General features: G+C 52.3%; 1 protein-coding gene across 2 annotated transcripts; it reads right to left on the bottom strand.

Annotated features, from left to right (window-relative positions):
- Positions 1 to 27,373: 27,373 nt before the first annotated feature.
- On the bottom strand, positions 27,374 to 71,078 carry TENT4A (terminal nucleotidyltransferase 4A; the record flags this gene model as incomplete). 2 transcript variants are annotated; one of them, XM_082651343.1, is made up of 13 exons in its annotated part: positions 27,374 to 29,638; positions 31,165 to 31,329; positions 33,183 to 33,341; positions 33,784 to 33,956; positions 34,547 to 34,647; positions 35,598 to 35,724; positions 37,627 to 37,840; positions 40,439 to 40,567; positions 41,591 to 41,698; positions 44,132 to 44,252; positions 45,128 to 45,174; positions 45,987 to 46,110; positions 70,366 to 71,078. In XM_082651343.1, 13 exons carry the CDS (start codon positions 71,076 to 71,078, stop codon positions 29,444 to 29,446), a joined length of 2,376 nt encoding a protein of 791 aa, XP_082507469.1. In that variant the 3' UTR covers positions 27,374 to 29,443. The 2 variants fall into 2 exon arrangements, with proteins under 2 accessions (XP_082507469.1, XP_082507470.1); XM_082651344.1 differs by having other exon boundaries at positions 27,374 to 29,635.
- Between the last annotated feature and the right edge of the window lie 599 nt (positions 71,079 to 71,677).

The raw sequence follows: 71,677 nt of genomic DNA, 5'->3' as shown, positions 1-71,677 counted from the left end.
TCAATCTCAACTCAAGAAAGAAGAAAAATTTCAAATAAACAATCTAACCCTACACTTAAAACAACTAGAGAAAGAAGAAGAAAAGCCAAAGTCAGTAGAAGGAAAGAAATCATAAAGATCAGAGCAGAAATAAAAGAAATAGAAATGAAGAAAACAATGGCAAAGATCAATAAAACTAAAAGCTGGTTCTTTGAGAAGATAAACAAAATTGATAAACCCTTAGCCAGGTTCATCAAGAAAATAATGAAGAGGACACAAATCAATAAAATTAGAAATGAAAAAGGAGAAATCACAACTGACACTGTAGAAATACAAAGGATTATAAGAGACTACTACAAATAATTATATGCCAATAAAATGGACAACCATGAAGAAATGGACAATTTCTTGGAAAGGTGCAATTTTCCAAGACTGAACCAGGAAGAATTAGAAAATATAAACAGACCTATCACAAGTAATGAAATTGAAACTGTGATTAAAAATCTTCCAAAAAAAAAAATCTTCCAACAAACAAAAGTCCAGGACCAGATGGCTTCACAGGTGAATTCTAACAAACATTTAGAGAAGAACTAACACCCATCCTTCTCAAACTCTTCCCAAAAACTGCAGAGGGAGAAAAACTCCCAAATTCATTCTATGAAGCCAGCATCACCCTGATACCAAAACCAGAAAAAAGATAACACAAAAACAGAAAATTATAGACCAATATCACTGGTGAACATAGATGCAAAATTCCTCAACAAAATGCTAGCAAACAGAATCCAACAGCACATTAAAGGGATCATACATCATGATCAAGTGGGATTTATCCCAGGGATGAGAGGATTCTTCAATATACACAAATCAATCAATGTGATACACCATATTAACAAATTGTAGAATAAAAGCATATGATCATCTCAATAGATGCAGAAAAAGCTTTTGACAAAATTCAACACCCATTTATGTTAAAAACTCTCCAGAAAATGGTCATAGAGGGAACCTACCTCAACATAAGAAAGGCCATATATGACAAACCCACAGCAAACATCATGGTGAAAAACTGAAAGCATTTCCACTCAAGACAAGGATGTCCACTCTCGCCACTCTTATTCAACATAGTTTTGGAAGTCCTAGCCACAGCAATCAGAGAAGAAAAATAAATTAAAGGAATACAAATTGGAAAAGAAGAAGAAAAACTGTCACTGTTTGCCAATGACATGACATTATACATAGAAAATCCTAAACATACCACCAGAAAACTACTAGAAGTAATCAATGAATTTGGTAAGGTTGCAGGATACAAAATTAATGCACAGAAGTCTCTGGCATTCCTATACACCAACAACAAAAAATCAGAAAGAGAAATTAAGGAAACACTCCCATTTACCATTATAACAAAAAGAATAAAATACTTAGGAATAAACCTGCCTAAGGAGGCAAATATTGTACTCAGAAAACTATAAAACACTGAAGAAAGAAATCAAAGATGACACAAACAGATGGAGAAATATACCATGTTCTTGGATTGGAAGAATCAATGTTGTGAGACTGACTATACTACCCAAAGCAATCTACAGATTCAATGCAATCCCTATCAAACTACCAATGGCATTCTTCACAGAATTAGAACAAAAAATCTTACAATTCATATGGGAACACAAAGACCCCAAATAGCCAAAGCAATCTTGAGAAAGAAAAACAGAGTTGGAGGAATCAGGCTCCCTGACTTCAAACTATACCACAAAGCTACAGTAATCAACACAGTATGGTACTGGCACAAAACTAGAAATATAGATCAATGGTACAGGATAGAATGCCCAGAGATAAATCCATGCACATATGGGCACCTAATTTACAACAAAGGAGGCAAGAACATACAGTGGAGAAAAGACAGCCTCTTCAATAAGTGGTGCTGGGAAAACTGGACAGCTACATGTAAAAGAATGAAATTAGAACAGTACCTAAAACCATACACAAAAATAAACTCCAAATGGATTAAAGACTTAAATGTAAGACCAGACACTATAAAAATTTTAGAGGAAAAACACTCTTTAACATAAACCACAGCAAGATCTTTTTTGACCCACCTCCTAGAGTAACAGAAATAAAAACAAAAATAAACAAATGGGACTTAATTAAACGTAAAAGCTTTTGCACAGCAAAGGAAACCATAAACACGACAAAAAGACAACTCTCAGAATGGGAGAAAATATTTTCAGTGAAACAACAGACTTAATCTCCAAAATATATAAACAGCTCATGGAGCTCAAAATCAAAAAAACAAAACAAAACAAATAATCCACTTAAAAAATGGGCAGAAGACCTAAATAGACATTTCACTAAGGAAAACATACAGATGGCCAAGAGGCACATGAAAAGATGTTCAACATCACTAATTATTAGAGAAATGCAAATCAAAACTACAATGAGGAATCACCTCACACTGGCCAGAATGGCCATTATCAAAAAAGCTAGAAACAAAAAATGCTCAAGAGGGTATGGTGAAAAGGGAACCCTCCTACACTGTTGGTGGGAATGTAAATTGATACAGCCACTATGGAGAATAGTACAGAGGTTCCTTAAAAAACTAAAAATAGAACTACCATATGACCCAGCAATCCCACTACTGGGCATATACCCTGAGAGAACCATAATTCAAAAAGACATGCACCATAATGTTCATTGCAGCACTATTTACAATAGCCAGGACATGGAAACAACCTAAATGTCCATCAACAGATGAATGGATAAAGAAGATGTGGCACATATATACAATGGAATATTACTCAGCCATAAACAGAAACGAAACTGAGTTATTTGTAGTGAGGTGCAAGGACTTAGAGTCTGTCATACAGAGTGAAGTAAGTCAGAAAGAGAAAAACAAATACCATATGCTAACGCATATATATGGAATCTAAAAAAATTGTACTGATGAACCTAGTTGCAGGACAGGAATAAAGGGGTAGACATAGAGAATGGACTTGATGACATGGGGTAGGAGGGCAAAGCTGGGGCGAAGTGAGAGTAGCATCGACATACATACACTACTGAATGTAAAATGGTTGGCTGGTGGGAAGCACAGGGAGATCAGCTTGGTGCTTTGCAATAACCTAGATGGGTGGGAGAGGAAGGATGGGAGGGAGGCTCAAGAAGGAGGGGGGTATGTGGACATGTGTATGCATATGGCTGATTCGCTTGGTTGTGCAACAGAAACATGGTATTGTGAGGCAATTATACTCCAATAAAGATCTATTTTTTTAAAAAAGAGTACAATAGAAGGGTAATTGTGTAAAAATAGTCAGGACCTTTAAAATAGCTAGGACCTTTAAAAAGAGGAATAGAGAGGGGAGTTTTGCTCTACCATATATGCTCTGCCTAAAAAATTTCAAATTTATATAGTGATGGGTGGACTCAGGAGGAGCTGAGTATCTCAGCGGAACAGATAAAGCCCAGAAACTCATCTATTTGTTCACTCAAGAATAAATAACAATAAAAATTGACAGCCACTGTGTTTTTTGCATTGGGAATACAGCAGTGAAGAAGACACAATCCCTTCCTTCCTGAGGCTTATATTCTAATGCACTGTCTGTGTGAAAGGTGTTACCTCAAATTGGGGGAAGGAAGGGAAGAAAGAAATTGTGGACAGGTAATGAATGGTTTGTGCAAAATTAGCAAGCTATTGGGGGAAAAATGTTAAATTCCTACATTACAACATTCACAGCTGAAACTAACACAACATTGTATATCAAGTATATTTCAATAAAATAAGCAAATTTAAAAAAAAAGTTTCACATCGATTAAAGTCCTAAATATAAAATACAAAACTATGAAAATAAGAAAAAATATTGTATAGGAGAATGATGTTTAAGGTATTGGAGTAGAAAAGCCTTTCTAATATATATATATATATATATATATATATATATAAAAGGAAAAAACATTCTAATTTGTCTCCTTTAAAATTTAATTTACACATACATGGTCAGTTGATTCATGACAAAGAAGCCAAGAAATTAGAATGGGGACAGGATAGTCTCTTCCATAAATGGTGCTGGGAAGACTGGCCAGCTACATGCAAAAGAATGAAACTGGACTCCTGTCTTATACCACACACACAGATCAACTCAGTATATAAGTTGCAATGTGTGAGTGTATCACATCAACACATTGTACACCTTAACCTTACAGAGTTTCTGAACAATGAGAAAAAGAATCTACAAACAGACAACAAATCTAAATAGGCAACTCAGATATAGAAATTCAATTGACCAGTAAATATAAGAAGATGTTTAAATAGTAATCAATGAAATGAAGATTAAAAGAAAAAGAGAGAGATGTTTCAACCATCAACCATCAATATGGCCAAGAGCAGGGATGGGAATGAGGTGGGAAAGAGCCCCAAACCAGAAAGAGCCCTGCCTCTCCGGCCTTTCTGGGCAGCCTCGGACCTGGCTAGCAAAGTCTGGAAGAGGGCTATAAAGTCCTAGGGCTCCTGTAACAAAATACCACAAACTGCATGGCTTAAAACAACAAGAATTTATTTTTTCACTATTCTAGAGGCTACAGGTCCAAAATCAAGGTGCAGCTGGGCTGGGTCCTTCTGGAAGCTCTAGAGGAGACTCCTCTCCACGCCCCTCCATAGCCTCTGATGGTCGCCGGCAACCCTTAGCTGGTTGACGCATCACTCCAGGTCTCTCCAATTGCTGCCTCTGTCTTAACATGGCATTCTCCTCTCTCTGTGCCTCTGTCTACGTTTCTCTCTTCTTATAAGGAGACCAGCCATTGGATTAAGACCCACTGTAATCCAGTATGACCTCATCTTGACTTGATGACATCTGCAAAGACCTATTTCCAAATAAAAGCACGTCCACGGATTCCGGGAGTTAGGACTTCAACTTATCTCTTGTGGAGCACAATTCAGCCCAAAACAGAGACCGTGGTCTCTACACCAGCCAGACTGAACTAGAACCTGCCTAATGGGATGCATCCTCAGCAACAGGCCCCCGCTCAGACATGAGGAGAACTTCCCCCTCCACACCCAGGAGGCTAGTGTCTACACAGCCAGGGTCACTCCAGTGGGGACAGATGGAGATAAGCCTTCATGGCAGAATCATCCCTTAGCTCCACTTAGGACCCTGAAGGATCTGGAACACACTGAAAGAGGCACAAGCTGAGTTCTACCCCCAGTTTGGAGACCGCAGCCAACAGAACCCCAGTTGCCAACACACAGAGTAAAAGTTCTTCCTCCAAAAAGAGTCCAGGGACCCCCGCAGACACGAGGAGCAGCAGGTGGTTCTAGGCCCCCAGGTTCCCATACATCTGCAGTCCCTCCCTGGACACCAAGGATCAGCCTTGGCTACCGTTCTGTTCTCAGAGGTGAGTAGCCACACAGAGGAACGGGGCGGTCTTCTTGAGTTCTTAGTTAGCCCCGACCCCTGACCTCTGTCTGTCAGTGTCCAGGCAGGGGAGCCAAGCTGAGGAGAGAGGAACACCTTGCAGGGGGTCAGGACCCCCCACAGAAGGATGGGAAGCTGATCGTCTTGGGTGAAGAGAAGGTCTTGACAACTCCCAAGGGAAAGAGTCCTTCATGGGGATTCTTAGGTTGCCGTGGACATAAGATTGGTCCCCACGTTGAGAATCAGACATAATTGTGTGGATTGAGTAGTCACCTAAGAAAGTGGACAGTCACAAACACAGGTGAGCTCCCGGATCCTTCTGAATGGAGTCCCTTGGCCCGCTGTTGGTACACTCCCGCCCCCTCGCCAAACACACACCCAGGGCAAGGCTTCAAACAGCAGGTACTGTGACGTCCTTCAGGGTTTGGAGCAGGGATCTGGGGCACATCCCCTGTGTTGGGGCTGCCAACACCAGGCTGAGGTTAATTTCCTGCAAGTGACAGCAATATCTGTTGTAAAATAGCATAAAGTTGCCGACCTGCTTCCGAATGGCAGCGTGGAGAAAAGAAGTGAATAAAAGTCAACTGCAGGTTCCTTCCCTCAGGCTGTTTGAACTCTGTCGTGGTTTGAAAGTCCAGAGCCCAGTCGATGTGTGTAGCTGACACATCTCCCATGCGTGAGGGTTGCTGTGAGTGGGCACACCAGGCTCCATCCTCACCAGAGGAGACAGGGGACCAGGGACTCAGGACAGACTCCATGCTCCATTCCCCAAACCTGACTAAACCATGAGTCTGTGTCATGTTTCAGAGAAATTATCCCAGCTTACCTGTGCAAGAATCACTTTGGAAAGTGGCATAGATGTTTGTCTCCTAGTTTTAAAAACTACCTAAGGGAAAGTTTGATGTATTCTTTCACAAACACCCCTGCACACTACGTGGAACAATTCTCTCAGCTGAACCGCTGTCCTCTGCTGCATGCATTTCATTTCCTGTTTCCTGCAGAAGATGAGCATCTTGTCACCGAAGCAGCAGCGAGCTCTGCTAAGTCACAGCGTCTCAGGAAGTTGAGCATAAAAAGCACTCTGGTTGTGATGGTGATGGCTGAGTGAAACCTGTCTTTCATCCCAGCATAGTTGTCGTGTGACTGATTCATGCAGCCGGGTGGACCTCACAATTAGTGGAAGCAGACAGCTCGGCCAGCTTCCTGGGCGCCTTCCTGCCACCTCTGTTCTCCAGGGGGAGTGTCTCCTCACTCATCCGTGGGCACCTCCAGCCACCTGGGAAACACACAAGAGCATCAACTCTCCCTGTGGTGCCAATGGCACTGCCAGGGGGCTCAGCACAGCTGTCAGACACCTGGATATGGTACCCAACAGAGGCTGCCCTCGAGGATGCAAAGCAATGTACTCGGGGCCTCCAGCCTCCATGGTCTGCTTTCAAACACAAGAAGCTGACGGAGACGACAAAGGATGGAGAGAGTTGTGAATCAGTCCCATTCTCTGGACCCTGTCAGTGAAGCCAGCAACTCTGCCTCCTTCCAGGCAGGGGAGCTGAGTAAAAGAGAGAGGAGCTCACAGAGGGCCAGGGGTCCCCCTACGTAAGGATGGGAAGCTACTTGTCTTGGGTGAAGAGAAGGTCTTGACAGCTCCGAAGGGAAAGAGTCCTCATGGGGATTCGTAGGTTGCCATGGACATAAGATTGATCTCCAAGTTGGGAATCACACATAATTGTGTGGATTGAGTAGACACCTAAGAAAGTGGACAGTCACAGACACAGGTGAGCTCCTGGATCCTTCTGAAGGGAGCCCCCTCCACTAGCTGTTGATACTTGTTGCCCTCTCTCTGGTGCTTCCCCTCATCCACCTTCTCAAACCAATATTTGACCTCGTAAGACATCAGTTCTTATGAGAATTTGAGCTAATTAATAAATTTAATAAATAAATTTAAATAAATGTTTTCCTCCAGGGACTACCCTTATGAAAAAGAATATCTGTCATTGTCTTTTATAAGCATTAGAAAAATGATAAATATTGCAAAAAAATGCATGCTAAATTTAGAAAACTTGAGAAATGAAGTTGATTTTAAAAGATGAAATCACCTTTAATCCCACCACGCAGATAAACACTCATGTATGGAATGCTTAAGACACCATAGCACATGGGTGTTCTGTGGTATTTGACATGAGTTCATCATGGATTTGCCTATTAGACGAATGCAAATCAAAACCACAATGAGATATCACTTCACACCCACTAGGATGGCTAGAATCAAGAACTCAGATATTCATACAACTCAGTAACAACAACAACAAAGAAAGCAAACAACCCAATCAAAAACTAGGCAGAAGACCTAAATAGACATTTCTCCAAAGAAGACACAGGCAACATGAAAAGATGTTCAACATCGCTAATTATTAGAGAAATGCAGATCAAAACCACAATGAGGTACCACCTCACACCATTCAGAATGGCCATCATTAAAAAGTCTACAAATAACAAATGCTGGAGAGGGTGTGGAATAAAGGGAACCCTCCTACACTGTTGGTGGGAATGTAAATTGGTTCAGCCACTATGGAGAACAGCATGGAGGTTCCTCAGAAAACTAAAAATACAGTTGCCATGTGATCCAGCAATCCCACCCCTGGGCAGATATCTGGAGAAAACTCTAATTCGAAAAGATACACGCACGCCAGTGTTCATAGCAACATTATTTACAGTTGCCAAGGTATGGAAAAAACCTAAATGTCCATCAACAGATGAATGGATAAAGAAGATGTGGTACCTATATACAATGGAATATTACTCAGCCATAAAAAAGAATGAAATAATGCCATTTGCAGCTACATGGATGGACCTAGAGATTATCATACTGAGTGAAGTAAGTCAGAAAGAGAAAGACAAGTAAAACATGATATCACACATATGTGGAATCTAAAATATGACACAAATGAACTCATCTACAGAATAGAGTCACAGACATAGAGAACAGACTCGTGGTTGCAGGGGAAGGGGGTGGAGGAGGGATGGATTGGGAGTTTGGGGTTAGCAGATGCAAACTATTATATATACAATGGATAAACAACAAGGTGCTACTGTATAGCACAGGGAACTGTATTCATTATCCTGTAATAAACCATAATGGAAAAGAATATGAAAAAGTATATATATATATATGTACATATATATGTGTAACTAAATCACTTTGCTGTACACCAGAAACTAACACAACATTGTAAATCAACTATACTTCAATTTTAAAAAATTCAGATAATCGCGAGCGTTGGTGAGTATGTGGAGAAATCAGAATGCTCACACATGGCGGGTGGGCCTGTGAAATGCGGAGGCCACTTTGGAAAACTGCTTGGCCGTTCCTCCATAAGTCGTACATCGAATTGCCACATAACCCAGAAACGCCACGCCTAGGTATATACCCGAGAGAAATGAACAGTATGTCAACATAAAAACTTGTATATGAACGTCCATAGCAGCATTATTCAAAGTGACTAAAAAGTAGAAACAAACACCAAATCCATCCACCGTTGACAGGGTAAATGAAATGTGGTACCCACACAAGCCAATGTTATTTGGCCATAAAAAGGAACGAAGCACTGATACATTATGCTCAGTGAACTAAGCCAGACACAGAAGGTGACATATTGCATGATTCCCTTTATAGGAACAGGACGTTAGCAGATGGAGAGTGTGTGAAAATAGTGGAGAAAGTAATAACAACAGAAACAGCTGCATTGAGTTCTCTCTCTGAACGGGAATTGACTCTTCGTCCTCACAACACTGGGAGGTGGATATTATTTTACCCCCATTTCACAGATGCAAAAGGTAAGACCCCAGGCCAGGACCCCACCTCTAGGAGATGACGGGGTGGTGAGGATGAACAGGCAGTTCCTGTCCTGACTGCACGTGCCCCGAGGGAGGATGGAAAGGGTCCCACTCACACTGGCCCCAAACGTCTGCACTCACACCCCGATTTCCACAAAGGCCAGTCGAGAGGCTAGATCCTGCACCACCATGATCTCTCTCTCAGAGGATGGGAACGCTGGAAACCCACGGGAGCAGGGGAGCGGTCCCCAAGCTGATTCACATGCCAAAGACTCGGACCCGTGGTCCAACGCCCGATGAGGTTGACCACACATCACCGCCTTGGCATCACAGACATGACATGCGGAGAGCGGAACAGGTGACCTGCCTCAGCCCCTCGAGACACCCCAGTCCTTCGTGTCCTCCTCTCCATCAGCCCCATCGCTGGACAGTCCCTTCTGTACCATCAAGGAGGCAAGGTCTACAGAAGCTGGCATCTGGGCCATGCCCACTAGGAGACCCCTGCTTACCTCCTCCGAGGGACAGTAAGCGAGCACTCTGGGCTGCAGGTTTGGGACCCCACAATCCCCGTGTGGAACCCTAACCCCCAGTGTGATGTCATTTGGAGGCGGGGCTTTGGGGCATGGCTAGGGTTAGATGAGGGTGGAGCCCTCATGATGGGATTGTTACCAACTCTAAGCTCGTGCGGCTCACGTGAGCAGTTGGGGTGCAGATGACGTGTTGGAGCAAGGAATAGCGACTTTATTCAGAAGGCCAGCAAACCGAGAAGACGGTGGGCTCGTGCCCCAAAGAACCGTCTTTCCTGACTTAGGATTCAGCCTCTTTTTATACTACAAAGGGAGGGAGTAAAGTCAAACATTTCCTGGTTCCCATCAGCTTCCGGAGGGGATGTGTTCATTTCTTCCTTCCTGCAGCCATTCACCGGTGGGCCTGGTCAGGATGTTTCCTGTGAGCTAAACGAAGGTATTTCAGCTTCATGCTCATTACATGGGAGGCAGGGCTCCCAGAGGTGGGCCATGATGTGTAATTTAAGCTTGTAGGCGACATTCCTTTAGTGATGAACTTGTAAGAGAATGCAAAATGTTCTTCCTATTACAGGATTAGTGCCCTCCCAGGAAGAAGAAGACAGAGATCTCCCTCCATGGGCACACACCAAGGAAAGGCCACATGAGGACACAGTGAGAGGATGGCCGTGTACAAACCAGGAACAGAGGCCTCCCGGGAGCCAAATCTGCTGGCACCCTCATCTTGGACATCTGGCCTCCAGGACCGTGAGAAATAAACGTCTGCTGTTTAAGGCGCAGAGTAAGCTGTGGTACTCTGTTGTGGCAGCCAGGCTGACCAGGACGGGGGTGAGCGAGTAGTTGGTTGGTGTACTGGGTTGAAACAGTGTCCTCCAAAAATCCAGGTCCACCAGGAACATCAGAATAGGACAATAATTGGAAATAGGGTCTTGACAGATGTAATTAGATAAATTAAACTCATCCAAAGCTGGTGTACTTATAAGAGGAGGGAAATTTGGACACAGACACAGAGGAAAGACGGTCATGTGAAGACGAAGTGATGCTTCCACAAGGCAAGGAACGTGAGAATTGCCAGCCGCCGTGAGAAGCTGGAAGAGGCAGGAGGGCTCCTGCCCCGGAACCTTCAGGGACAGCGTGGGCCTGCTGACACCTTGATCTCAGGCTTCCGGCTCCAGAATATGAAAAGATCACTGTCTGCTGTCTCAGCCCTCCCAGCCTGTGGTGCTGTCAGGGCAGCCCTAGGACACCAGCATGGCCTCTAGTGAATTACTGTGCACATGCCCTCATTCGTCTGGACCACTGGCTCACCGAGCCTTCAACCCTGATGGAGCACCAACTTCGGCTGGCGGCATCCCTCGCCCGCCCCGTGGGTGCTGCTGTGCTGGGGGAGGGGGAGGGGTGTTCCAGGGGGCCACGGGAGCAGCCACGGAGCCGGAGTCCAGCCTGGCTTGCTGCCAGACAGGAGGGGAGCGGTTCACGCACACTTCCCTCCTCTCTCCCTCCACACACTGCTGACAACTCCAGTGCCCATGTCCTAGGATCTGTGAGCATTAGATAAACCGTCCCTTCCCTGGTGCTCGGAGCTGCGCCTGGCGCCTAGCAGCCTCCATGGAGACTGCCCGCGTGTCCTATGGGGCCACGAGCAGGGCTGTGCTTTTGGCTGGGTTGCCTCTTCTCAGGGGTCTGAGACCCCAAACACCGAGCACCTTCTTTCCACGGCCCAGGGGAGCTAAATGTCCTGTTTGTTCTCCCAAGCAGCGCCTCTGCAATCTCCTTAAATCGATAAGTCAAGAGCCCTAATTTCTTCATTTATGTCAAGAAGGGAAAGGTTAAGTCAGGAAGAAAAGGTTAAGTTGGAAAGATTAAACGTGTTCCTGTCATTTTCTGGGTTAGATGGGTTTCACTTGGTACCTTGTCAAACAGAAATTTAACTGGAAATTGTTTCGGGGAAAAAAAATGTAATTATAAGAGAATAAAATCAACTGGCCCCATCGCAGGCCCCTGGTTCATTGCCTAGAAGCATCTGCATTAAGTCTAAGGGTGTGTTTTCCTGCATGTGTGCAGGTAAACACACATATACACGCACACAGGCGCACACGTGTGTACACACACATACACGGTTCCCTCAATTCCATCATCCACGCCTTTCCCAGGTTGAGTCGTTACTGCGCGATGCTGTCCCAGGAAGGTGGGGATGAGGGTGCATTTCTTCTCGAAGTCACTAATTCTGTCTGTGAGAGTCCGGCTGGGGCAAGTCCCTTCACAGCGGAGGTGACATCGGGTGGCTCTTGGAGACTCAGTAGAGCTTTGCAGACAGACAAGGAGAAGAGCTCCCAGCACAGGGAAAGAACCTGGGCCTCGTGGTGAAGCCAACATGAGCTCCCACCCAGTCCCCTGGACCCACAGGTACACTGGTCAGCCTCACAACCAGTCCTCATGGCCGTGGTCACCAGCCCAGGCTTGACCTTCCCGTCTCTTTGCGGGTGCCTCCAGTCACCGCCCTCAGCAACGTCGGGACTGAAGGCATGCCTCCCCGGGGCTGGCAAGTGCTGAGGGAGAGTTCTGAGAGCCCCCGGCAGCGCCAAGGCCCCTACCTCTTGCACCCTTAGTGCTGTGGCTGCACCAGAGCCGGCAGGAACAGCCCAGGATCCGGGCCACAGAGCACCATCCAAACGCCACCCGGCTGTGCTTGGGTCCCCCGCCCTGCTAGGCCACACACGCCTCTGTGACAACTAGGAGGAGATGCCCCTTCCTCTGGGAGGACACAGCCCCGCCGCAGGTTGCCCTCAGCCAGGCCCCTCATGCAGAGAAGATTCTGTGTAGCCCGAAGCATCCCGAGGAGCCCATCAAAATCCCAGGCTCCCGGGCAGACACACATGCTGGGAGGGCCAGAGTCGGTCCCAAGGGGCAGGGGGGGTCTGGCCCAGCGGGGGGTCACCCTTGCAGGACGGGACAGTCTAAAGCAGCCAGAGGAGCCCCGTGGCACCAACGCCCATGGAACGGGACCACGGAGAAGCTGGAGGGCAGATGACGAGGCAGAGGGAGGCCCGGGCCTGCGAGCTCACGCAAGGGACGGCAGCACCCGCTCCAGAGAGGACAGAGCCCAGCGCTGGCCGGCCGTGGCTTCAGCCTCTGGCTGAGGAACAGGGAAGATGGGATTGCAGGTCTCCTGCTGGCAGAGATGACGACTGGCCGGCCCTCCTGCAGCTGCCGACCTCCCCCACCCCCGACTCCCGTCCCCAGGGCTGCTGGCTCCCGCCTCCCGGAACAAAGAGGCGAAAGCTCAAGGCAGAAATCAGCCCAGGCACACTGACCACAGAGGACGGCCAGATGTTACACCCACAGAGCACAATTCTCCCCGGGACAGCCCCACCCCACAGGACCTCTGGTTCGTGAAGGCATGCTCCCTTCTCCCCCAGGCTCCAGGGAAGCTGGGGTCCGAGCTGAGCCAATGGGGACACACCTGCCTCTAGTCACAGAGGACTGGCGCTCTGAGCATCTGTGTGCTGGGCAGCGTTCAGGACTCAGCCGTGGAGAAAGCAACGTAAAAGGCTTCTAAAGCCCTGCTTCAGGGCTCCCACATCAGGCAGAGGGGGCCGGTGAGTTGAGTGTGGTCTGAAACTCCCCATCCAGCTGGGGCCGGGCCAGAGCCGGGCTTCGTGGGGCTGAGGGATTCTGCCAAGGTGCACGGGTGGAGGAACAGCCCCACGGAGTGTTCTGGAAGCCAGCCCTCTCCCTCCTTCATTCCCTCCCTTCCTGACGAATATCTGCTGAGCACCCACCATGCCGGGGGTTTGGGGGGTAGGTCAGGGATTAAGATTCAGGATTAAGTGCCGGTGATGCCTGCTGAGCTCGGAAGGACCAGAAGGAGCCCAACGGCACGTGCCCTGCCCGCTCGGCCCCTGCAGGTACGTTCCCACACAAACAACTCTCCTGAGGGACGAGGCACCGCGCCTGCTTCTCCCTGCGTCCCGGGCTGCAGGGTCCCACCACCCTTCACGGACCAGAGGGGCTCACTGTGTCCAGACCATGCCGGCAAGAGCTGCTTCCTTCTGGGGTCTGGAATTTCCAGCCCTGCTGGGCAGTGGGTGCCCACGTGACCAGCCCCCAGGAAAAGCCCTGGGCACCGGGGACAGCTGAGCTTCCCTGGAGGACAGCACTTCTCGCGCGCTATCTCAGCTCCTCCCTGAAGGAATTAAGGCCTCCCCCGCCCACCGTGGGGCTCCCCCGGGAGGGGCTCCTGGCAGCTCATGCCTGCTCCCTTCTGGACTGCACCCCGTGCACCTCTTCCCTTTGCTGGTTTCGCTTCGTATCCTTTTGCTGGAATAAATCTGAACCACAAGTACGATCGCATGCTGAGTCCTGTGAGCCCTCCAAGCAAATCCCTGAGATGGGGTGGCCCTGTGGAGATCCCACACAAGCCCCCCAAAACCCCAGGCAGACAGTGTTAGGGGCTCACAGCGGCTGAGCATCTGGCTCTCAGAGCGTCCCCGTCGGGGTGAAGCCCCACACACTACCCAGCTTAGCTCACCTCCAGCTCGGCCACCGCAGCAGTGCTGGGTGACAAGTGGTCAGAGACGAAGCACATGTGAGCCAGCTCTGCCAAAGCCCCCGGCCCCGCCCTTAGCATCCACCCAGAGGCTCGGGGAAAGCAAGCCGGTCTCTGCCCCGGCAGTGAAGGCGGGCGGTTAGAGGGCAGGGGGTGCGGGTCTGTTCACAGCTGTGCGCGTGCAGAGAAGTGCCGATGTCACAACATAAACCAGCAGCAGACTCGCTGCCTTGTATCTAAAAGCACTTCTAAGACCCTGGGAAGAGCCAGTCTGGACACAAGGGTGATTCCCTTGTTCTGGGTACCGTCTCCTAGACGCTGAGGGGCGGCCGGAGGGCAGCTCCTCTCTGCTCCCCTGGGACTTGCCTCCGTGCCCAGGACACGCCGTGATCGCTCCATCCACGTGGTGGCGCCATGTCTGAGCGAGTGAGGAGAAAACCCCGCGAGGCTGGGAAGCGAGGCAGAGGCAGGTCCCGTGTCCTTGCAGAGTCAGATCAGAGCAGCCCGAGGCCGGCCCTCCGGAGGACACAGGACACACACGGCTGTGACCCCCTCGTGACTGCTGGTGAAGACCAGGCAAGCCGCGTGCTAACTTGTGGATGTTGACAAGTTGTAGGGATTTCTGTGAGGCGGTGGAAGCATCCCCAAGGCTAGAGCTTTACTACCCCTCAGGACATGGCACACTTTTCACCTAAGTGAACCAAGCTCATTCTAGAACCTTCTTTCACTGACTCTATCAGTCTCTCATGTCCTCCTCTGAACCAACCGGATGGAAAAACCAATTTAAAGGAGCAGGTACGCAGCTCCAGGGCCCTTCCTTCTGCCTCAGGAAGAGGAAGTGGTGCCGTATCAGTTCCTACAGCTGCTGTAACAAATGACCACAAACTTGGTGCCTGGAAACAACACAAATTTATTCTCTTACAGTTTTGAAGCCCAAAATCAGTGTCGGGGGCTAACGCTGAGGGTCGGTAGGGCTGGCCCCTTCTGGAGGTTCTGGGGAGAGAGATTCCTTGCCTCTTCCAGCTTCAGGTACCACTAGCGTCCCTCCGCTTGTGGCCACATCACTCCAACCCTTGCTCCTATCACTGCATTGCCTTCTCATCTTCTGTAGTCAAATCTCCCTCTGCCTTCCTCTTAGGAGAACACTTGCAATTATATGCAGGACCTACCCAAACAATCCAGAATAATCTCCCCATTGTAAGATACTTAATTTAATCACATCTGCAAAGCGCCCTTCACCGTGCATGGTAACATGCTCAGGTTCTGGGAATTAGGACATGGGCAGCTGTTACGGGCTGAATAATATTCCCTCCCCAAAATCATATGTTGAACCCTGACCTCCAGAACCTCGGAATGTGAACTTATTTGGAAATAAAGTCGCTGCAGATGAAACTAGTAAAATGAGGTCAGACCGGAGGAGGGCAGGCCCCTAATCTGACAAGTGTTCTTATCAAAAAAAGAAGTTTGGACACAGGGACGGACATGAAGAGAGACACCACTTGAACATGAAGGCAGACATCCAGGTGATGCTTCTGAGCCAAGGGTTGCCAGCAGACCACCAGAAGCTGGAGAGAGGCCTGGACCAGAGAGAAATGCACCCTGCCCACACCGGGATCCCGGACTTCCGGCCTCCAGGACTGAGAGACAATAAAGCTCTGTTGTCTAGCTGCCCCGTCTGTGGTGTTTTGTCACAGCTGCCTCAGGAAACGGACACAGCATCTTGGGGCCATTCCTCAGACCACCACTGTGTGCCCAGCACTGGGCAGCCAGCCCAGCATGATCTGGGGCACAGGACCACCTTGCCCCGCCCCCAGATTTTATCCTCCACAAGCTGAGAAGCAGGGGCTGTGCTTCTCCAGCATCTCGACCCACAGACTGCACTCCAACTGCCGTCTCACCTGGGCCAGTGTCGGCACCAGATACAGAGCTCAAACTGCATCAGCACGCAGAGATTCCCCACTCAGGAAGCTCCGTACAAGCACTGAGCGTGGTGGGCTTGCACCTGTGCCTGTCACTGAAGAGGAGGCCCACGGATAGCCCCTGATGACAGTGAGACCCCTGCACTTCACCTCCAGAGCCCCCGTCCCTGGAGCTGGGCCTCCCTCACCAAGACAATTAGTGGTTGTGTCTCTGGAGGAGATGGCTGGACCCCCAGGAAATCCCTGCATCCCAGCAACATGGATGTCAGTGTGTTTGTGCTGAATCTCCTCCCTCACCCGCCTCTTCCTATCTGAAAATGACAACAAGCAGAAGGGTCCCCACGTGTCACAGCGGTCCTCAAAACCACCTTGAGGTTCAGTGATTTGCTGGAAGGACACATGGAACCTGGAAAAGCTGAATTTACGAGAGCAAAAGGATACAGACCAAAATCGGCAAAGGCAAAGGCTCCTGAGAGAGTCCAGGGCAGACAACGCATAAGCCTCCAGCTGTAGTGTCCACGGAGCTGTATAGACAGTGCTGAACCCTCCCAGCAGTGACAGGGGACCACAGTGTGAAGTATCGCCAACCAGGGAAGCTTACCTGGGCCTTGTGTCCCAGGTTTCCCTGGGGGTTGACCTTGGATCCTCAGTCTCTGGACCCTCTAGAGGTCAAACTGATTACAGCGTGAACCAAGGACCCCAGGAATCACACTGCCAGCCCGACAATCTACCAGGGCCCAAAGCCCCAGAGAACCGAAGACCCCCTCATCAGGCAGGACATAGGGGCTTAGAGGTGACCCCCCTAGGATGGTCAAGGACCACAACTTTTGGAAGGATGTGCTCACCCTGCTGAGTGAGCCTTTCCCCGTATACTGAGCCTGTGCGTCTAAAAGCCCTGTCACGGCTGATCCTGCTGGGAGATGCTCTCCGCAGAGCCCAGCTCCAGAGCTTTTATTGCCAAAGCCATGGCCACCAGGATCCAGCCCCCCAGATGAACCACATGTCCGGACCTGCCCAATTTAACCCCCTGTGTTTCTGTGGATGTGAGGCACCGACTGGGCTTCTAACATGATGGAACCTCAGAAGGTTTCTTCTTTGGATGGAAAAGAAGCTCTCACCCACCCGGGTCCTGTGATTAGAGCCTTGAATAGCAATCTCACAGGTAGTGAAAAGTAAACATGCTTCATAGCTTCATTAGTTTTCATCCCACATCAGTTGTAGATTTTTATAATAAAAGCAGTATAAATATAAGGCTAACGTAAAAACTCTTATGAAGCTGTGACCACAAAACTCACTGCCCTCTAGGACAGGGATTCCCAATACTGGTGATAATCAGAGCAAATTCTGAGTCCACAGAAACTATTACTTCACTGTATTTTTATAGTACGTTTGGGTAAACTGGAAAAAATTGGGGGCATCGACATGAAGTGTGGCAAAAAAGTTTTTCCCTTTTGTATATCATTATAATTTTACAATGAAATACAGTATATGGAGATAATAAATGTTGCATTTGTGTGAAATTTCCAAATAAAAGCTTTTACTATGTTTGTAATAGAAAGTTGGGATGGATTTCTCTGAGCCTGACTTTTTTATATCAAGCTATGTGTTTGAAATGGTTGTGTGATCCCTGTTCAGGACTTTTTAGTGACGATGTCTTCAAATTCTTTTTGACCCCATGGGTGAGACACTTTGTTAACGTGATTGGGGAACAGAGTTCAGGAGGGCATTCCCCATCACCCTTCAAACGGTGACCACCCTTGGAATGAGGGTGAAGCACCTGACACTCCTTCTGTCCCTTCGCTGATAAACGTATCGTGAATTTCTCATGTGACGATGACTATGATCACTGAGTCCAGCGGACTTTTCGCAAGTAGGGATTTGAGTGACAACAATGCTTTGGTCCACCTAGGCTCTGCCTGGTTAGGATAGTCTCCCTGAAGCTGTTTTTGAGCCACCGTGAAGACACATCTCCTTCCAGCCAGTGACAGAAGCGGGGTGGGAGCCCCTCCCGGCCCCTCCCAACCAGAGGCCCTCAGGCTGGGCACCAGCATCTCGGATGTCTGGAACTCACCCTGTGGATTCCAGCGTCACCTGAGCTCACTGCCTGTGGGGTGCGTGGCCACACAGACCCCACCCTGCCCTTTGTCATCCAAGGAGCCCCCAGGCCAAGGGAACCGGTGTCCCCAGCGTGCTGGTCCTCGAGGGCAGCACTTTAGCCACAGGTGGGAAGCCTCAAAAGAAGCTTGGTTCAGACAAAGGGTCAGGCCACACTCACTCCCGCCACTTACAGGGTCAACTCCCCCTCCCCCCTCCCTCTCTCCTGGGTCACCCTCCCAACTGGCATGCACCCCCGGGGTCCTGGGTGCTGTGCCCACCTTTGTCCTGAAGTAGGGGAGGGAGGAATGAGGCCGGCAGAGGGAGGCCGAGAGGCCGGCCTGGGCTGTGACTTAGATAACGTCACCAAGAGCAAGAAGAAGTTGGACATTTGTGAAGTAAGATAGCTTTCATAGGGACTTCCCTGGTGGTCCAGTGGTTAAGACTCTAAGCTTCTGCTGCCGGGGGCCCGGGTTCCAGCCCTGGTCGGGGAACCAAGATCCCACATGCCAGGCGGTGTGGCCTAAATAAATAAATAAATATTTAAAAAAAAAAAAAAAACACAAACACTGTATATTAAAAACTAGCTTTCATAGTTGTTTGCTTCAAACTGTCAGATACACAAAAAAACTGGATTCCGGGATGAGCTGGGTTTCTGAGAAGAAAGCAGGACTTCCTGGAATCCCTCTGGTGGACTGGGGGTGGGGGTGGGGGCTGTGCCTGCTGGGGAGGGGAAGGGGCTGGGAGGCCCCGGCCCCATGGAGGCACCTGGCCTGTGGGAACAGGGCCTCCAATGCGCCCCAGAACTTAAATAGGCAGAGAGAGGCGGAGGTCCCTGAAGGAAAAGCAGAGAATAAGAAATATTTCTTCCACCAGCTCAGGCTCTGAGCATCTATTTGCAGAGTGTTTGCCGACGTGGCTGTTCTCAGAAGGGGTTTTTAACCTAACAACCCCCCGAGTTACCAGCCCCCAGCGTCCTTGGCTGCAGGTCGGGGCCACAGGCAGTCCCTCCAATGGGGCCGAGTGACCCTCCCCTCCCCGCGGTGGCGGCCGCAGCTCCAGATACCTCTGTCCACCCGCACTGCCCATGGGCTCCCCAGGGCCACGCCACCCCCAGGGCCAGTGCCCCCTCTCTGCGTGGGAAACTCTTCTCCCCCCAGGAGATGCTCCCCGCTCTGCTCTTGCGGGGCTGAACGCCGTCTCCACTACGGATCCCTCCCCGAGGTCCAGCCGCTGTCCTGCGGCAGCTCCCCCCTCCCGGTCTCCCTCGCAGCACATCGTCGCCGTCGGGGACCTGTGGACAGCAGGGCCACCAACCCCCTGCCCGGGCCAGACACGCCGTCGGGTCTGCACGGAGGGTGGACGCCTGATTTCGGCAATTCGGGGCGCCCCCTGTCGGACCCGACGGGCATCCCCGGAGAGGCAGGAGCGGCCGCGGTCCCACCCGCACTGTCACTGCTGGGAGGTCCCAAACCTCTCTTGGTCGCGGTAGAAGAAAAGAGCTGCTGCCCCGCTTCCCTGTGCTTTTGTAAGACCTGGGCACGTGGTTTCTTTCCAAATATTAACTGAGCTCACAGCCCGCCGCAGGGGGCCGTCCTCCGTCGGTAAAGGGACCCTCCCGCCGGGCGGAGGGAGGGAGGGGCCGCGGGGTCGCCGGGCGGAGGGAGGGAGGGAGGGAGGAAGGGGCCGCGGGGGTGCTGGGCCGGGGCGTCGGCTTTGAGCCAGCAGCGCCCCTCCCTCCTCCGCGGGGCGAGGCTCCCTCAGGCCTTGCGAAGGGCCGGCAAAGCAGCCCCCAGGGGACAGTCCCGGGCCGGGCACGACAGCGAGGCCCGCCCAGACCCCGGTCGTCGCACAGAGGTCCCCTCGCCGGGCAGGCGGCGGCGGCAGGACGGCAGGAAGCCCTGGAGCACCTGTGAGGGAGGCAGATTGGCCGCCAGTAGACACCCCACCCCGGAACTTGGAGATGGGATGGGGTGAGATGGAACAAAGCGGCCAAACAAAACGTTGACAATCGTCTGGCTTCACTGTGGCTCCAGCTTTTCTTCCTCCGGTTCGACTAGCTGGCAGGCAGGGTATCAAAGAACCAAACAAAACTCCCCAGGACAGGCAACGCCGCAGTGAGATGTGTTACAGCTAAAGGGAGGACTTGACATTCTTTTAAATTCTAGTGTGCATCTAGACTCCAATTTTCCTAAAATGAACCTGGAGTCTTACTATTTATTTCCTGCTGCATTTTTCCACATAAAAGCATTTTTTTTAACTCACTGAAGCTTTGCTGTCTATTTGCTTCTTTCCTCCCTGTGTAACAACAGAAGCAGGGAAGAAGCATGTGCACCTCCCCATAAACCGGTGAGATCTCAGCAAGCAGTTTCGCGATGTCCCGCCTGGCACTGAGGCTGTGAGGGACACACACAGGCACGCACACACACTCACACACCTCAGAAAGCTCACGATCTACTGAGTAAAGAAGATAAATTTGAAAAAGTCAAGTAACAGCCTTCTTACCATGGCATAGTAAATATAGTAAATATCAGAAAGCAAGTTGACTGACTGACCAATGACAATTACGGGACCCAGCAAGGTGCAGACAGCCCTTCTGACCCTCCAGGAGGCTCCAAGCAGAGGAGGGAGCCGCTGGGTGTGGACGGAGGAGCCGGCCCTGGAATAAGTGCACAGAGAAGAGGAGGACCCAGTCACCCCCAACCACAGCCAACATTTCCCTATGCCAAAGAGGGACCTGGGACACACAGGTGGAGGCCAGGGGTGTCAGGGCCTCCCACACTCAGGAAGGCCCCCCTGCCCTGCACCAGACCTACCTGGGCTTCTACACCTTCACAGCGAGCTGGAAATTCAGGACATGAGGAGGGAGGGAAGCCAAAAAAACTCCCAACTGCTCTTTGTTTTGCACCCCAAACAGAATTCAGCAGCATTTAGACTGTGACCACAGTGTCACCTCCAGCCAATGAGATGCTTCTCAAAGGGCCAAGCCCCTCAGACCCCACCCAGACAGTTTCTCTTGAAAGCAGCACAGGGGATGCTGGTCTGGCTCAGGGACCCCAGGAAGGAGCTGCATTCCGCTGGCTTCCCACCCTCCTCGACCGAGGCAGCTCGTGTCCTCTCTGGGCTCCAGGGTCTTGTGCTTCAAATGATGGGTCCAGACCATCAGGGCTGGCGGGAGAGATGCAGTGGGTGAGGCCACCAGCACTCTGTTTTGTTTTTATTTTTTAATTTTTTATTGGAGTATAGTTGATTTACAGTGTTGTGTTAGTTTCTGCTATACAGGAAAGTGAACCAGTTTTATATATATATATATATATATATATATATATATATATATATATATATACCCACTCTTTTTAGATTCTTTTCCCATATAGGTCATTACAGAGTATTGAGTAGAGTTCCCTGTGCTATATAGTAGGTCCTTATTAGCTATCGATTTTATATATAGTAGTGTGTATATGTCAATTCCAATCTCCCAATTTATCCCTCCCCTTCCCCCCCCCCTTTTTTTTTTTTTTGCGGTACGTGGGCCTCTCACTGTTGTGGCCTCTCCCGTTGCGGAGCACAGGCTCCAGACGCGCAGGCTCAGCGGCCATGGCTCACGGGCCCAGCCGCTCCGTGGCATGTGGGATCTTCCCGGACCGGGGCATGAACCCGTGTCCCCTGCATGGGCAGGCGGACTCTCAAACCACTGCACCACCAGGGAAGCCCCTCCTCTTCCCCTTTTGTTTGTTTGTTTGTAATGAGCTAGAGCAGGATAGAACAGAATCGATCCCACATGTAAACATGGGCAGTGGTTCATTTAACTTGTAGAGTCATATGTACGTGGCGGCAAAGTAACATGTATTCCTTTTGGTGAGGTGGTCGTAGAAATAGGACACGTGATGCTCTGGGCAATGGGTCTCATCCTGACCCTACAGGAGAATCCCCTGAGGCTTAAAGCTGGTGGGCACAGGCTCCATCTACACAGTTAATTCAGATCCCTACAGGTGGGGCTCAGGCAGCCAGCCTCCATGTAGACACCCACACAGATCTTCCAATCACTTTTGTCAAGAGCAGTGGTGTAACGTGGGCACTTGATGGCCACCCACAAGAAGGAAACACCACAAGTCGTGTGTTAAATAAGTGTCATGGGCCTTCCCAAAGGATAAATGCTCCCCAGGAGGGCCGTGGAGAGACCTGAGGACAGGTGGGAGCCGTGGTTCAGAGCAAGGTGAGGGACCAGTTGGGTCCCCAAAGCCCAGCCACGGCCACATAGGGAGGTATGAACATGGATGGGAACAGTTAGACACCCGAACACCTGACAGCACAGCTTTGGTCTGACGGATCCAGTAACGAACCACATGAGCTTTTAATCTGTATATTTATAAGCAGGGTTTTGTTTTTCCACTTTTCTTTTCCTACTAACTCATTTTTTATTGTATTTTACATGACTATTGGTAATGGCTGACCAGATATTAAAAAATAAACAACTCACAAGTCCTTCAGTACAGACCATTTGAGAGACAAGTGTTCAGAGGTCATCGGAAAGGGCAGCCTTCTCTTCAAAAGGGCTGCCCGGCCCCCTACAGGGGAGCCAGGGTGGTCCTACCAGCCAGCCACGACTGTCCAGGGCTCTTGAAGGCTCAGGCCGAGCTCTAAGGGAAACTTATGCGGCGCTGTGGTGAAGCCAGTGCCCCAGCGCCCGGGCTGGCCAGTGTCCCCTAACTGAGAATGAGGAGGCAAACAGGAAATGAGAGGTGACTGGCTTCCTCCCTGTTCCTCTCTGGACCAGGCGCATTTGGGGGTGCAGAACCCCAAGAAGCTCCCAATTCCAGTCACAGGATACAGTGCTCTGGCCAGCCCCGCAGCATTTGTACGACCTGCAAGTCTCAGCCCCAAACCACTTAAGGGGTATCTTTTCCTTCCTACATAAATGGACCTGCGTTAAAAAAAGGAGGTAAGTAACATTTCAGGAACAATTCAGGCAGTACACGCAGAGAGATAAAACTGGGAAGGAACTATTCAGTACTATAAAGCCTGATGTTGGGGAAGGCCGTCCTGAGGACCCCGGAGAGACATGCCGGGATTTGAGAAGCAGAGACAGGGTTGAGGTTGTGTTTTTGAAAGATGGTGCTCCGTGGAGGGAAGTTGGGAGAATGGACTGAAGGCTGACCCCTGGAGTGGCGTCCAGGAGAGGGAGAGGGGGAGGGGGAGGAGAGGGGGAGGGGGAGGAGAGGGCGGGCCCAGGGCGGGGCGTCCGGGAGAGGGGTGGGGATGAGGGCGGGCCCGGGGCGGGGCGTCCGGGAGAGGGGCGGGGATTAGGGCGGGCGGGCCCGGGGCGGGACGACAGGGAGAGCAGGGAGGGGGAGGCGGGTAGGGCAGTCCCAGGCAGTCAGGTTGAGAAGGAAGGGATGGGTCTAGGTCCTGAGGAGTTGTAGGTAGCAGATTTAGAGGCCAACAGATGCCCAGTGGGTGAGGTAGGATGATCGAGGAAGGCTGAGGGCAGCCACCGTGGAAGCAGGTGAGGTCACAGGTAGAGGAGAGACCAGTGTGGCCTTGGGAGTTGCTCCTGGGGAATCCAGCCAGGGTACAAGCAGAGCTGGGAGATGGGAAAATGCGGAGAAAATATCGTCGAGGAGGCCAAGGAGGTGAGGGCGTCCTGGGAGCCCAGCCCAAGAGAAGCAGAGCTGAGGTTGCCCCGAGGTTTCACAGAGTCGCAGGGATGCGAGCCCAGAGGGGAGGCAGAGGGTGGAGAGAGCCATGCAGGCAGCTGGTTCCAGAAGAGGCCAGGAGCCTCCAGAGAGGGAGGAGACGGGGGGGACCTGAAGGGTTTGGAGGCTGGTGGGAGACAGAAGCAGGGGTCTGAGACAGAGGACAGGACAAGTGGGCCCAGCAAAGGCCGGGCTGCCCTTCCTGTGTTTATTTACAACGTCGGCGAAGGAGCAGGGCCGGTGCTGCAAACACCCTGGGGCCCCGGCTTGCTTTCTGACCCAGGAGGCAAGGCCATGTCTGAGAGGGGAAGGAGGGGAGCAGGGAGGTGGGGTGTGGATTTGAACCAAGTAGGGGTCGAGACCCTCCTCGCTAAGAAAGTGGGAAGGACCACCTGAGCCCTGAGGGTACGGGGAGTTGTGTCCCATCTCACCCCACACCTGTTAAGTGACCCTGGCCGAGTTCCTTAACCTCTGCACCTCCCCTCACTCACCTGCGGATGGGACGTCACCTGTGCCCAGCGTGGAGGCATGCAAAGCCACAGCGCTGGTGGCGTCACAGGGTGATCCGGGCCCACTAAGTACTTAGAACGTCAGCCTCGTCTCTGCGGGGCCCTCGGCCCCGGCCTTAGCGGACCCCCACCCCCGCCCCCGCTGTTCCTTCCCCTGCGCAAAGGGCCGAGGGGTGTGGGTCTTGCCGGGAGAATGCAATTGAGAGACGACGGTGAGGGATCTGACCACGAGGGCCTGAGTGCGCTTGAAGCTGGATGAGAGAGGAGGCGCCAGGGGCAGAGGAAGATGGGGTCCGTCAGGAAGGAGCCGAAAGGACCAGAGGGCGGGATGAGAGCGCACTTTCCAGAATCCGTCTTTATGAGGGCCACTATCTTACGACATAAACACTGGCCATGAAAACCAAGTCCAGGTGGTTTTCTCATAACCATTTGAACACATCAACCCGGGGGGCTTCCGGCTGGCCCTCAACACCAGTGTGAGGCGAAGGGGTTCAGCCTGAAGTCAGCAGTCTCTCGGGGGATCACGGGAGACCTTGAGGCACTCCGGGCTGGCACGCGGCTCCAATGAAAGCAGAACTCACCCTACCTTCTGAAAACCCCACTAACGAACACCGGGTTTATCCATCTTGCCCACTCTGGGGCCTGTGAATCATGAATTGGTCCTTCTCCAGGACCCTGTGATGCTGGGAGACTGACAGCGAATGACACCAGCCGGTGTGGCCAGGGTGCCTTCCTCATCAACTGCTGGGGAACCGCCCTGCCCGCACGCAGCCAAGGAAACACAGTAATGAAACCTATCCTTGAGTCGCCCTTAACCAATGGGAAGTAGCCCCAAGGGTGGGGTGTTTGGGGTTCTGTGCTTCATGGTAGCCACTATCCACTGTAATCAGCTTGCTCTGGTCATCTAAGTCGCCTAAAGATTGGCAAGAGCTTTGCAAGTTCTGAAGCGTAACGATAAACATCACACCCTCCTCAAAGTTTCATCAAATCATCACAGGGGGTGAATGCAGCCAATATTTCATAATAACTTTAAATGGAGGATAAGCTACAAAAATACTGAAATACTATGCTGCACACCTGAAACTAATATCGTTAAGTCAACTATACTTCACTAGAAAAATAAAGAATACGTTTTAAAAAATCATCACAAGGTGACTGAAACAAAAACGTGTACGTGTGTCTGGATTACCAATGTCACCGCTACCGTGCACACAGGCTGTCTGGGGGCAACGTGCCAGGCACCTCGAACGGGGATAAGACAGGGCACGAGAAACCCTGCAGCAACTCGAAGAGGAAATCCTGGAGGGAATTCCCTGGTGGTCCAGTGGTTAGGGCTCCACGCTTTCACTGCTGAGGGCCCAGGTTCAATCCCTGCTCAGGGAACTAAGATCCCACAAGCCACGAATCTCAAACAAACAAACAAACAAATAAATAAATGAAAAGGGAAGTCCTGGAGATGTGGCCGCGAGGGGTTTATCTGGAAGCCTGGGAGTCAGCGCTGATGGGCCCTGAGACAATGTGCTGGACGGGCAGAGGGTCACACTGAGGCCGAGCTGCAGTGGGACCCTCACGACAGCCAACGCTGGCTCGCCAAGTCCCGGGAGGACGCAGGGCCCCGCCGGGACAGCACAGGTACTGCCTCCCCGCTGAGCTCCCCGAGGCCCTGCTTACACTTCAGGTAACCGCAGTCTCCACGCCCCCGGGTTCCAGGCTCCCGGTGCAACTGGCCTGTTCAGCCCCTGCTCCTGGGGAGGCCTCAAGTATCTGCGGTCACACCATCCGAGCTCCCGTGGAGAGCTGTGGGCAGAAACCCCGAGGCGGCCAAGGGCGACCCCGCCCCCCACCCATCACCCCGTCCACCAGGCGGCCTTACCAGCTCCACCTCCAGGTCGACCCCGGATCCTAAACCCGCACTGCAGCCCGTCCAGTGCCCCGAGCAGCCGTCCTCTCTCGCCTAGACCATCCCAGCACCATCCTCCAGAGGTGGCGGCAGTGGCACGGAGAGCCTCCCACCTCCCCTCGCGGCCTCCAGGCGCTCGCCCAGCCCACCGCCCTCCTATCTAGCTCCTGCACCCCGCCTCGGCCATCAGGCCTCCTGCTGTGCCCCTGATGCACCCAGCTCCCTGGCGCCACTCAGGCCCCGGGCTCCAGGCCGCCCCTGGCGGTCCTGTTAAGAAAAACACACCCGTCACTCTTCACCTCCAGCCACGGCATCCTGCCCTGCTGAGGCCACGTGGCGTCGGCTGCTCTCGGAGGTCTCCTGCGACCTCACTGGAACGTGGGTGCCTGAGGAGCAGGCCTGGCATCTCCAGACAGCACCTGCCCAGGGCACCCTCGGAAGGTGGAAGGACCCGAAGGAGCACTGGACCCGTGACACCAGCCTTACAGCACGCCAGGCTCTACCAACCAGGTCCTGGAGCACCCCACTCGCGGGCCTCGCAGCCCGGGACAAGCGGCTCAGTCACTCGCCGGTAAGAACTGTTACACGTTTCCTTATAAATCCTAATCATCAGCTACATTAAGCCACACCGTGATGTTCGGTGGTTTAAAATGCGTTATTCTGAAGTGATAATAACGTTGACCTCAGAGAGCCGTGGAAGAAACAGATGAGTCGTCAGGAAGTCAGTACAGTGTCATAACGCGCACAAAGAGCATCATTTAAGTGGCTTTGGTGCACCCTGCCAGCCTAGCCCGTGGCGGGTCTGGTTCTCCTGCGCTCAGCCTGCAACCTCACCAGGTTCTGAGTTCACCGAACCAGTGGTAACACGACGGCCCGCCCTCCGAACTTAGAGAGGTCAAGGACATAAACTGCAGGAGCCGTAACGTAACATAGACCCCGCAAGGAAAGACACACTCAAAGGCGACACCTCCTGGTTTCCAAAGTTTATTAAAAATCAAAGAATAGAAAAACTTTACATAAAAATATGTCAATTTTAGCTTCCACATTGTTGTCCACACACACAAAAAATCGAAACATGATATCCTGTTGTCAGGCCCGCGGCGTGTGGCCACAGGCAGCCGGGCCAATTCATTGGTTCACCGTGACGGGGCTGGAGCCTGGCGCCCGGGTCAGGGACTGAGGGTCCCGAGGCACACCCGAGGGCGCTCCCACGGTACCCCGCGGTCCCCCGCGGTCCCCCGCAGCGTTTCCTTGGAGGAGGGTTACAGTCAATATTGCTAACGCGTAGAGATTAGTACAGGCCTACGGATCAGTTTTTATAAATATTTCTTTATCAATAGGTTCATGATTTAAATATCTTTAAATACTTTTGATAACCTCCGATCATCAAGAACTGCAGACAAAGTGTGCTGCTCGGCTCTGGGAGCCTCCCAGGGAGCCCTGCAGGCGCGGCTGGCCACTCTCAACGCACGGGGGCCAGTCCTGCTTCCAGGGGGCCCGCAGATGCAGTGAAGCTCTCTACACTCAGACCCCACTTGAGGACGCCCCGCTTCTGCATGTCACTGGGGTCACGGCAGTAAGCTTCTCGTCCCAACCTTCTCTGCTAGTGGACTTCAAAGACCACCCCACCTGTAGCGTCAGCAGGGCCAGGACTCCCATTTTAAAAATGGGAGTCGGATGACCTAGAAGAGGCACCTAACTCCCAGGACACCTGTGGTGCTCCAAAAACTCAGGGTGAGGCAGGATGGGTATATTAGTGTTCAAAAATGGGTAACAAAGACAGTGGCTGTCATGGCAGAATACACTTGCATAGTATACCTGTATGCTTCTCAAGCCGGGCGCCAGCCGCTCTGGGGCCCGACACTGGGCTGTGCTCTCCTGTGATGTGTTAAAAACCCCTCCACAGCGCACTGAGCAGCTCAAGTGCTTCTCCTATATTTGCTCTTAACAGAACGAATGCATACTGCTACAGATTCCACAATGGAATCAACATAATTCCTTTCTCCACATTCCTAAAACTGGGTACCATTGTCCGTGACGCTGTTCACCAGACCCATCATTTACAGGCTATGTTACTAAAACTGAGGCGTTTCAAAGTTCACATTTGCTTAAGATTTCATCATGTGACAACCTTTCCTCCCCATAGAAAGTTATACACTCTGGCACTCTAAATGCTGGGTCTGTTGTCTAGTTTAAAAGAACCAAACCCAAAACATTAAAACTCCACGGTCAGAGCAAGACAACAGACAGGCCGGACGGCAGAGCCGGCGGGCAGCTGGTCAGAAGGCTTCGGAGCCAAACCCCTTCGGAAACCCGCTGGGGGGGCGGGTGAGGGGGAGACTCAGCTCCTTCACCACGAACTGAGAGGCCTCACGTCTGACCAAAAGAAGGAACATAAAAATAAACCCCAAGCCCCTCGTTCGCGGTGTTCGTAACAACGCTCATCAGACAACCAGCCGACAGGATGAACCCAACTTAGAAAATGCAACTCGGGAAAGGATCTAAGCTCGTTTAAAAAAATTCCCTTCTCCCTTAAATATAACTTATGTGAAAATATGAAATTAAATAAAAAATATCTGAGTTATTGCACAAATCATAAATTTCCAATATTTACATAGAAAAACAGTTCTGAAATTTGAAACAAAATGTGAGGGCAGTAAAACAAGGATGACCTCCCAACAAATAACGGGGTTCGATCTCCGTTGCTCTGACAACGTGGAATGAAGTACCAACGCAAAGGACAGACACGGTACCGAGAAAGGCCAAGGCCCCGTCCGTCCCCGCAGCTCCTGGTCCAGCACTGAAGGGAGACTCCTGGGAAGGCAGAAGGCAGCGTCCACGTCCAGTGAGGCTCCACAGACGAGCACGGGAGCCGTTCTTCATGACGGACGTGGCCACCGCACAAGGAACATGCAGAGCGAGCAGCCGAGGGCGCCGGGGGCCCGGCTGGCGTGCTGGGTGCTGGTCTCAGGTCCCGGGGGCGCCGAGGCCACCCGGCTCCAGTCTGGGAGGTGTGGGCCGGGTGGCGCCACCAGGAGTATTATCTGCTGAGACTGACGGGCAGGCTGTCCCTCGTGTGTGTGTGTTTTCTCCTCCTCCAGCCGGCGCGGTTATACTGGTGGTGCCCCCGGTTGCCCACGGGAGGCCGCACCCCTCCGCTGCCCACCGCACTGTAGCTGCCACCTTGGCCGTGGCTGTGGGAGCCCTTCATGGACAGTTTCATGCCGCTGTGCTGCTGAGGGGACCAAGAGGGACACAGGGTTGGAGGCCATCCTGGACAGGGCCCACGTGGAGACCCGCCGCCTCCGCGGGCTGGGAGCCCAAGCGAGAAGGAGGCACGACCCCGCTGGGGGGTCTGAAGGGCGGCAGGCCCGCGGGCAGGGCTGCAGGCTGCGCACGGTGGCCCGCTGCGCGTGTGCACGTGACCCCAGACGCGACGGGACGGACAGTGAGCCTCCGCTCACGCCTCACAGGGACTCCTGTTGCTACCTCCAGACACGGAGAACCACCCCTGACCCAGAGCTTTGGCAACACGAGAACTGTGGGCCTGTTTCAAACCACACGTGTTCATATCCAAATACGTCTGGAACCTCACTTCTAGCTGCTTCTACGTGTCCACAGAGATAAGAGGGTCCCTCTCACTTTCTCCCCCAGACTTCGACCATGACATTCTGGAAACACACGAGCGGGTTCCGTGTCCGTGGGGTGTGTGCAGGCTGCTCCCAGGCCGCCAAGCCCCACGCACAGCAGACCAGGGAAGACACGGCTGGTCTCAGGAAGGTTTCAGAGCAAAACCAGCAAAAGGGGGTTAAGAAGGAAAGCCAAAATGCTATTATTAAGGAAGAGCACTTTTGCCCTCTGCAAAGTTGTAATTTCATCCTGAGTATTTCTAACAGATCAGCGTAGCAAGCCAGGTAGCGACAGGATGGGTAAATCCAGGAAGGAACGTTCTATTACTTAACTCTAAATGAAAAAGATAAGCAGGACTCAGTGACATAGGTCCAAAGAGCCAACCCTCAGGGATCAAAACTTACTGGCAAATGTGATTAGACAAGCAACAGAGAGCGCTGACCAGCGCGGAGGTGGACAAGCGCCGTCAGCCTGGGCGCGTTGGCCTTCGGGCCTCGCACCCCAACCCCCATGCCTGGACACGGTCATGGCTCTTTCCAACATCCTGGCACCTTAACAACGACCTGTCTTCCTGATACTAAGTTTCTAATGTGTGGGATCTGGACTTAGAGCAGCCACAGAGCAATGGACAAATGCATTCACAGGGACCACCCCACCCCGGTCACTAGAAAACCAATCGCACGCAGGCCCTGCCAGGCCCTCTGCCCAGGGCACCCACGGCAAAGAACAGGGAGGGAGGGAAACTGTGGGAAGACAACACTGCTCACGGCGTGATCGTTCCTGGTTTCATCATCTGCTTCTTGAAAACCAAAGTTCTTTTAGCGTGTAAATTAACAGAAAAATGGGAAATCAAAATATTCTTCGCTTCAAACATAATTTTTATGCTAACAAATTCAATAGAAAAAAGAGATGCATGATGAATTAAACTATACGAAATTTTAAAATAATTTCTTAACACTTGTAAAGTTTTGTTTGTTACAAGGGAAAGCAAACATGAAGCTGAATGATCAGAGAAGAAAAAAAAAAAAGAATCTCTGTGGAATTCCCTCTCTCGTGGAGAAAGCATTAAGCACCGGGCTATCACAAACCTGCTTGGTGGGAACCCAGGACCCGGGCGGACAGGACTCATACCTTGTGATACAGGTGAGGGCTGGAGAGCGCGTTGGGCGGCGCAGATGGGACGGCCGGGGAAGACACGTGGTGGACAGCTTTCAGCGCTGGAGCTCCTTCGATGCCAGCTGGTCTACAGGGCACGGGGGCCACCCCGAGCGTTGGTGGAGGTATAGTAAACCTGGTCTGGGAGAGAACGAGCAGAGACATCCGTGAGGCACCAACGCAACACAGGCTAAACCAGCCCGTCCTTACCATGGGTGCCGACGAGGGTGCCATTTGCAAACAGGCCCCTTAGCTTGTGCCCGACTACAACATCTTATTTTGAATCGGACACATTCTATACTCTGAAACAGCAGCAACGATGTGAAGTATGTCCAGTCACCCAAGTCGTGAGGTTTTAATATTCACTGAAGACCAAACAATTCAAAAACATTACCTGTACCCCCTGGTCTCCAGAAAGAGCCCTCAGCAAGGCAGATGACAGGCGTGAGGCTGGCCCGAGCGAAGGCCCACAGACGGGGTGGACACCCTCCCCGCTCTCGTCAGAGTCCCCAACGCTTCCGTCTTTGCATCACTGGCCCGTCACGGGGCAGAGGTGCTGGTGGGAGCCCCTCCACTCACTTTCAACAACCTCACTGCTCTCGTCTTAGAAGTGGATGCATTTGCCCCAAAGACCTCTGGAGCGTGACCGTGGCCACCGGGCAGCGGCTGCAGCAGGAGCTGGGGCCTCAGGGGTGCGCTCGGGGGCTGCAGGGCACACACAGTGCCCCTTCCTCACACCTCCTCCCCCCCCACCCCGGGGCCTGAGCACACCCGCGGCCTCTCCTCCGTGGGGGCTCTGCGGCCCCAGCTCTAAGTCCCCACTGCACCCCGAGTGGGCAGGGGAGACTGTACATGTGAGGTTTTCAAGTGGGATTTCCCTTAGTTACCCCACTGGAAGTAATGTTTGAAGTTTGGGACTACAATGAGAAAGTGGGCTTTGAGCCTCGTCTTAAAACTTGAATGACCTTAGCTTCTGCCTCACTCACTGTCCGTGCGGGTGACAGATGGGACCCGGCACAGCATGTGGCCCTGACCATCCCCCCGACATCCCCAGCGTCCTGGAGGGAGAGCACTGGCAGCACGGATCGGCACGCAGCTCTCGAGGGAGCTGAGCCCGAGGAAAGGTTAGAGCCAAGTTCATCATTTGTGGCAGTTTACTTTCCCAGCGCAGGCACCTGCCTCTTCATTTCACGCTTACGCAGCAACTGAAGGTTTCTGGGGGTGCTATGCTGACGGCCGCCTCCACGCATCCTGGGCCCGCTGCCCTCAGTCCCCGCGGCCTGAGGCGTGTCCCGAGAACGCCCTGCTGGATGGAGAGCCAAGCAACGCAGAGGAACCCGGCAATACGTTCGCACGCACCCGCGTTGCTTTACGCTCAGATCATACCCCACACTGTGGAAACGGGTTCTACTGTAGAAGTCAATTAACGGGACGGGCTTTATATACGTGTAATTGATGTATATTTGGGAAGTAGGTACAAATTTAAAATATTTAAAATTAACTTTTACGCTCTAATTTTGTCTGAATTTTTTAAAAGAGGACATATTCAAATAGAAAAAAAAACCTATAAATACTGCCTAATGGATAACGTGGAGAAGTCAAAGTTTATATCAAAACTTAGTAAGAGTGTAAACACTGAGAATCTAGGGGAGAGCAAGGGCAGTGTCCGTCTCTGCCCAGGGACGGCAGCGGAGTCCCTCTCTCAGCATGGCCCCAGGGAGGTGGCCTCACGCTTGCAGAAAAGCCACCTCGGTGCCTGGGAACCAAGAGTCCCCTCGCTGCAAACACAGGGCCTGGCGGGCCTCAACTGCACGGACGTCCCTTGAACAACAATTACATCCTATCCACCCACAGAAGATGAGAATTTCCTACAAGACAGAAGCGGAACTTCCAGAGACTTCTAAAGTTGCTTCTGTAAGTTCTACCGTACCAGCCAGTCCTACAGCGCAGGCAGCAGCTGGGAGCTGGTCCCGGGGCTGTCACCAGCCACGTACCTGGGTGTTAGTTGCCATGACCAGCGTCCTGGGCGTGGCCGACTGAGGTCTGCCGCTCGGCACGGGCAGGGCGGCAGGCAGGCTGGCCGGCAGAGGGGCAGGCACCTGGAGGCTGAACTGGCGCACGCTGGGTGTCGGGCAGGGGGGCGTGTCCGAATCCTGGGGGTGACAAGAGGATGGCTGCACCCGAGGCCCATGCCCCTAACATCGACGGGAGCGGCCAAGGGTGAGCCCCCAGGGTCCTGGGATGTGGGCAGCCCCAGTCTGCCCAGGTCTCCCCCGAGTCATAAGACGTGGGCAGAAGAACGTAAGCGAAGAAGAACGTAAAGGAGATGCAGAAGAGACGCCCAGACTGCAAGGTCTCATCTCCCAGTAAGTGGGTGAGACACGATCCACGGCAGCCGCGCTGCGCGGGCCCACCGCTCCCGAGGGGCCACGTGCCCGCCACCTGAGGCTCTAGGCACAGCGGGGACCGCTGGGCGCGCACGCGGGGTGGCCTCAGGCACACAGAGCAAGCGATAAAGCGAGGGGGGCAGAGTTTAAACTCACTGCTGCGGGCGTTTTCCACACACACACACACACCCCCAGCAGAAACACTCACGATGTCGCTTCCGGAGAGCGAGGACACAGAGGAGGCAGACGAGCCGGAGGACAGGAGCTGGGGGCTGGGCAGGGACAGGGCCAGGCGTGGGCCGCAGGGCGACTCGGGGTCCCGGCGCGGAGGCTGCTCCCCCTCGCACGTGCCCGTCCGCTCGGTGGTCTTAATCCTGTCGTCTGTGGAGGGAAGACAGAGCTGTCACGCACCTCAGCCCGAGGGCCCCGCCGCGCCTTAAACGCTGCTCAGGGGCCTGACAAACCGCATTTCTAATTTACTTCGTTTCGATTAATTTTTAAAATTACACTTCAGTTACTGGAGAACATTTAAATAGGCCTGGAACAACGTGGATGTACAGTTTCATCTGGAAATTGCACAAACCCTGATCACGATGTGCTCTGGGTATAAAAACACACTGGATTTCAAGGGCACAGTACCGAAAAAAAAATCTCAGTAACTCTGTATATTGACTACCTGTTCAAATGTTAATATTCTGAACACTAGAAGTTGAATGAAATATATTATCAAAATTAATTTCACCTGCTTCTTTCCACGCTGGCAATGCAGTTACTAGGAGCTTTAGAACTGCACGTGTGGCACACACGTTATTTCTACTGTACAGCACTGGCCTAACCTTAACAGTTTTAAATGAAACTCTCACAGAAAGCGAGGTGCCCCTGGAGTGAACAGTTTATCACCAAGGGACAAAGAGACACTGCTGCACCGACGGGTCAGGCGGCGCAGCAACGGCCCTGGGCTGGCCTCTCACCGGCGTCTGGCGGCGCGTGGGCCCGGCCGCCCCACTTCTCCTTGATCCACGCCCGGTAGTCGATCACCTCCTGGGTCACCTTGATGATCCTTCCTAAGGTGCTGCAGCAGGAGGACACGGGCAGTCAACAGTCCTTCCCAGCAGCTACTTTACATTTTAACACAGAACCTCACTAAGCGAAAGGCGGGCAAAGAGCTGAAATAATTTTACAAATCTGTATGACTTCCGGGGTTTGAGCCCAAACATACTTTGCAATCACAGTACAGAAAAAATGGGTGCTCTTAGGCAGAAATCCTTGGACCTACGTCTATCTACAAAAGACCGCTGAAGCCCGGGGCCGAGTAGGGAAGCCCGCCCTCCCCAGCCCCAGTGACCACAGGGGTCCCGTTTCCCAGCACTCGGGCGAGACAGCGATACCAGCATGGGCCCAAAGCTCTGCCTGCAAACGCTGAGTGGACTGAGGCCGCAGAGCCCTGTGCCACCACCGCTGGGGCCAGGCCTCAGAGGCCACTGTCTCCATCACCTGCCAAGGATGGAGGTGGCGGTCCTGCTGTGGTGACCACTGGTGACCATCACCTCAGCCTTCCTCTCAACTCCCCCCCCCCACCAAGTCCCTCCACCTCCACCACAGCAGCAGCATCTGGGCTCAGAAAGAAATATTGCTCATCGCCAATCAAAGCATACACCACGAGAGTGCACACTCAAAACGGGGAATGGGGGACAAGTGTGCAGGAAGGGGCCGGGGCCGGGGGCAGACGTGTCCCTCGGAGCTGAGCACCCACATTTTGAAGACGGCCTGAGAAAAAGCACCACGTGCCACAGCTTTAAAAGCCAGAAATGAGCTCCCCAAAAAACTAACACCTGAGAAAATGTTAACTCCCTAAATAAAAAATTTTCCACCCTTGAGCACGATGACCATCCTGAACTCCTGAAAGGCCTTCCTTTACCAGTATTTCCCAGTTCTCCCAAGATAGGGTGGCACACCCGTCAACAAACGACAGAGGCCAGGGCGCCGGTGCTGCAGAGGCTGCGGCACCCAGGACAGGGCTACCTTTCGGAATCTCTGTTGGGATAGGACCTGGCGAGCGGCGACACGGCGTGGCTGAGAACGATGTAGGCGTAGTCGAACACCTGCTTCACTTGCATGGCCCCGTAGGAGCTCCGGCCCACGTCGTTCCCTGAAACAGAAAGATTGCCGTGGGAGCTGCTACCCAGCCGCGTGGTCCTCTCGCGTGAGCCTTTCCCACACAGGCTCCCAGCCCTGAAACACCCTCCAGACCCCCCAGCACAGCTGGATCGGGCGCCAGGAAGTGCACAGCGCCCACCGCCGTGGGCAGCTGGGGGCGTTGCAGCCCGAGGGCCCCTCTCACCATCAGATCAGGATCCATGTCCGTTAAAGGAGCCGTCATTCATGGAGACGGAGTGACAGCTCCTCAAACGGTAGGGTCACCCCCCGGATGGCAGGAAGCACAATGGAGCCAAGGCACAACCTTAACCAGACGGCCAGGGCCTGCCCGAGAGGACAGGTCAGCCTGAGCCCCGCACCTGTCAGCACTGAGGGGGCCTGAAGGAGCAAACCCTCGAGGACAGAAGGTGCCAAGCCGAACTCTTGGGTGGATGGCAAATAAAGACGAAGCCGCCACTGAAGTCGGCAAGAGCCACAGGCAAGGAGCTGACTCTTGTTAAGAATGGCAGGGTTTCCAAGTTTAATTTTGACACGTAACTCGTTCTTCACAATTCAGGTGAGGGTGTTTTTTAGGAGATATATCCTTAAGTATTGGAATTGTCTCCTTTCCAGGTTTAATAATAATGTAACCCAGTTAACTGTGTGGGTTTTCATTTTTCAGTTATATTTCAGCAAACACTGAAGACCAAGGAATTGCCTGCCATTTAACTGATCCAAACAGACAAACCGGTGAGAGAAACCTGTCCTGCTGGGCTGAGGGATAAGCACCTGTGTGGACTACAGCGCTTACAGATCACAGAGGAGAGTCTTTCAAAAGATTTTTAAGAAATAAATTTCATACCCCAGAAGCCACAAAACAAAACAGAAATCATAAATTTGAGGATGTTGGAAAACATATACAGGAGCAAAACAATAAAAAATACCAAATACAGACACAAGAGACAAAAGTACAGCGTGTCAACAAAGAAAGGCTTCCCTGACGCACAGAGGACCTTACAAAGTCAGTGAGGACAGGCCAGCAGACAGATGGACAAAGCACATGAGCTCACACAAAAAGTAACACAAAGGGCAGTGGACCTGGAGCTAACCATCTCCACCACCCTTCCTGTCACTTGTCTGTCACTGACTTGATCACCAACAGTAAGTACACTGTGTCACCTAATAAATGCTCAATAAACATTTTGTGCAATTGATAGTAACCATGTGTTTAACCTCACTCATCATTAAAGAACTGTAAGGTACGTGACAACGTGTACTGCACGGTCTCATCAGATCGGCAAAGATTTAAAAGACGGTCACCAAAGGTGTGGGTGTAAAGCATCCTAACCTGCCTCGGGGTCTGCAAGGAGGAAGCCCTTACAACGAACACTCCCCATGCACAGAGGAAAAGGGTCTCGCGTGCATTGTTTAAATAAATGACAAGCTGCAGTCTGTTGGTATTATGTGACGCCATTCCATTAATAAGGAGGCAACAATCAATGTTAATATCCACGTATGGAAAACTGGAGAAAAACACATCAAAAGGGAGGGGATTATGGCATACTTCACTTTTCTATGTGACAAACTTCCGGGAAGCAGATGGTTTATGATGGATACGTAACACTTTTCTATTCAGAAAAAATAAATTTTTTTTCTTAATTCTCACTTTCTATGTTCTTCTGATTACAGAAAGTAAACAAAGTTGCAACTTTACAGTACGTTAATGAGAAGCATTAAGAATGAATTCTGAACGTGCCACCATTGACTCTGTCAGTACAGCAGGAACCTACATCAGATCACATGCCCTCGGCTCAGTGTGTGTGTGGGGGGGGGCGGGGGCCTGTGGATGCCCCTCCACACCCGGCTGGCGCGCGATGCCTCCAGGCTGGGGCGGGTGCAAGGCGAGGGTCCTTACCAGGCAGCAGGGGGTCCTCAATGCACAGCATCGACGGCCTGTACCCGCTGGTCATGGCTTTCATGATCTCCTCTTTGGCGATATAGGCACCTCCTTCTTTTATTCTAATACCAGTTTTCAAGTAATTAAAATTTCTTCCGTAGAGTTCAAAAAATTCTACAAGAAGCATTCCAAGGTTTTCATCAGCTCTCCGGGCATCAATTCTTGGATGCAACTGTAAAAGCAAGGCATCCACGGTTTGTTCGGATTCTGGTCACTCTCTAGGGACAGCTGCGCGAGGCGGCCTCGGCTAGCCTGCCAAGGGCGCGCACAGTCGGTGGCCCTCCCTTGCGCACCAGCACCGTGAGGACACTCGCAGAGGCAGCCAGGAGGCACCAACAGAGCCTGGATATCTTTTGCCAATCAAGAGTGCTCAAAAGAAATAAAAGTTTCTCCTCTGAATTTTTATATTATACTTTAATTCTCTGAAATCTGTAACCCATATAGCTACCTCCTACACAGACATCTGATGAACCGCAAATTCCCCAACACTGATAAATAAGTGGACCACATTCTGCACAATTTAGAGTCACCCAGATGGTGGAGGTGCTTTCACGGATTCTAATCTCAATTCCATTGTTCTGAAATACAGCCAACAGGGGGCAGTGTGAGACTGAACAGTACCACAGGGCAGCGTGAAACGGTTAATGTTAACTGTGTACGGTAGTCAGCACCGCACCAGCACCGCATCCTGATATTTACAGCAAACTCACATCCCTGCCTGGGCATACGGGTGCGCGTCAGCCTCAGCTCCACACCACGCTTTCTTGAAGCAGGTAATGGATTTATTCTGAAGCTCCAAGCCCCTGTCTACAGACCCCACCCAAGTGTCACTAATTTAAGAGGCTCACGAATGTGAGCAACAGGGACCTGCGCTGCCCACTGTGACGGCCACGAGCCGTACGTGAGTGTTTGTATTTAAACGGATTAAAACAAACAAACTAAACATTTAGCTTGCTGGTCTGCTATAGCCACACTGCCAGCGCCCCGTAAGCACACATGGCCATGCTGCTGGACCGAGCAGACAGCACTGCCCTCACACAGCAAGTCACACTGGACAGCAGCAATCAAGAAAGGACGGTCAAGTCCAAAAGGACGTAAAGGTCCGAGTCCTAGCAGTAGCACAAGGGCTGAAAATGTTTATAACACAGGGCTCCTCAAGGAAATACGGTTCCTAAAGCCTGCAGGTGTTTTCAGGGTTCGGAAGACCTTACAAAGGCACAATGCTGCATTCTTACTTTTGCCTTACCTTCTCCCTTCCTTATTTTCCTGGCCTTAGTCAAAAATCATCCTTATTTTCCTGGCCTTAGTCAAAAATCATCCAGCTGAGAGCCCACCCGGGGCAAGGCTGGGCCTCCTGACCTCAATGAGCCGTGAAATGAACACAGACGCTACAGCAGTCACGGCTTTGAGGCAGGGCGGGCAAGGCACCGAGGGATGGGCAGGGGATAGCGGCAACCCCGCCCCGGCCAGGTGTGGCCTCCATGGTCACTTCAGACGGGGAGCCCAGCACCACAGAAGTGGGCAGTGGTCTGTTACAAGGCTACTGGAAGAGTTTCAATCAGGAAAACAGGAGGAGATAAATTAAGCGCACAACGTCGTGCTTTGTTCAAAATAATGTCCGGGGCTTCCCTGGTGGCGCAGTGGTTGAGAGTTCGCCTGCCGATGCAGGGGACACGGGTTCGTGACCCAGTCCGGGAAGATCCCACATGCCGCGGAGCGGCTGGGCCCGTGAGCCATGGCCGCTAAGCCTGCGCGTCCGGAGCCTGTGCTCCGGAATGGGAGAGGCCACGACAGTGAGAGGCCCGCGTACCGTAAAAAAAAAAATAATGTCCGAAAACTCGGGAAGAACGGCTACAAGGGCAGCATCTCCGAGGTGAAAGGGGAGGCCAAGGCAGTGTCATTAGAACGGTAAGAAAATGGGCGCGGAACTCCATTTTCACTGTTCTTACAGCACCTCTGCAAAAACATGCCAAGGAAATCAACATGGTGAAAGGCGCTGTGACCAGCAATCCTACTGTCAGCTGTGCTAATGACACTGAGAATAATGACCAAATTCTGGACATAAAACCACAAATGCAAACCTGCTGATAAATATGGAGGACGGTGCTGTGCAGCTAGAACACAGGCGCAGTCCTTCATTCCAGTAAATTTAAACGGGGCAATTCATGTCTCCGTTAACTTAGAGAATATATGTCTAAAAAGTAGTATAAGTATAGTTTATCACAGCATTTAATACTTAGGCAGGTTCTCTCTTGATTGATTTTTCCATGGTACTCAACAAAATAAGCACAACAGATAATTAAAGACAAAATACTGACTTTTCATCACTCAGAAAAAAGCCCTCTTCAGTATTTTTTTACCTTCTGTGGTAGCCAACTATTTTTCTGAGACAAATTTTGCAGTATAAATCATAGTCAAGAACCGAGAAAAATAGTGTTTAACGGTCCCTCAAGGCATGAAATTTTTCTAAATATAAAGAGTGTTTCTTCCAGGTTAGATCAATATACACCCGATTGACAGAACGAGATAAGCCCTCCCTCCAACAGTCAAATCGGATACAAAAATAAGCTACAAAGGAGCAAAGGAAATAGTATTGATCAAAACAGAGTTTTATGATGAAGACTAGAAGTCAATTTCTACCACACCAAACAGAATACCGAAGGGACAGCGAGGAGCTGGGACCCATGAAGCAGCCGGTAAGAGCGTCAAGGAAGGGCACTCCCACGGAAGCCTCAGGGTCAGGGGTTCTCTCGCGAGAAAGCACACTCACCTGCAGAAAGCTGATGGCCATTAAAATTAGGCTGTACGAGCTAATTCCACCTGTAAAAACTTCATTCAGGTCCCTCTGCAGGAGGAACTGTTTCAGTACTAAAATCAAGTAAGGCAGCAATGAATATTTCTGCAAATTCCAGAAGAAAAACATCATCTGGTTAGACTCTGTAGCTTTGAAGACTTCTCACACAGCAAATTCCACATGGCAGACAGGAAGCTCCCTTCATCCTCTTGCCCCTCGGAAGGCTCGAGGCCAATCATCCTCACACCGTAGGGGCCTGAGAATGAATTATGTGAGGGGCTCGTCAGGGCCACGCTGGGCCCCCCCCCCAGGTTATGGCTCAGCAGGGGTGAGGTGGGGAGCCTGCATGGAGACCCCAAGCCCAGTGGGGCTGGGGAGAGAATGAGCCTCTCCTCCCAGTGTCTCCCCGCTCGCCGGCGCCCAGCGCAGGGCTCTGTGGGTGGGTGTGCGGCAGTGCGCAAACGCCAGCACTCAGAAGCACCCGTGAGAGGGGCAAGGGGGGCAGCAGGAGGCCAGCAGAAGGCAGCATCGCCAAACGCAGGGCGAAGGGTGGAGGGCAGAAGGGCTGAGAAGTGGGTGGAGGGATGTGGAAGCTCCTGCTGCTTTTCCTGCTCTGCTGGGGTAGAAATGACCCTTCAGGCAAGCGGGATGGTGCAGAGGGAAGGGGAGCACGTGGTCCTGAAACTGTGGGCAGAGGCAGGGTCCAGATGATGGGGCTGGGGTCGCCTCGCCACCTCCACGACAACAGGAGGGAAGGACTCTCCATTTAACTGCACCACACACCTGGTCAGAGTCCAGTGAATGCGTCCCACCCTTAGGCACTAAGACCACCCAAAGTAAGCAAATCTCCATACACTCCACTATGATGTACTCAACTTGCCATCAGGCACGCTGAGCCACAGGGATGGTCATTTTGTAATAACTAGAAAGAATATTTCAACAAAGTGCTCTAAAATAATGCTCGAGTGTATGAAATGGTTAGCCAAGGAAGGCAAATCTGCAAAACAGCTCTGTAGTTTCGAAGTGTCTCTGGAAATAGTACTGCAGGATAAATTCAACTGCTACAGTCTTTGTCATTAAAGATTATCACCCCCTGGATTTTACTGTGCTAACTTGCTGAGACAGCACCTTCATGTAATTCTTGATGAACTCTGCTGCCCGGACCCCAGTCTCCATGTTAAAGCTGATGTCGACTTTAACTTCCGTCTCCTGGTCTGTGAGTTTTATTATCGGCACCTGCAAGGAGTTAATTGTGCTTTAGAAAACAGAAAATTGTGCTTTAATAGGCAACGTCTTCCACGGTCAGGCATCAGATGTTTCCCAAGTTGTACAGAGGGTTTTTCTCCTTATACACAGAAGGGGCTTAGAGATCATGAACCCCAGATTGTAAAGATGAGAAGAAAAGGGACTTTCCCAGCATCAACCCCATGAGCCCCCAAGGCCGCCCCCTCATCCGACAACAGCTAGCGCTCATCTCTGCCCGGCCCTGCTGGCCTGACCCGGCGCCTCGCTGGTGACCGAGCATCAACCACGGGCTCTCTGCAGGACCTGTGCTCCCCAAGCCTGCCTACCGTGAGGGGAAGCCAGCTAAGGCCCTGTCCCCCCATAAGGGCCTGGGGATGGGCAGAGCTTTTGGTCCCCAAATCACATTTGCTAGAATTTCTGAAAGCATTCAAAGTAACTTCAAAGCTGTTTTTTAAATTATATTTTGTACTGATATTGTTTTTCCAAACAACTCTATTGTGGGTTTTCATTCTTTAAGACAATTTAACTTAAAAACATTTTTTTCCCCTGAAAATCAAGTAAAAGGCTATTCTCTAAATGCTCTCAGTAACAAGAATCATCACCAAAAGGCACCCAAAACCGGCCTCATAAAAGCTGCCCAAGCAACCACTCAGACCACACCTGCCCCACACAAAACTGTTCTTCCAGAAAAAAGGCGCCTCTAAGGATCAAAAAAGGACGTTCCCTCCGCCAAAACAATCGGGGTCTCACGAAAGGCTTAAAATGTCTGGAAGTCAACAGAGGAACACGCTCTTCAGTGCACACCTGCTCTGGGCTCTAAAACATATACACCTGGGGGCAAACTGCCCAGGACACGTGTGAGAGGGACAGGCCAGCAGGTGGTGACAGTCTCTCCTGGAGATCACCTCCACCACCAGGCAGGGCGAGGTCCAAGGAGGCAGAGGAAACAAAACACTTTCCCAAAGAACCGATCAAAACTGCTTCAGAAGGAGCCTGTGGTCAAGGGCCCACACCTCCCGGACGTGGTAAACTCCTCAGGAGCCAGCATCTTCCCCGGCACCTCTGGACACAGCTATGAAGCCTCTTCTATACGCACAGAGTTTTCTCCCCAAATCACTCCTGGCACCCTCCTGCCTTACACACACACACACACACACACACACACACACACACACACACACACACACACACACACACACACACACACACACACACACACACACACACACACACACACACACACACACTCCCCCTCTCTCCCTCTCTCTCCCCCTCCCTCCCTCCCTCCCTCTCTCTCTCTCTCTCTCTCTCCCTCTCTCCCTCCCTCCCTCTCTCTCTCTCCCTCTCTCCCTCCCTCTCTCTCTCTCTCTCCCCCCCCTCCCACCCTCGCTCATGTGTTGAAGCCCCAGATTCTGGAGATTAGTAGTAACACCGCAATACTTATTTTGTGGTGGTTGTTCAAAATAGACCAGTTTCCACCTTAAACACAGCTCTCACGCTGGGCTCAGGGCCCGTGATGAGATGCCGGTGAGGCTGCCCGGCAGAGAGGGCTGCCTGGCAACAGCTGACACTCGTGGAGGCCTACGACGGGCCTCCAGCAGCTGAGGAGCTGTGTGACAGCAATGAGGCCACCTGACCATGCAGCTCCTGCAGCATCTATTCAGCACATGGTCTGTCCTCCAGAAAGTTCTGGAACCCAAGACATTCAGGCTGAGCCTCCTCAGCTGCTCTACACCTAAACAAGGACACCTGGTCAGAGACCACCGGCCACCCACCGTGCACTCTTGAGGGGCCAACACGACGGGGCAAACGGCAGAGCCACAGAAGGGCAGAGCCGAGACTCTGATAACCCGCACACCACAGGCAGGTAACACGGAGCTCCTGAGCTGTCGGCGGCCCTGGACCAGGGTGAACCTGGGCCCGCGCTTCCAAAGCCGCCTCATCTTCCATCTTCTCCCGAGAGAAGCACAGTTTTCACGTGTGTACAATTTTGGAACGATGAAAGGAACAGGCAAGCTTCTCTCTCTGAAGTATAACTTGGCAAATGGTAATCCTTTTCTACGTGATAAATGCCACAGTCTAATCATTCTGCCACATTCTCCACAAAAGGCAGCCTCTGAATCTGTCTCGTTTCGGGTATTAATATCTTTTCTTTACGCGGCCTCACAAGAGACGACCCCATCATGCATTTTAGAGCAGGAACAGTTTGGTGCTCTCACAACTTGTACTTCAGATGGTGTCTAAACATACTCAGCTTCAACTCCTAACCACAAAAAAATACAAGCGCGTTTACACTACAAGTAGGGAAGTCTTCAAACACGCAGCCAGAAACCGCTGGCCACATCAGCTAACCCCACGGGACGCAGGCTGCCTGCAGGCGCGCAGAGCCCCTGCACCGGCCCGGGGCCCAGAACCCGCGCTTACCGTCGCCTTGTCGAGGACCTTGATGGAGCCCGGCTCGGCCACGCTGTGTTTCCGCAGGGCCTGCTCCAACAGCTGCAGCGGAGGGCGCTCCCATTTTCCAAAGACCACTAAGTCGATGTCGCTGGGTGGGAGAAAAGCGAGTGTGAGCCCTGCTCGCCTCCCCACACAGCGGCACACACGGCCGGCAGACCCGCGCCCCGGCACAGGCCCGCAGGTCCTCCGAGAGGCAGACGGCGTGCCGGGAAGCCCCTCCCGCTCGGTGAGAGAGCGCAGCTGACGAGCCACTCGTAACAGAGGCAGAAAGCAAACGCCGACCGAGTCTCCCGCACCCCGAGGCAACCGAGGCCCTCACGGCTGCACTGGCCCGGGCTCCGGGACACCTCGAATCTGTCCAGCTCCCCGCTGGCCCTGCCGACGCCAACCCAAATCCTGAGACTGTGGCCTCTTTAACCTCCAAGCGTTAACAGTGGCTTGGGAGAATATAAGCTTTTAATAAAACGATGCACATAAAACTAAGATACTGAAGCGTCCTTGACGAGGGTACACTGGAGAACGGCTTTAGAATGCAAACTTCTTTGACGTTTTTCTATCCAATAAAAATCCTTACAAAATACTGTTCAAGTAGAAGTTTGCTTGAATCTTCATTAAAACATAAGATGAACTTTTCAAAAACAAATCCAAAAGTCTCAGACCGTCTTCTACCGCGCTTGCTCCCATGGCTCTCACTTCCCCCCGCTCCTAGGAGCCAGCGCTCTGCATCCCACCACATTAAGTGCAAGAGGAAGAATGCAAAGCAGTCAGTTACCACAACGGTCATTAAATTTTTATTTCCTGCAATCTCCCCTCCGTGCTCCACCGTCTCTTCCTTTCGCTCGCGTCTCTAGCCTTAGCTTTGAATGCAAGGAACCTACTTTAGCCTTAACACGCGTGCAGACACCCACCCGGCTATGCAGACCCAACCCTGGTCCTCCGCGCGGCGGTGCAGCTGGGCCTCACCTGGTGGGAAGATAGAGGCCCGTGCTGAAGCTGCCAAATATCTGCACCTGCAACAGAGAGGGAGCGTCTCAGACGCGGCCACGCGGACGGCCCTGCCCCGCCCCTTCTCACACAGCAAAGCTGCGAGGGCCCAGCGGTCAAACAAACTCCTCTCGGTCTGTAAGGTAAACGCCAGCCCCGGAAAGGAATCTTCAACAACTCAGCACTAACGGGCGTAACAATTCCTGGCCTCGCCCACAGCCCACAAAGCCAGGGCCTGCTGAGAGCCCCGCAGCTCAAGCCCGTGGAAGGCACAGGGCAGGGCTCTGTCCCAGGGCACCGAAGTGCAAAGCCGGAAGTGCCGTGTGTCCCTGTGCCCTGGAGGGGAAGCCCGGGGCCGGCCAGAGGGCCGTCTCCCGCTGGCCCCGCACTCCAAGTGCCCACGGACCGCATCTCAACGTACACACGTTCGCTCTCTGGAAAAGTAGTGTGTAGTTTCACAAAACGGAACACACGCTAGGATGCGTGACGCAGGGAAGAGGTAAAACTTTTCATCTTAAGGTAAACTTAAACCAGGAAGAATAACCACACTGTTCCAAAAAGGAATTCCCTCGGGCCGATGGTCCTCACACTTGAAGGTGTCAGAACCACCAAAGTTCGGCAGAGATCCCACCTGGGCAGGCCCAGGGTTTCTGACTGGGCAGGGGCAGGGCGCGTGCGTCTCTAACCAGCTCCTCGGTAAGGGCGGCCACCCATCTCAGGACCCCCTGGAACCTGGAAGCATGGCCTCGGCCACGTCTGCACTGATCCACAGACACAGGCGGCCACAGGGTGCTGACATGAACTTGTAGCGACACAGAAGTGCAAAGGGTATACCCACATCAGCCGTCGGCCAAAGATCTTTAACCACAGTTTCGATCCTTTTCACCACCTCTCTTCTCATGGCTGCTTCTTCAGGACAAGGGGACATGAAGTTATAAAAGTCAATTATTTCCTCATGAAGTCTAGTGGACAAAAGAGAAACAAACTAGAGTTACAATTAAGCTTAACCACACTTCTCATTCTGCTGTTAGAGCAGCATGACACTAAAATATATTTCTGCCCACTTAAAATCCAGTTTCTTGTTCCCTCTGAAAGTATATAATGAAATGAACACTCTGTGGTGGATGAAATTCCACGGTACGGTTTAGCACCACAGAGTAACACAAGCAAATTTTGTTGATATAAATATCAAAACTTTCAATTGGCATTTAAAGGCTTATTCAAAAGAAACATTTCAGGGACTTTACATGAACGAACTGAGAGAACTCCATCCGTGAAAGATGGAGGGTGATCCCAACTGAGGCAGCGCAGGGAAACCCAGTGGGTTTCTCACCCTGTCCGGGCTGTGCTCTGCACCCGTGGGCACCCTCACTAAAGGTTCTGAGACAGGCCAGGCCAGGAAGACGTGTGTCCTCGGGAGCCTGGCGGCCCCAAGTCTCGACAGCCAGGTCTGCCTGGCCCACCAGCGGACAATACCCTAGACCCCGCACCCAGGGCCCACGACCACATCTCTCGGGCAGAGAGCCCCACTCAACTCAGCACTGGAGCAGCCCCTTCACGATTCCCGCAAGGAGGCCAGCACCAAGGTGTGCAGGGACACGAGTCAGTTCGGCCCTCTCTCCCTCTCGGTCTTTCCTAACAAAGGTCTAAACAGCAATGGTTTCAGGAGAAAGGAGCGGGCTCCAGAAGCTGCCTCACACCCCTGCCCCAAAACTCACGTCTCCGCCAGTCCCCGGAGGCGGTGACGGGGAGTTAAGTCTCAGCTGAGGATCTGGGCCGCAGACCCAGGAAGGAAGCACAGGCCGCCCTCGGTTACTTTCAGGGATTTAAAGACGGGCAAGCAAATAACGCGATCCTAGGAATTACGTCAAGTCAAAGCTAGCTGCTTCCGTTCTAAGTTTGATCATCAGCACGGAAAAGAGAAGACAAAATGAAATTTGTTCAATAATACTACCATGTTAGTTAGCTCAACAGCTAGCAAGACAGTCCACCCGACAGCAGACAACACTTAACAGGACCTTCCAGCACCAAACGACAAAGGTAAGGACAGGAGGTCTAACATCTCACCTGCCCTCGGCTCTTGTTTGAGGCCAACCTCACTCTCTCACCTTCAGGACTGCCACCCCCACTACTCACTTGAAGTGACCATCCTGACACTCAGTTTAAAAGCTACTCGAAGCCGCTGACAGCACACATGGGACACACACAGGAAATAAACGCCCGACACGCTTGTTCACGGTGCATCTGCAAGGTCAGTGAGGCCATCACTGATTGGAGCCCTGACGTTATCACGTTTAATTTTTTAAAAAAAATCACTTCACCCCAAGCATGCTGCTGATTCAGCCATGAGTCCCGTTTTTAGTAAGCCCAAAAAGGTAGAAAGTCATGCAACATTAAAATGCAGTAATTTTTCCAAAATATCTACCAACTCCACGATTTACCAGGTCGAGCTTCTAACATCTCAACAACTACCCAGTGCCGACTACATCCTAAGCCTTTAACTGCATCTCTTCCAGCAGCTCAGCAGGCACGTCACGTCCGCGGCGTGGCCGATGGTTCCCAGCGCTCGGCAACGTCGTCAGCAGGACCAGATGTGTCATGTTAGTGACCACACCGGGGACCTCCCCCTGTTAACAAGTGACAGTAACACTGTCACCGGGCAGCTGTCAGGAGACAGCACAGGGCTCCTCGGGGCAACAGCATGTGCCACTGGACCAGCCGTCACCTCGCTGAGAAGTCAGTCCATCAAAGCACTAAGAGCACACGCTCTCCTGCAGCTCAGCGCTGCTCTGCTAACACCAGGAGTACAGAAGCATAGAGACGTTAGATAAGGATATGGGCCTAGAGCACCTAAGCAACTGGCCCAGAGACACGGAAGAAGGACAGCAAACCTGGTGTGGCAAAACCCTATCCACACCCCACAAATGTAACACATTAAACCATCTAGGAAACAGGCCATTCCGATTTGCCAAAATGTCACTGCCAGTCTGCGCCTGCAGGGTGGAGAGAACTGTCACATGTGAAAGAGCAACATGAAAAGTCGCCCGTCAGCTTCCCAGGAGGCACGGACACGGCCCAGTGTGACAGTGTCAGTCTCGTCAGATGTCTGTTGACTTGCCTGTCACAGAGAAGGGCGCCCCTTCTCTGTGACAGGCAAGCACGCCTCCCCTCCTGATTCAGGAGAGATGAGTAACGAGGCCGCGGCGTGCCCACATCCCAGAGCGGAGTGCCAGCAGAGCACATGCCTCCTGATTTCAGAGTTGGGTTCCACCAATAAGATACACTAATGAAACGCCTACCTGAAATTTGTATTAAACTGCATCTAAAAATTAGCAACGGCTGTAACAAATATTAGGAAGAGTATTTTTGCTTTGCCTTCTGGGAATGGAAGGGATCCTGCTGGCGGCCTGGCTGGACAGGGTGGCTCTGGCCCAGCCCCTGCAGGCTCTTACTCGAGGCAAGCAGGGACCGGGAGGCACTGCGCGACCGCTGGGGCCACCTGAGGACCGCGTGGCTCTGGAGGGTGATGCACCACTGGTGCAGCAGAAAGACACGAGAAGGTCTAACGACCATCATGAGGCCCGGGCAGATCCAAAGAGCCCTGCTGCTGCCTCCTCCGGCTCAGGCTCTTGGTGGAAGGAACGCAGAGAGGAGAGAGGAAGCACAGAGGGCTGGGAAGGGTGGGGCAGGCAGTGCAGTTGTGGGTTGGGGCAGCCCAACAGAGCCTGCAGGCGGGAGAAGCAGCGCCCCGCCCTCCAGCCGGTGTGGTGACCCGCCCCGGGCTCTGTCCAGGGAAGGTGACCTCCAGGGCCCTGATCTCAGCGCCGAACATCGCTTGCTTACGGTGAGCATTCAACCAGTATGTGTGGGATGAATCAAGTTTTGATAAAATGCATATTTTGCTTATGACTTTGTCACTTAAGATCTACCTTCCCTGTACAATGTCATCAAAAATCAACACCCAAGAAACAGTTTACCCCTGTACCGGATAACTTGCTTTGTTAGCAGAAATTACTTAAATGGCCAACTGTCCTTTTAAAAAAATGTAAACGGTGATAAATAAAACAGCTGGGATTATTTATTCAGTACCACATTACAAGTAGTTTCCTCACTTTAAGAAACGACCCATGATGGTTAGGACAACACACTTTCACAGTAAGTGCCAGCGGCCGCGTGTGCGGCCATCGCCTCCGGCACTGAACATACACACGCGCTTGGTTCTCCAAAGTGCTTTGCTGAATTATGTCTGTGAAAAGTTTTGATCTTTTCTACTTGAAAACGAGGACAGTTACTCTTCTCACATATCAGAACCTCAGAGGAAGCTCACAGATGACAAGACGTCTACATAAAACCACACCCAAGTCTCCTCCATGGCTCACAATTTAGTCACCGCATCTCCTAGAGCTCACGTCACTCCACTAGCTTTCAGCCTCCAAATCTTCCAAGGAAATTTCTATGCTGTGACCACCATGGAAAAATTCCTCCATCATGGGTCAGAGAGGTGGTATCTCAAAACCAGCAGGAACAACGATCGCCTGCAGGGCCCAGGCCACTTAAGAGGCCAGGGAGCACCTGCCAGGCCCCAGCAGAAGGCCCTGGGGAGACCTTCTCGGAGGGTTTCCTAAGGGGAGAGCTCCCACAGCCCTTTCCCCTTCCCCTTCCCTAGTCCCAGCGTGCTGGCCTGTGGCCGGCCTCCAGAACCGTGATCCCCGCAAGGCTGAGAAATGCAGCAGAGGGAGAAGGTCGGCTGGTCCCCTGGGATCAGGGCACCATCACTCTGTTACTTTCACTCTTTGTAGCCAAGCCTAATCCTGACACAGCAGCGGAAAACCAATGAAGTTAGCTTCCTGCCTTGTTCTACATTTGAAAACATAACACAGACGCAGAGTTAAATTACTAAATGAAAACATCAGATAGAAGAAGTCAGAGGAAAAAAGCAAGGGAAATCATCAGCTACCTCGAACTTGAAGGAGGCCTTTCCAGACTCCAACACAAAAATGACAATCGCAACGCAAAGACTGAGAGAGTCAAATAATTACCAAGAAATTCTAACAAAAGACATGCGGAGTGTAAACAAATTAAAAAGCGAACGTCAAGTGCACATGTCAGAAGCAGGAAGGACTTGTTCAGAAAGACCAGGCCTCTCTCGGGCTGGACCTCACGCTCTGGGATCAGCTGACAACGTATCTCAAGAGAAAGGCATCCCTCGCTGAGCCCGGAACCCCACGCCTGGACACCTGGGCTCCAGACCCCCACACACACGCTCGCGGCAGGGCCGTGGGTCAGGACGGGCGCCGTCCGCCCACCAAGAAGAGCAAGGGGAGGCTCTGTGACAGACAGGTGACAGACATGCCCCGCATGCACGTAAGCCAGGAGAAGGTCTAAGAGGCCACGTGCCAAGGCGGCCAGGCCTCCTCCTGCAGGTGACGGATGAGCTGGTGAGAATGGCCACCTCCTACTCCACACGCGGGCGCTGCTGGAATTCTGGGTTTTTACAAGAATGTACTCATCATATGCATAAATTTAAAAGTGAAGAGGAGAAAAGATGATACATTTTAGAGGGAAAACAACTGCCCGAGAGAATATTCATTACACCAGTGATTATATTTAACATTTGGAAACAACAAAACATTAAATACAACACAAAAAAGTCAACTATATTTCTAGATGACAAGATTACTTATAATTTTTAAATTCTTTTTGCTTGTATTCATCTCCTAATTTTAACAGTGAATATTGATCGCTTAATTTAAAGAAAAGAACATCAAGTTGGTCAGGCTTCTAAGCCCTGACGCCACTCTTCCCATCCCGCCCCTAAACAGCAGCGAGGTTTCCAAGCCCCTCAGTGTACCTGGTGCCGACACCTCTGCCAGGCCCTAAAATCCATGCGGAGTGGGGAGGCACAGGCTGCGGACAGGACTCCTGTGACAACACAACGTTCTGCAAGCGGCTACCAGGCACCTGAGGCGTGGCTGCTACGCCTGAGGGCCTCAGGTTGTAGCTTCACTTAATTCAGTCCCAACAGCACGTGGGGCTCGTGGCTGCAGTCCTGGCCGCCGCTCCCTCGTCTCCACCCCGGTGGCCGAGCAACGCTACGCTCAACACAGGCAGAGCAGGCGGCCCCAGGACCGCACGTGGTCTCTGCAACCCTCACTCCTTCCATCCCGTGAGACGCCACCGTCCAGGAATGAGGGGCGGCTTCCCCAGGGGGCACAGGCCTCGCCTGGGGGCCTGGGGAGAGTGCACCCTGCCCACACACCTTGCAATGGGAGACAAGGGATAAAAACACACCCTGGTCCTGGGGCTCTCAAAGGTTCTCTAAGTAAACGTTTTAGAATCTTAGGGCTAAATGTGGACAAATAAGAGCCATGTCTGTCAAAAGCAAGCATTATAGTTCTTGACATAATTTAAACACATACTCACTGCTCCATTTACGAAACTAGGATTTAAGAGCCCGACAAGATGTCTGTAACAATGGTGCCTGATTAGAGCATTTTCCAAAGTAACTGATGTAATTGTGGAATTGAGCAAGGCTATTCTTTCATCATCACGAAAATGTACTCTTTTTTCCTTAACATTTCAACATGTCTAAAATTGGGATACATCTTTCAATCAATGGCTGAGCATCAAATCAATGCAAAACTAAATATTTTTCTTTCTTCATGGTACATTTCATAACAGTGCATCTCTTTAGGTTGGCTGATCTGCAGGAAGTTGTCTAGATGAAGTTTATATGGGGCTGGCCACAAAGTTCGCTCGGTTAATGAATATGTTGTTCAATAAAGTTCTTGGTGAAAATGAAAAAGGCGTCTCTTACTTAATACCGAATGAACTTTTTGGCCAACCCAATATTTCTGCCCTGTAAGAAAAAGACAACTTCGAATGGGTTGGGTTTTTGCAAGTAATAGCACCTCAAATCCAAAGAAATATGGGAATCAGAAGCTGACCACAAGGCATCTTGTGGGGAGAGGGCAGCAAGAGCAACAGAGAGGACCCACTGGCATGTGAGGCCCGTGCGGCCACTTTGCAGCCACGAGGCCGAGAGCGAACTCTGGAAACCTCCGCACAACGCAGCCCTCATCCTAAGCTGAGGACCCGAGTGCCCGCACCACCGTGGGCCCTAAAGGGATAAGGCCGGCAAGGAGCGGCGCTCTGGATGGCTTTGTGTGGTGGTGGCTTGAGCCTCTCAAGTGGTCTCATCAGGGGGGGCACGGTGGGAAAGGTCTGCTGTCTGTGTGCAAAAGGAACCCTGCGGGCAGCGGAGGCAGGAAAGCGCCGCGCGCCTGATGCCTTGTCTCCGAGCAGTGGATTCTGAGACACTCTAGCGTTGGCTACTGGCCCATACAGACCACACGCAACTCTGAGAGTCAATCTGGAAGAATCTCAAATTGATACAACGCAGTGGAGCAAACCCTGAACTGATTCACTTCCTGGCTATTTTAAGAAAGATGAAAATGGTGAGACCAGAGTTTTCAGTGCATTTTAGTTTTCATCATGAAACTACTGGAAAACAAACTTCTGAACATTATTACCAAGCATGCTTTTAATCTAGATACTAGAAAATAAAGTTCACTGAAAATGAAAAAAGACATTTCTCGTTTACAATCGCTCTCTTGTAAGAGGCCAAACCCATTCAAAAGGTAATGACTGACTTTTCAATTTTTAGTACATGTCCCAAATTAATTTTTGCTTTTGGTCCCAACTTATCAAGATCAGCAATGTTTCCGTATCTGTCTCAGCAGCTGGTATATGGTTGCTGTGAACATTTATGAAATCCAACTCAATGAGCTTTTTTAAAGAGCAAAACATGGATTGTTAAGTTAGAGAACCAAACTATCTACTTTCATAGCTAATAAAGCTATTCATGAAAAGAGATGACCCATTTCAGGAGGATGATATTCGATTTCAGAAGCTGGGCTGGCAGGGTTGCAGGGTCCCCGACTCTGTCTAAATCTGAACGGAAGCCGGGGAAGCCTGGCTGGTTCTGCAGGGGGCACCCACTGCCGGCTTTTCCCTGCCTCCTGGCCTGGGAGCCTCGGTGTCCAGCCCCAGGCACAGCTGCTCCCTCTCCCATTCCCAGCCCAGCGCCACCTGCAGGTTGTTCCACGGGGACGTCTCTGTACGCAAACAAGGAGGACAGGCAGAGGCACTACAGCAGGAAAGAGACACGATGACACAAGGGACCAGAAGCGGGGACAGTGAAGTACATTTAAAATAAAACAGTGTGGACAGAAAAGGGGCAAAGCTAACAAGCCAAGCAGTTACTGACGCGGGTCTGCAAGGGGGAAGCACAGAGGGTGGCCTGTTCCCCTAGATCTGAAATCCACACAGCTTTTTCTAAGGAAAGCCATGGTCAGAGGTCAGATTTCATTCACTGCTTTAAAGAACAGAAGAGCCAGATGAATGAACGCAACCTCCTCCGACGTGGTTACGAGACGTGTCAGCACCCAGTCCTGGAGGTAAGAGCTGTGCTCTCAAGTATTAACTCATCCAACTCTCCCAGCCCACCGTCCCCAGGGCCCCGCCCTACTGCTGCCCTGAGTCACGCCTCCCCTCCACACCCTCCAGGAACCTGCTCAACTCCAAGTGCTTGTGGAAAACCAGGCTTTTTGATTACAATGTAAAATGCCACAGAAAACACTAGAAACTCACTTCAACTGTTAATTTATTCTCTCCCTCTCCCACTCCTTCCAAGTCTTCTTAAAACCCTCAAAAGCCTTGAAAAGCCAGCGGTTTCTCAGAAGCTGGAGCTCCCTCCCCTCAGCTCCACAGTGCTCACTGTCTGCATTTTTGCCAAAAGCAACGGCTTGGGGAAAGTATTTGGAGTTATAACTACTGGAGTTTTACGGTAGATTTTCAAGCCCACATGGATGCACTTACACTAAGACAGCGGAGTCCGAGCGCCCCGGGGGCCCAGGCGGCCCGAGTTAGCAGCTGCCTCTCCACCAGCTGCAAAGAAGGGCTCTGCCGGGCAGCGACCAGTGAGACCTGCAGCGAGTGACTGAATCACTTCTATTTTGGGGATGGACGATCCTTTTTTTTTTTTTTTTTTTTTTTTTTTTTTTGCGGTACGCGGGCCTCTCACTGTTGTGGCCTCTCCCGTTGCAGAGCACAGGCTCCGGACATGCAGGCTCAGCGGCCATGGCTCACGGGCCCAGCCGCTCCGCGGCATGTGGAATCTTCCTGGACCGGGGCACGAACCCGCGTACCCTACATCAGCAGGCAGACTCTCAACCACTGCGCCACCAGGGAAGCCCACATGATCCTTTTTAAAACTCCCATTTCCTGACACAGTTAATGAGCTAATTATAAATCATTTTATTTATTTTTAATTATGTTACAGGCCAATTAATGTCTGTACCACTATTTAGAAAGTCTTGAATCAGACCTTCAAAGGTTGTTTATAATCTAAGTTCAAAAGTGTGAGGAAGCTGACTGAAACTGCAAAGCAGAAAGCCTGTGTGTTTCCAGAGCGTTCCTTCCAGCGCCCCCATCAGCCTGCCTGCGGGGTCTGCACCTCAGCCTCTCTCCGCTCCTGCAGCGCCCACCTGTGCACAGCTCCTTCTCTAGAGGGACAGAGCCTCTAAAGAGCCTCTAAAATGTTAACGGGAGAGGGAGGCCCTCAGAGAAGCTGCTGCACAGGGAGGGGCCTGAGAGCTGAGTGACAGACAAGAGGCGGCAGCGGGAGCCGGGCTGGGGGCGCTACTGCACCCGGCCCAGGCCACGGCCAGCCCAGGAAAGAAAGGGCTCAGACCCACAAAAGAGCCAGGAGCTGGAGCAACCTAGAGGGAAGCACCCCACTCATGCGGTACGTCCTCAACCCATCATGGGCAAGAACGACCAGTGGGCCTCAGCCCCCCAACACTGGTGTCCTACGGAACCCACAGTGCACTCCAGGACCCCCAATCTGGAGGAGCTCATGGCCGGGAGGGCCGCTGGGACACAGGGGTGCCAAGAAGGCACTTGGCTGGGCCCCGTGCACTGCTTCAGGCCACCGGCCACGCAGCCTCGCCGGACAGCCACAGCACAGACCCCTGCAGGCCACGGTGCTCGGAAGGAACCGCCAAGTCTGAAAGCAGGATGGCCCGGCCTTGCTCGCTAGCTCAAGTAGCTGGATCATTTTTGAGATGAAAACAGCTATATCCTCTGTCCTAATTTCCAGAGATGCTTACCCTCGTGAAGGTGAGCTGGATAATCTTTTGGGAAGCAGTATGTGTGAGAGCCTGAAAAGATGACTTCCCTGAGATACTACACAATACCACCCATACTACCAGCATTTTCGTTAGTCTCCCAAATAGTCCTTGAGGCAAGTATTATTCAATATTTTCTCCATTTTACAGATTTTAAGATTTTACAGATTTTAAGAAAACTATTCATTAGACAGATGGTAAATGGCCCAAGATTCCACGACCAGGACTCAAACCCAGAGCTGTGCAGCTCTCGATCTTGACGTTCAGCCACAGGGCTGTGAAGCCACACTCAGGAAGTGGCCCAACATACAGAAGCATGCAGACACATGCACTACGGGCTGTCTACAAAAAGTGAAAAGCTGTAAACATCTCTCCCTAGTTATTTAGGAAATAATATACATCAATTCCATCTTTAAAATTGTTTAAAAGAGTTTTTTTTTTGCGGGCCTCTCACTGTTGCGGCCTCTCCCACTGCGGTGCACAGGCTCCGGATGCACAGGCTCAGCGGCCATGGCTCACGGGCCCAGCCGCTCCGCGGCATGTGAGACCCTCCCGGACCGGGGCACGAACCCGCACCCCCTGCCTCGGCAGGCGGACTCTCAACCACTGCGCCAGCAGGGAAGCCCTAAAAGAGCTTTTTAAGACAGGAGGAATCACTTATCTAGAGTTAGATTTAAACAAACAAACAAAAATGACACATTTAGGGCTTCCTGAGCCTCACGTCTGGTGTGAGACTTCCTGGCACAAACCTCTACAGTGTGTCTGTGCTCACGCTGCTCAGAGTGCGCCCCGGAGCTCCACACCCCATCGACTGCCCCTCCCAACTGCCTCCTGCAGACTTCTGGGGCCTCAGCTCCACTTCCACGGCGCTAGCTGCTCCCTCCCTGGCCCTGACCCCTCGGTGGTGATGCTAGATGATGCTAGACGGTGATGCCAGGTGATGCGAGACGTGCGCAGCCTCTCCCCAAGACACTGTCCTGGTGGGATAAGTCATCCCAATGACCCTCAGGACAGGAGAGCCCATGTGTGTAACGCACCTGACGGAGGGCATGCCAATCACCTTCCACGTCACCAAGAGTGGCAAAGCACTCGTTAAGCCTGTGTCCAGTCCCGTGCGGCCCGCAGATGTGACCAGAGTGGGCGCCCGTCATCACCAGGTGCCAGTGCGCATGGCCACACGAAAGCCAGGTCTCCCCACACACCCGAGTGTCAGCATATCTGAGCGTCTGCTATAATTAAAGCTACTTAACGTCCCTGTATCCAATATTTGCATATATATCAAAGCTTGATCTACAGTATTAGAAAAATAAAAACATAACTTTTAATTATCAAATGTTTACTTTTCACTCAATCAGCAGGAATGTCTCCATCCAGTGTAAAGGAGGCCGTAAATCATTTGTACCAATTCTGCTCAGCATGAACTAGGCGTGTCTACCTCTTCAAGTCTCAGGAGACAGGCCAGGCTCCAGGGTTCTGGCTCAAGATGGCAGGAAGAGCACACATCAACCTCCCAAGACCCCACCATGATGACCAGAAAAAAATGTTAAGAAAAAGGACAACACAACAGCGCTGGAAAACTAGCAAAAATAGAAAGGCAGGGAGGAAGGGAGGGCAAAGCAAAGAACTTAACGGATCCAAAGGTTTAAGTCAATATTGAAGTACAGAAAGCAGACGCAAGTCATCACTGCACAGTTATTTACCGCCAACCCACGATGGACCAGGTGGTGCTCTGACACAGGCTATAGAGTGAGCAAGACAGAATCAGTAAGTCCCCCATGCTTGCTGAGCTGGGTTAGAGGCACGGAGAAGGGAGCAAAGTAAATAACCAAGATCAACCCCAAGTATAAGCACACTACGCCGAGATTCCAAATGGTGGCCACGGCTGTCTTTACGGCTACTTTAAATCGTATGGTCAGGGACGGCCTCCCAAAGAGCTGATACTGGAGCCAAGACAGAAGGGCAAGAGGCAGCCAGATGTGCAAAGATCAGGGGACGAACCTGAAGGCCCTGAGAGGAAGTCAGCAGGGCCTAGAGGACAGGGGGAGCCTGAGTCTGACACACCAGCAGCGAGGGTCTTCTGTTCCCCGGGCTGACTTCAGAGCACACGACACCAGGCTTCTGAGGACCCCGAGGCCATGAAAGGACCGGGCCAGATGAGCTGGGCCCTAAGAGGCTGAACTAATTCAGAGAACAGACTTCAGGCCCCCAACAAGGTGGCCCACGGACTCGCCCCAAGACTCGACTCTCCACATGGGGGCCGACGGGTCCCAGAAGGTCGGCCAAAGACACAGCAGCCCCTCAAACCTGCAGCCTGACCTGAGAGGGAAAGTTCTAGGGGATGTCGGAGGGCTCAGAACACCCTCAGGTCGCATCAGCAGAGATGGCAACCCATGAACGTGGCACAGCAAACAAAGAGGAAGAGAAAGGGGCCCAGGACATCATGAGAACAAGGACCCCAGTGTGGGAGCAGACGCCAGCCGGGATCAGGAAAACCCACTCCCACGCTTCGTTGCTACAGAAAACCTCAGTGAGAACGTGGTCGTAAACACAGGGTGAAAAGGGGGCAAGGAGCTGCAGGAGAGGACAGCGAAGCCACTGTGCCAACACCTGAGAAGGGCCCGTTTAAGGAAGACGGACAGAGAGGAAAAGAGAGTCAAGCCGTCCACGTGGAAAAGGTGGAAGATGAAACCAGGGCCGCGCCGAAGGCCCGACAGGGGACCAGCCCCTGAGGTCAAGGCAGAGCCCGGCCTGCGGGTGGAAGGGCAGTTGCGGTCCAGGAAGGGCTGATGCAGGGCCAACGCTGCGGAAAGGACCAGGTGAGCACAAGAGGAAGGCGCGGCCAGGCGGGCATCCAGAAGAAACCACCTCCCTGAAGCGGGATCAGTCCCGCCCCAGATCTCTGACAACATTCGCAGCCAGAGACATCGGAGAGCATGCCAAGGTCGTGAAGCGGGGACCCTGTTCTCCAGGCACCCAGCAGGCTTCGGGGAACGCGGAGCACATGAGCTCTCCTGTACAAACTCGACTCCCAGCACGCAGCACAGACGGAACGCAGCAGGGCCGCATGGACCCGTGGAGCGGGCTGAGGGCTACCAGGCCGGGCCGGTCAGAGTGGAGTGAAGGGCTGTACACAGAGCCCATCCCGCAGGGGGGCCAGGCAGTACGGCCCTTGGAGCCCTGCCGAAGATGTCTATCAGAACGTGGAAAGCTGCCGGCGTCCTGGTGAGAGCCTGGCACACAGCATGAAGTCTACGCAAAGACAGAACCCAGACTAATCGACTGCAAACTGTAGTGTTCAGGGCCAAGGCAGGATGGCAGAATCCGCTACGAAACCCTGCGGGACCCTCAGCTGCTCTGGGCTTCAGTCTCCTCATGTGAAACATGAGGATGCTGATGGTGCCCCCTCACGTGGCACTGTCAGGAGGATTTAATGAATACAGACAAAGTATTTAGAATGGGGTCTAGCACTCAGTAAGAGCTCAACAAATGGTAGTGATCATAATTGCAGAACAAAATACAAATGCCTAACTCATGGTGGCAGACAAACAACATAATGCAAATCAGGAGCTGGGCGGCTACGTAAAGGGTTGTCTTAGTCTGCTTGGGCTGCTGCAAAGGGATACCACAGACTGGGCGCCTGAAACAACAGACATTTACGTCTCACAGTTCTGGAAGCTGGAAGTTCAAGATCCAGGTGCCAGCAAGGCCGGGTTATGCGGAGGGCCCTCTTCCTGGCTCGCAGACTGCCGACTTCTCAATGTGCCCTCACATGGTGGAGAGAGAACGAGTGAACTCTCTGGTCTTTCTCATAAGGGCACTAATCCCATGATGAGGCCCCACCCATGACCTCACCTAAACCCATCACCTCCCAAAGGCCGCACCTCCTAATGCCACCACATTGTGGCTTCAACCTACGATCTGAGTGGAGACAACTCAGTCCATAGCAAGGGCTAACATCGCTAACCTACATAGCAGCAGACAAACTGAAGTGATTTCATTAAAACTTTAACTTTTCTTTGCACTTAGCCACATAAGGTTTTTAATCTTCTTTATATTCTTAGTCTCAGCAACATCTCTTAGAAACTATTATTTCTTTTTGAAGTTGAACATTACTTTCGCTTTCAAGCAAAATTAATAATTTAGTAAATTGTATTTAAGGAGAACATAAATTGTAATAGAAGTATTTCTGTTGATCAATGCATGTGTCCGTCCATACAGGGCTTAGAGAGATGCCTACAATGGCAGTCACCTAATGGGTCCATGGTTATTTCTGGGTGGTGGGGTTGAGTGATTTTTAAAGCTTTCTGCTTTTTACCGAAAAATACACACAAATCTGTTTTATAAAAACAATATCATTATTTAAAAATCAGCATAAAGCACAGTCCAAATCAGTCTCTCATTTTAAAGCAACGAGCAAACAGAACCATAGAGGCATGGTGTCACGCAGAGCCGTGCTGTCACCGGTTCATAAAGGAGCCACTGGAGAGCCGCAGGGTGATAGACCAGGGCCTGCTGCTGGCTCTGCAGGAAGCTACTCAGATTCCTCTTGGGTCCATCTGCGGGGTGCCCGAGAGATGTACAGGGATGGGGCGGAGCTTCATGATGTCGTGTGCTACCCCTCCTGAGAAGCCAGTAGTCATTTCTCTTGACCTAGAGACTGGAACTCAACGTAAGCAAGTGTTTTCTTCCTATTGTTATTCCTCTTTGGACAATCCCCTCTTTGCTCCGAGGGTCCAGCAGTTAAGAAGACGGGCTGTGGCATCAGACTGCCTGTGCTCCCGTGCCAGCTCTGCACCTATGGGCAGTGTGAGCCTCACACCCTCTCCCACACCACCCCCTGCTACACAGTAAGGAGACAAGAGCCCCTCCCTCTCCTGGGAGGGGCGAGGGCTCAGTAGGGCCAGCGACGATTAACACCATGACAAGTACTGAGGACCATTCACCTGATGGGAGCAGAGGAAAAGGTGAAGCATCCAGCTGCTACGGAAGGCTCCGGAACACTGAGCCGTCTTCCCAGCCCAGCTTTTTACTTACTTCCTAGGGGCTTACTCTGATCCCAAGAGGCCCTTTTTACTCTTACCAATTTTGCAAGCTTCTCTTCATTCCAGGCCTTAGCCTATGACAATTCTCACAGGTCCCCATTCTTTGGAATTTGGTCTCAGTTCTATACTCTTATTTCTATCCATCATATTGTACTTAGGTTTTGTTCGTCTGTCTCTTGTGAGGCAGTCTTCGAGAGAGGCACCGACTCTTTAGACAGATTCCTCACCCACGTTTTTACAGGAGATAATTTCTAACAACACTTCAGAATTTCTTTGCATTTCACAAGCCTCTTTTCTATTTCAGTCATTTCAGAGTTATACTTCAATTTTTTGATCCGTTTGCTTACGTTTAGAAAAGACGCCAGTAACCAAAATCCTCCTTACTGCGTGGCGCTAAGCCCCCTGCGCCCCTGCCAGTTCACCAAGTTCCTGCTTCTGGCTCTTTTCTCTGGGGGCACCAACCCCTTCCTGGGAGGCACCAGTGAACACAGGGGCTTTCTTGTCAAGCAGGCCTGCGCCGAGGCGCCCGTTCTTTTACCTTCTAGTAGCACCCTGGGCGGGATGCTTCTTCATCTACCAAGACTTAAAACGAGTTACTGTCCGGGGGAACTGGGAGAAAGCAGGATCTGCAGCGAAGGCAGCGCCTCACACCAAGGAGGAAGTCGGCAAACGCTCGTCAGTCCTGTTTCTCGGCCTTTCCACTGTCTTCCAGAAAAACACAAGCCAACGATTCATCGGATGCTTCGTTTTTCATAAAGTGTAACTTCTAAGAATAACCCAGATGGCAGGAGCCCTGCTGCCTCCACCACGACTGCCCCCAGGCAGCTTCGGACGTCTGGGGGAAGCAGGAACTCCTTGTACTACAGCACCAGGATGGGCTTCTGGTCCCCCAGCGCTCCCCCACCCATCTCCCGCATCTCTGTCATTGGTCACCTGACTGGCAAAGTCCTTATGGGAGGACCTAGGCCCCCTCCCCCAGTCTGCTCTCTCTAGGAAGGCAGAAAAGCAAATGGCCCTCAGCAGACACAGGAAAGCCAGGTCTGCAGAGCAAGCTGCTAGTTTCCATTCCCGCGTCTTGGGGGCGGCGCCTTCGTTTCAGGAACTTCGTTTAAGCTCTTCACTTAAGAACTGTTTGCAGCTCCCCAATGTCAGAGCTAGACTGACATTTCCACATGCAGCACCTTTGGCCAGATCACATTAGCCTGTCTAGGCTTTGCTTTTCTGTCTCCAAAGCAAGAGAAAAACTACCCGTTTCATGGGCCTGCTCTGAGAACTCAGGGAGGAACCTCATGCAGAGGGCCGACCCCATGCTGGAGTCCCTGTCCTCTGCTGCTGCTGCCCAAGGACACTGCCCGGTGGGAAGAGGCTGGATTATGTCATTAGCCCGTGTGCACAGGTGCAGAGAACCACCACCTGCCTGCTGGACCAGACACCCCGAGCCGTAGGAACCCATCTTATACTTCATGTGTTACTGAAACAGCAGCCCTCTGAGAAGGATCTACACTAGAAACGCAGAAACAATTTCTGGAGCTTTGCAGTGGCGACTCGCTGAGTAGCGCAGCTTTCGCTGCTGTTGGAGTTTAACTGAGTCAAGTAAGGAATCTAAAGTTACTGCAGTTCGGTGCTGTCCAAACATAAGACCATTTAAATTTCAACTAAAATTAAAAACAATTAAACTCCAGTTCCTCAGTCCCATCAGTCACATTTCAAGTGCTCAGTGGTCACACGTGGCCAGCGACTACTATACTGGGCAGCACAGAACTAGAGCCCCCCCCCATCCTCACAGAATGTTCCACAGATGGTGCTGTTCTAGTTCTGACCTTCCCAGGCCCTCACTTTTGCTTCCTGCACTATACACAGAACATGTGCTAAAAGCTGCAAAGAGCTCAGAGAAATAGGATAACATCCACTCCTTCCACTCTGCAGAGAACAAGACCAAAATCCCAAACAACTCTAAGCAAGTTACACAGGGCAGCACACACATACCTGATAAATACATCAGGAAAACCCTGAAAGCTCTGGGAAGACAAGATTCTTACTTAAAAATCTAGAGGACACACGACTCAGGCATTGTTTAAATTTTTAAAAATAGAAAAGTTTGCCTTGGCTCAAAAGGAGAAAGCATTTCCACGCATCAGGTGGGTCTGTCTCCAGCTGTGCCCGCTGCCTGCCCTGAAGACACCAACTGCAAGTCTTCAGCAGTCTCTCCAAGAGAAAAGTTTTAGCCTGAGAGGGAAAGTTCTCCGTATCCGGTTGGCAACAAGAAGTTTGGTTTCCATTTCTTTAGAGAAGAGAGAAGAAAAGGAAAGGAGCAGCCCTCCTAATTCCCCCACGTGACCACTCACACAGCGAGCCCACGTCTCCTTTCTCTAATAAGCCCTGCAAGGGCAATGGGGCAGGCCCTGCTCCACGGGTGGGACGCTGAGGCTCAGAAGTGAGAACCCTCGATGAAGACAGCCATGTCCAGACCCAGGAGCCAGGCTACCCGAGATGCAGGCTAGCCGGCAAGCTCAAGGCCTCGCACATGCTTCCCGATGCTAAAGGGATGGAAGAAAAACAAACGCACAAGTAGTTCGATTTTTCATTTCCCTTTAACTACTAGCATTCTAGCCATTCCTTCAGATTCCCAGGATTCCAGAAACGTTAAGATCACCTGAAATCTCTTTCAAACATGAAAAGATATAAACTACCTACATCCACGTGTTATCACTCAGGAAATTAACTCTGATCTCAAACCACAGAGAGCTTAAATGATTGTTCGGAGCAGCTGATTTGGGAACTAAAAAAGAGCACAAACCCACAATAAAAAGGCACGGTGCTGATCATCAAAGCCACTCCCCACCAGGGGGAACCTCAGAGCCCTCAGTCAAGTCCACCCTGTCGGTGCAGAGAAGGACAAACTTCAGAGCCCAGCCTCGCTGGCCAGGGCGGGGCCCAGCCTCCGTCCCCTCCCACCAGCAAAGGGAACACAGGCCTTGGAAGCCCAGGCCACGTGCGTGCGAACAGGTGACAGGACGCTCACCAGGTACCAAGTTTTCTAACTTTTCATGTCAGGTATTAATTTTATAGTAAGAAAAAGACCAGTTGGAACTAAATGGAGATGGCTTTCTAACGGAAAATAGAATTTTTGTTGAATGTTTTGTTTTTACATTCTGTCACAAGGCATAAAACTGATTTAACCGCACTCTTCAGGAAGGCAGGCAGATACACTGCAAGAGATTTCACTTCATTCTGCATTTAAATAACTTCAGAGTTGGCAATCAAGTCTGCAGAAATTCTAAGACAAACAGCAAAAGTTATTTTTAGCATTTGGTTTATTTAAACTCTGCAGACTGGCCGCACCTCACTTGCCCCTCTAAGCTGCCAGCGTCCTTCTCTCTTCCTTTCCTTCTTTCATTCACTCACTCACCAGACACTTACTCAGCAGCGGCTTGGTGCATGCTTGGCACTGGGAATGCAGGCTAGGCCGCAGCCCATCCTCCCCCGAAGAGACCCAGCAGAGCAGGGGTCAGTTTTTAAGAGTAGTGGTGACTCCACAGAAAGGGACAGAGCTCTGAGGCGGGGCTTCTGGGCAGGACACCACTCCCATTAACCTGCGCTGCAGGGTCTTCTGCAAAGCAAGGATGGACTGTGGGGATCCATGTACTGACTACGGAGGCGACTTGGGTGAGTCACCGACCTTCCTCCCCCAGCACAGGAACGGCACCTTTCCTAAGCTGACCAGTGCAGGATACCTCACAAACGGGACTTTTCAATCACTGTAATTTCCGTATGTTCATCCCCATGGCTTTCACATAACCTCTTCTCAGATGACATATTTTAAGAAGAGTCCACGTGAGAAAGGCACAGAAAGGCACTCGCAGCTATGATCACTCTGGCTGTCCCTGAGTTCAGGGGTGACAACCAGGCCAGAGGACAGACAATCTGCAAGAGTCATCGTGATGGGCTGGAGTCCAGTCAGAGGAGAGAAGTGCTGGAAAAGAAAAACACAACCTGTGTTCCCACAGCATAGAAGTCTACGTATGAGAGAACACCTGCACGCGCAGCAGGCAGCCCCCAGAAGATTCTGCACCCTGACCCCCGGCACCTGCGGCCGTGATGAAATTGTCACTGCTCCTGTGATTATGCTGTATGACTACGTGCCCTAAACACAGACAGTCACTTGGGTGGACCTGACCCAACTCCATGAGTCCTTAATGCAGAAGGCTTCCTTCAGCTGACAGCGCCATCTAGAGATTCAAAGCCCTGTGGTGGGTTTGAAGATGGAAGGGCCTCGAGCCAAAGGATGCAGGTGGCTTAAAGGAGCTGAGAGAGGCCCCAGCGGGCATCCAGCAAGAAATCAGGGGCCTCAGTCCTGTAACTGCAAGGAATGGAATCATGCCAATGACAGGAGTGAGCTCACAGGAGGACCCTGAGCCCCGGCAGAGAACACAGTGGGCAGCCCCGAGACTTCAGCCAGCGGGGTGCCTGCGCAGAGAACCCAGCCCCCAGCGCCAGCCTCTGACCCACAGAACCTGTGAGACATCAATGAGTGCTGCTGTAAAGCCACTGAGCCTGTGGACATTTGTTACACAGCAGCAGCAAACCAGTGCAGCGTGGAAATCCTAGCATAAGATATTTCCTTTTTAGTGCAAATCCCAAGTCACTGGGGAGAGGCACCTGTGAGCACCTCACTGGGAGGCTCGTTCATACTGGGGGCAGATGTCTGGGGCACCTGTCTCGACTACGGAGACCACCCACCTGCCCTTCCTCGGGTGCCACACCCACTCAGCACCCTTCTGAGAGGAGAAATCCCTGACAAGCTGACCAGAGTCTTCTAGGCAGGCCTCTGCACAGCTGTGCTGGCCAGTGGCAATTTCCAGGTGACGCCGTGGCTTATGACAACCTCCTATGACTCCAGTGAGAGATTCAGTCACCCCTCCCCGGTGACCCTGCCTTCTGGCTGTACCATCAAAATCAAGTTTCTAAATCTGAACATCACAGGTTTTTGTTTGTTTACTACAACCCTCTTCTACTTCACAACCCAAAACCCAAATCTTAAACCATAATGACCTAACCGTGGCGCACAAATCCTTATTTTCCAAGGATGACTGTTATCTCTCCTTCTATTTACATGAATCCATTTAAAATGGGGGCCAAAATTTCATATTAAACAGCAACCAAAAGAAGGTCTGAGACTTTACTTTGAAAAACAGATCTTAAATTCTGAAAAACTTGTTTACTTTAAAACACTTAAAAATACGTTTAGGAGCAATCAAGTCACAACCACGTGTCACATCTAAGAGGCCACAATGGCACTGCCTTGGCACTGCTTTTCCAACCAGAGCTCACAGCAGCAGGACGTCCGCTTTATCCCACCCTGACCTCCACAGCAGGAGCAGTCGGGAGGCCATTCTTCACAAGATCATTCGAGAGCCCACTTTTCAGAGGACTCCTCATATCCTGACCCTCCACTTCCAGAGCTCCGTCCCGCCCCTCCCCCTCCCCCTCCTGGGCAGCCCCGTCTCAGAGCGTCAGCTGTGCTAGCTTTGCCCATCCTCCTTTACCAGCACCCAGGCATCACTTTCCCCGACTGTCACAGCCACCATCTTGTGCTGGATTTTCAATTTCACTTTGCAGAGAGACTGGTCATGGCGCGAGGGGCAGGGACAAGGATGCAACTTTCACACAGGGAGGAGTGTCCGAGCAGGAGCTAATTTCATGAACGGTCAGTGCAGCAGCAAACTCGTGCCCAGCGCGTCACCCTCGGGCCCTCCAAGGATTAAACACTCAGAAAACAAGGCCCACGTGTGCCACCATCTCACAATAACCATTCCTGTGCATCCCCGGATGTCTGCAGGAAGACATGAGAATGAGACAAAGGCAACAAGGGTGGTGACAGCCATGGTCCATGGCGGGTCCTGCTGGCCCTTCACCTGTGCCCTCCCACTGGTCCCCTAAGGACGAGCCATGGGAGACCATTCGTTGGACTGTAGGTAGTGCCACGTCAGGCTGGAGGCACAGAGGGAGAGAGGAGGGATCCTGAATCTTCTCCAGGCACTGACTCGGGAGAAAGAGGAAAAGAGAACATGTGTGGAGTTAGAAAGAACCCAGGCCGGGGCCCAGCAGGGCACGCTGGCCTCTCCCCAAAACAACATCTGTCGGCTTCTCACAAACTTCAGGCTAAGTGAATTTTCTCTGAAGGAACAGAAGATGTTAAAAAAATGAAATACTGTCAAGGGACCTGCAGGGAGGGTGCTGCGTGTGACTCTGCACACTGCGGGCAGGCCTCAGAGGACAAACGCTGAACCTAAGCCAGGGCAGGGCCCGGACTGCAGGCATCCGCCAGGGCGCTGGGTTCTCTCCCATTCCAGGATCTCCTTCCTGGGGGTCTGCAGGCACCAGGAAGGATGCGGCAGAGTACCTGAGGTCCACGCTCCCACTCTCACTTATGCAGGACTTCTCTTTACCTTTGATCTGGGAAGGTTTCTGAAGCTGTTGAGACTGACCCAGGCAAAGTCACAAAGTACTGCTGGGTCAGGAGACAAGGGCCAGAGAGAGTGGCGGCAGCCAGAGGCCGGGACACATGCTCAGGGTCAGTCTCAAGACTGAGAGCTCAACCAAAGAAACTGACTAAGAACTAGAACCAGCGGCAGCTCCAAAACAAGAATTTGACCTTCTCCACTCTGAAGGTTCTCGCACTAATTCCTGTGCACTTTCACCTGCTTTTTCTTCGTCTTAGGATGCAAACAGGTTGGCCACCTTACAAGGCGGCTGCCAGGCAAAGTTCCCAAGGGCAGAAACCCCCCCAAGAAAGAAGGGATGGTGCCAGCTGCTACATGGGCTACCAGGCAAAGGCCCAGTGGGGTTCAGCTGACGCTACTCACACCCCCCCACCACCAGCAACTGCTTACCCTTTCTTGAGGACTGCAGACACTGTCTTTCCAGAAATGCTGTCCTGAGACTAGATGGGCTGAGCAACATCTCATCAACAAGATTTTTTTCTGCTGGCTGGCCTAGGCGATCTCTTATCCTCAGTTCTTTCCCTGTCTAAGCCACAAGTGAGGGACCTTCTGGTGGCCTTCCTCATCACTCTGGGTAGGCTGGAAGCCTAAAGAAAGTTCCAGACACAGCTATCTCTTGATACCAAAAAGTCAGTTGGAGAAGCCCAGCAGGCCCGTGGCAATGTCTTTTCACGAAGGACGCCGCCTCCCTCCGGGGCACTCTTCCTCCGCTCCGCCCTTCTAGATGGGCAGTCCGCTAGGATTCAGAGCAGCGAACCAAGCGTAGGGTATTCACCCTTCCAGGCAAGTGACAGGCAATCCTAGCAGACTCCTCCTCTAGGCAGGGATGGTAGAGAGTGGACAGGCCCAGGGCCACCCATAGAGGCGGGCAAGAAGGGCGGCCAACACAGCCCGCCTATTTAGGTGGGCCGAAACACAGAACTCCTGGCCGCTTCGGAGCCCACTCTTCAGCCCTACACGACTTGGAGCCGACTTCTAACAGGCTGATGGGGGTGGAGGCGGGGGACCCTGACAGAGAGGGAGTGGAGACCCCAGGCAGGGCCCAGAGGGGCAGCACCCGGGAAGCAGGCCGGGTATCAGGCTTTGCCTCTAACCTAAGGGGGGCGAGGGAGGTGCCCGGGGGTGGGACCTGACCCAAGCTGCTGCCAGAGGAGAAAAGCCCACTGGCCGTGCCGGGAACGGTCCAAGGGGGGCAAGAAGGCGTGATGACACCTCGGGGTTCATGAGCAACCTCACTAGAGATGACGACAGGCCACGTGACGGTGAGGAGGACAGGCAGAGAGAGACTTGACAGGCAGGGCTCATGGGCCCTAGGTGCGGGCAACCCGGACTCAGGTTTCCAAGTCAGGGTCCTGAGGCTGTGTCTCCCATGCCGACCCCATCCCCAGATCCCAGGGCAGCACCTGGCAGGTAGTAGGCTCATTTATTAAGGAAAGCGACAGCAACCTATGTACTGAGGCATACTAGAAACTATGGGTGAGGAAACAGCTTCCAGAGCCTGAGGAGTTTGCACAGGGGTATCACACTGGCACTGCTGGCAGCTCATGAGAGGAAGAAGCGGGACTCCAGACGGTCTGGGCCCAAAAATGCTCTACGAGCAAAGACCACGCGCCTTCTGTTTTCCAAGTGCTAAGACACAGAGTCAATTCCAGTTACAAGACAGGCCGGAAACCTACAGGTCCCCCAAAGAACTCTTACGTTTAACGCCATACATCAAGAAACTGTGTCCGGGACTTCCCTGGTGGCACAGTGGTTAAGAATCCGCCTGCCAATGCAGGGGACGTGGGTTCGAGCCCTGGTCGGGGAAGCTCCCACATGCCGCGGAGCAACTAAGCCCGTGTGCCACCAACTACTGAGCCTGCGCTCTAGAGCCCGCGAGCCACAACTACTGAGCCAGAGTGCTGCAACTACTGAAGCCCACGTGCCTAGAGCCCGTGCTCCACAACAAGAGGAGCCACTGCAATGAGAAGCCCGCGCACCACAATGAAGAGTAGCCCCCGCTCGCCACAACTAGAGAAAGCCCACGTGTAGCAATGAAGACCCAATGCAGCCCAAAAAATAAATAAATGAAAGAAAGAAAAGAAGAAAGGAAGAAACTGTGTCCCCACCACCTCTTCTTAGAAAGTTCTACAAGTAAGAACTGTAGAAAGAGAGGGAAGAGGAGTCTGGGCTCCTCCCTGGGGCTGAGTGCATGCTCAATGCTTCAAGGAATTTAAGAAAGCAATGCTTCCAACCCACACCAGGTGAAACGAGTTGCAGAACGCAGCTATTACTGTGTATCATACACTCTCTAAAGTAGTATCAACTTAAGTGTTTTACAACACACTTCAAAGCAGAATAAACACAACTATGAAAAGAAGAAGTTACTTGAAGAGATAATTTTAATACCAAGCAATTGAGGAATTTCTAAGCCTCTAATGTTTTCCAACCCTAACACCCAGGAAAATCATTAGATGCCCTTTAAGTCAGCATGAGATTGTACAAGGAGAGTTTATGATTTAAGTCCTGAAATACCAACATAAAACCTACATACAGATATCTTGTTTCCAGTGCTCAGTAAAGCACAGGAAAGTAAGAGGGCTGGGTAAGTAGCACTCACACCTGAGCAGCGTCACCTGGGACTGCACGCACGCACACACACACACACACACACACACACACACGCACACACACACACCCTCTTTTTCACCAGTCCTTGCGTCTGTAATTGCGGAACTTCTAATCCCCTTTAGGCTGATGTGGAAATACGTAAAGCAGAAGTGACGCTTTCCAAAGAATAAGTATTTGCTACAAACGTTTTTTTACTTTCTTTGAATGATACTAACTTGTTTAAAAAAATGCAGATGATGCTATTTGTCACTTTCGGCACAAAATTAAACCGTAACATTGAAACCCCCTCCCGAAAATGTAATTTTTAAATTCGCTGTTGGTTAAATTGTATCGTTACAAAAAACCTAATCGTCTTTCAAATGTATTTCCGCGGAGAAACAAAGTTAACATTTAACCAATGTTTACCTTCCACTTAATTCAAATTCCTGGCAATACTATAATTCTCTGCAATGTAACAAACTCCACACCTATCTGCACCCCACTTTGACAAATGGTCCCTAACCTGTCGGGGTGGGGTGGGAGGAGATGGAGAGAAAGTTAGGCGACCTCCTTTCCAGTTTCGCCAGGGAGAAAAGGAAAACATCTGCACAAATCGGACTCAACGGTCCCTCTCCTACACTGTTAGTGCAAGAATCCGGACATTTCACTCGTTTGTTAAGAGGAGTTTAAAATGGAAATAACAACCTCCCAAGGAGTCGGACGTTGGCCTCCAACATCCACCCTCGGGAGCCCGGATGGGGACCTCCGAGCTCCCGCGGTGCTGCCCGGGGAGCCGCGCGGCAGGGTGGCGCGCCCGGCCGGGCCGGGATCCCCACGGGCGGGCGCCGCCCCCCCCCCGCCCCCGGTCCCCGCGCCGCGCCGCGCGCACTCACCCCTGGATACCCGGGCTGTACGCGCGGCTCTTCCACGGCGTGCCGGGCCGCGGCGCCTGGGGCCCGGGGCCGCCTCCTCCGCTCAGCGCGGCCGCGCGGCTGCCGGACAGCAGGTAGTTGAGGCCGTACGTGCTGGCCTTGTTCTCGCGTTTCCGGCGGCCCGGGTGGAACTGGTGCTGCGGCGGGGAGCCGGCGGGCGCGGGGCCGCGCGGCCCGGGGTGCCCGTTGGCCACGCCGGGGCCGGTCGAAGGACCGTCGGCGAAGTGGAAGAAGGCGCCGCCGCGGCCTCCTCCCGCCCGGCCGAGCGAGGCGCTGCTGGAGGACGACGAGGAGCAGCCGGGGCTCTCCGTGCCCGACTCGGCGTTGGACGAGGACGACGACGACGACGACAGAGACGGCGACTTGTGCAGGCGCCGGGCGCCCTCAGCCGCGGGCCCGAGCGCCGTCAGCAGTGCGGGGGGCAGCGCGGCGGGGCCAGGCGCGGGCGGCGGGGGCGACGCGGCGGGCAGCGCGGGCCCCGCCAGGCCGCCGCCGCCCAGCCCGGCCGTCCCCGCCGCGGCTGCCGTGTCCAGTGCCGGCGAGTTGAGGCAGAAGTAGGACGCGAAGCCCGAGCCGCCGCGGCCCACGCCCTGCGAGGTCTCCCAGATCTGCATCCACAGGGCATTGGCTGGCCCCTTCTGCTCGGGCTGGATCCAGGCCACGCGCGGATCCATCCACGCGCCGCCCCGCGGGCCCGCGCGCCCGTCCGCCCCGGCCCCGCCCCCGCCGCGCCCCGAGCCCCGGCCGCGCCGCGCACGGACGGACGGACGGGCCGCGCGCGGCCGGGCGGACGGACGGGCGGGCGGGCCTGCGCCGCGGCTCAGACCGGCTCGCGGGCGGCGGCTCCCGTCGGGGTCCCGGCTCGCGGCGACCTGGAGGGGCCCGGGCAGGCCGCGGCGGGCTGCTCAGGCCTGTCGGCCTCCCTTCACGCGGCGCGGGGCGGGCGCGGGGGCCGCGGCGGCGGCGTTCCACTCGGGCCGGCGGGAGAGGCCATCGGAGGGGGCGGGCGGCAGGGCCGAGGGGGCGGGCCCAGGCGCCGCGCAGCCCGGGACCCGCGGGAGGGCCGCCGCCGTGCGCCCGGCCCTCGGTCACGCTTGCGCCGCTTGCTCCGCGTTCCTGCAGCGGCGGCGGCGGCGGCGAAAAGACACTCTCAGCGGCGACAGGGCGCGGGGGAAGGAGGGGGCGCCGCCGCCTCCGCTCCAATGAGGGGCGGGGAGGGAGCGGGGCGGGGGCTGGCGGGGAGGAAGCGCGGCCGCCCTTGCCGGGACCGGAA

Source organism: Grampus griseus, assembly GCF_964374135.1.
Source record: "Grampus griseus genome assembly, chromosome: 3".
Lineage (NCBI taxonomy): Eukaryota > Metazoa > Chordata > Mammalia > Artiodactyla > Delphinidae > Grampus > Grampus griseus.
This window is presented reverse-complemented; position numbering and strand designations above follow the sequence as displayed.